Source organism: Ranitomeya variabilis, chromosome 4 (assembly GCF_051348905.1).
Source record: "Ranitomeya variabilis isolate aRanVar5 chromosome 4, aRanVar5.hap1, whole genome shotgun sequence".
Classification (NCBI taxonomy): domain Eukaryota; kingdom Metazoa; phylum Chordata; class Amphibia; order Anura; family Dendrobatidae; genus Ranitomeya; species Ranitomeya variabilis.
Window position 1 is genome coordinate 80,462,457 of NC_135235.1, and position 72,089 is coordinate 80,534,545.

The 72,089-nt window shown below is 43.8% G+C and overlaps 1 protein-coding gene across 3 annotated transcripts; it reads left to right on the forward strand.

Moving 5' to 3' along the window:
- Positions 1-24,788: 24,788 nt before the first annotated feature.
- SLC16A9 (solute carrier family 16 member 9) lies at positions 24,789-50,845 on the forward strand. 3 transcript variants are annotated; one of them, XM_077258854.1, is made up of 7 exons: positions 24,789-25,229; positions 30,626-30,680; positions 32,893-33,110; positions 42,563-42,706; positions 43,804-43,899; positions 45,001-45,881; positions 47,259-47,444. In XM_077258854.1, the coding sequence occupies exons 3-7, from the start codon at positions 32,915-32,917 to the stop codon at positions 47,292-47,294; spliced, it is 1,353 nt and encodes a 450-aa protein (XP_077114969.1). In that variant the 5' UTR covers positions 24,789-25,229; positions 30,626-30,680; positions 32,893-32,914; the 3' UTR covers positions 47,295-47,444. The 3 variants fall into 3 exon arrangements, with proteins under 3 accessions (XP_077114969.1, XP_077114966.1, XP_077114968.1); XM_077258851.1 differs by having other exon boundaries at positions 24,793-25,229; positions 45,001-45,885; positions 47,259-50,845; XM_077258853.1 differs by lacking the exons at positions 24,789-25,229; positions 30,626-30,680 and adding an exon at positions 32,133-32,416 and having other exon boundaries at positions 45,001-45,885; positions 47,259-50,845.
- Positions 50,846-72,089: the final 21,244 nt, after the last annotated feature.

The window sequence follows — 72,089 nt, forward strand, 5'->3', positions numbered from 1 at the left end:
GCATTAGAGATCCCAAAAGGCATCACCAAGTACTCAAAATGACCTTCGGGCGTATTAAATGCAGTTTTCCATTCATCTCCTTGCTTAATGCGCACAAGGTTGTACGCACCACGAAGATCTATCTTGGTGAACCACTTGGCACCTTTAATCCGGGCAAACAAGTCCGACAACAGAGGCAAAGGATACTGAAATTTAACAGTGATTTTATTCAGAAGCCGATAGTCAATACAAGGTCTCAAAGATCCGTCCTTCTTGGCCACAAAAAAGAATCCCGCACCAAGAGGGGAAGAGGATGGACGGATATGCCCCTTCTCCAGAGATTCCTTGATATACGAATGCATTGCGGTATGCTCAGGTACAGACAGATTAAATAATCTTCCCTTAGGAAATTTACTACCTGGAATCAAATCTATAGCGCAGTCACAGTCCCTATGAGGAGGAAGAGCACTGGACCTGGACTCGCTGAATACATCCTGATAATCAGACAAATACTCAGGAACTTCCGAAGGAGTAGAGGAAGCAATAGACACCGGTGGGGAATCACCATGAATTCCCTGACAGCCCCAACTTGACACAGACATTGCCTTCCAATCCAAGACTGGATTATGGGTCTGTAACCATGGCAGACCCAAAACGACCAAATCATGCATTTTATGCAGAACAAGAAAACGAATCACCTCCCGATGTTCAGGAGTCATGCACATGGTTACCTGTGTCCAAAACTGCGGTTTATTTTCCGCCAATGGCGTAGCATCAATACCTCTAAGAGGGATAGGATTTACCAATGGCTCAAGAACAAAACCACAGCGCTTGGCAAACGACAGATCCATAAGACTCAGGGCAGCACCTGAATCCACAAACGCCATAACAGGGTAGGAAGACAATGAGCAAATTAAAGTCACAGACAAAATAAATTTAGGTTGCAAATTACCAATGGCGACAGGGCTAACAACCCTTGTAAGGCGTTTAGAGCATGCTGATATAACATGTGTAGAATCACCACAGTAAAAACACAACCCATTCTGCCGTCTATGATTTTTCCGTTCATTTCTAGTCTGAATTCTATCACATTGCATTAAATCAGGTGTTTGTTCAGACAACATCACCAGAGGATTAGCAGTTTTCCGCTCCCGCAAACGCCGGTCAATTTGAATAGCCAGCGCCATGGAATCATTCAGACTTGTAGGAATGGAGAAACCCACCATCACATTCTTAATGGCTTCAGAAAGGCCATTTCTGAAATTTGCGGCCAGAGCACACTCATTCCACTGAGTAAGCACGGACCATTTCCGAAATTTTTGGCAATACACTTCAGCTTCATCCTGGCCCTGAGAAATAGCCAGCAAGGCTTTTTCTGCCTGAATTTCAAGATTGGGTTCCTCGTAAAGCAATCCGAGCGCCAGAAAAAACGCATCGATATTCGCCAATGCCGGATCTCCTGGCGCTAGCGAGAAAGCCCAATCCTGAGGGTCGCCCCGCAAGAAAGAGATAACAATTTTAACTTGCTGAGCTGAGTCTCCAGACGAACGGGGTCTCAGAGAAAGAAACAATTTACAATTATTCCTGAAATTCCTAAACTTAAATCGATCTCCAGAGAACAGTTCAGGAATAGGTATTTTAGGTTCAGACATAGGACTACTGGTAACAAAATCTTGTATGCCCTGCACACGAGCAGCAAGCTGATCCACACTTGTAATCAGAGTCTGGACATTCATGTCTGCAGCAAGCTTAAGCCACTCAGAGGTAAAGGGGAGGAAGAAAGAGAGGAAAAAAAAAAAAAAAAAACTCAGAATTTCCTTTCTTGTTATCCCACTTCTGCAATGCATTAAACATTCAACTTGGGCCTGGCATACTGTTATGACCCCAATGGCAGAGGGTCTCTGCAATGAATACCAAGTCTGCAAACACAAAAAAACAGCTCATAGGGCAGTGGTAACTGGGCTGACCGTATAGCTAATCCTAGCACCACAAATAGCAGCAGCCGGGGAACGTGCCTACGTTGGTTCTAGACGTCTCGCGCCAGCCGGAGAACTAACTAACCCTAGAAGGGAAAAGATAGACCTTTCTTGCCTCCAGAGAAAAGACCCCAAAAGTTGGATACAAGCCCCCAACAAATAATAACGGTGAGGTAAGAAGAAAAGACAAACGTAAGAATGAACTAGGTATTTAGCAAAGAGAGGCCCACTGACTAATAGCAGAATATAGTAAGATGACTTATACGGTCAGCAAAAACCCTATCAAAAATATCCACGCTGGATATTCAAGAACCCCCGAACCGTCTAACGACCCGGGGGGAGAATACCAGCCCCCTAGAGCTTCCAGCAAAATCAGGAATCACATTTAGTACAAGCTGGACAAAAAATAATGGCAATACAAATAACCAAAAAACAAGGAAGCAGGACTTAGCTTAATTTTGCATGAACCAGGACCAGCAGACAGGAGCAAACAGAAAGGACTGATTACAACGATGCCAGGCACCAGACTAAGAATTCAGGAAGTTCATATAGCAACACCCCTGGACTAACGACCCAGGTGGGTGCCAAACTAGGGAAAGACAATCTCAGAGTCATACCACTAGTGACCACAAGAGGGAGCCAAAAAAGTCTAATTCACAACAGTACCCCCCCTTTAAGGAGGGGTCACCGAACCCTCACCAAGACCACCAGGGCGATCAGGATGAGCAGCGTGAAAGGCACAAACTAAATCGGCCGCATGCACATCAGAGGCAACCACCCAGGAATTATCCTCCTGACCATAGCCCTTCCACTTGACCAGATACTGAAGCCTCCGTCTGGAGAGACGAGAATCCAAGATTTTCTCCACCACGTACTCCAACTCGCCCTCAACCAACACCGGAGCAGGAGGCTCAACAGAAGGAACCACAGGTACAACGTACCGCCGCAACAAAGACCTATGGAACACGTTGTGAATGGCAAACGACACCGGAAGATCCAAGCGAAAGGACACAGGATTAAGGATTTCCAATATCTTGTAAGGACCGATGAAGCGAGGCTTGAATTTAGGAGAGGAGACCTTCATAGGAACAAATCGAGAAGACAGCCATACCAAATCCCCAACACGAAGTCGGGGACCCACACCGCGGCGGCGGTTGGCAAAACGCTGAGCCTTCTCCTGTGACAACTTCAAGTTGTCCACCACATGATTCCAAATCTGCTGCAACCTATCCACCACAGAATCTACCCCAGGACAGTCAGAAGGCTCCACATGTCCCGAGGAAAAACGAGGATGGAAACCAGAGTTGCAGAAAAATGGCGAGACCAAAGTAGCGGAACTAGCCCGATTATTAAGGGCAAACTCAGCCAACGGCAAGAAGGTCACCCAATCATCCTGATCCGCAGAAACAAAACACCTCAAATAAGCCTCCAAAGTTTGATTAGTTCGCTCCGTTTGTCCATTAGTCTGAGGATGAAAGGCAGACGAAAACGACAAATCAATGCCCATCTTAGCACAAAAGGATCGCCAGAACCTGGAAACAAACTGGGATCCTCTGTCAGACACGATATTCTCAGGAATGCCGTGTAAACGAACCACATTCTGAAAGAACAAAGGAATCAGATCGGAAGAGGAAGGCAGCTTAGGCAAAGATACCAAATGGACCATCTTGGAAAAGCGATCGCATACCACCCAGATGACAGACATGCCCTGAGACACCGGAAGATCTGAAATGAAATCCATGGAAATGTGTGTCCAAGGCCTCTTCGGGACAGGCAAGGGCAAGAGCAACCCGCTGGCACGAGAACAGCAAGGCTTAGCTCGAGCACAAGTCCCACAGGACTGCACAAATGACCGCACATCCCGCGACAAGGAAGGCCACCAAAAGGACCTAGCCACCAAATCTCTGGTGCCAAAAATTCCCGGATGCCCTGCCAACACCGAGGAATGAACCTCAGAAATGACTCTGCTGGTCCATTTAACAGGAACAAACAGTCTGTCAGGTGGACAAGAGTCAGGTCTACCAGCCTGAAATCTCTGCAACACAGGTCGCAAATCCGGAGAAATGGCTAACAAGATTACTCCCTCTTTAAGAATACCAACTGGTTCTGCGACTCCAGGAGAGTCAGGCACAAAGCTCCTTGAAAGAGCATCAGCCTTCACATTCTTTGAACCTGGTAAATACGAGACCACAAAGTCAAAACGGGAGAAAAACAATGACCAACGGGCCTGTCTAGGATTCAGGCGTTTAGCAGACTCGAGATACATCAGATTTTTGTGATCAGTTAAGACCACCACACGATGCTTAGCACCCTCGAGCCAATGACGCCACTCCTCAAATGCCCACTTCATGGCCAGCAACTCCCGATTGCCAACATCATAATTCCGCTCAGCAGGCGAAAACTTCCTAGAGAAAAAAGCACATGGTCTCATTACAGAGCAACCAGGGCCTCTCTGAGACAAAACGGCCCCTGCCCCAATCTCAGAAGCATCCACTTCAACCTGAGACATCAGGCTGGCACAAAACAGGCGCTGAAGTAAACCGGCGCTTCAACTCTTGGAAAGCCTCCACGGCTGCAGGAGCCCAGTTAGCAACATCAGAACCTTTCTTGGTCATATCCGTCAAAGGTTTAACAACGCTAGAAAAATTAGCGATAAAACGACGGTAGAAGTTAGCAAAGCCCAAGAACTTCTGAAGACTCTTAACTGACGTGGGTTGAGTCCAATCATGAATAGCTCGTACCTTGACTGGGTCCATCTCCACCGCAGAAGGGGAGAAAATAAAACCCAAAAAGGGAACCTTCTGTACTCCAAAGAGACACTTTGAGCCCTTAACAAACAAAGCATTCTCATGCAAAACCTGAAACACCATCCTGACCTGCTCTACATGCGAGTCCCAATCATCAGAAAAAAACAGAATATCATCCAGATAAACAATCATAAATTTATCCAGATACTTCCGGAAAATATCATGCATAAAGGACTGAAACACTGAAGGAGCATTAGAGAGCCCAAAAGGCATCACCAAGTACTCAAAATGACCTTCGGGCGTATTAAATGCAGTTTTCCATTCATCTCCTTGCTTAATGCGCACAAGGTTGTACGCACCACGAAGATCTATCTTGGTGAACCACTTGGCACCTTTAATCCGGGCAAACAAGTCCGACAACAGAGGCAAAGGATACTGAAATTTAACAGTGATTTTATTCAGAAGCCGATAGTCAATACAAGGTCTCAAAGATCCGTCCTTCTTGGCCACAAAAAAGAATCCCGCACCAAGAGGGGAAGAGGATGGACGGATATGCCCCTTCTCCAGAGATTCCTTGATATACGAACGCATTGCGGTATGCTCAGGTACAGACAGATTAAATAATCTTCCCTTAGGAAATTTACTACCTGGAATCAAATCTATAGCGCAGTCACAGTCCCTATGAGGAGGAAGAGCACTGGACCTGGACTCGCTGAATACATCCTGATAATCAGACAAATACTCAGGAACTTCCGAAGGAGTAGAGGAAGCAATAGACACCGGTGGGGAATCACCATGAATTCCCTGACAGCCCCAACTTGACACAGACATTGCCTTCCAATCCAAGACTGGATTATGGGTCTGTAACCATGGCAGACCCAAAACGACCAAATCATGCATTTTATGCAGAACAAGAAAACGAATCACCTCCCGATGTTCAGGAGTCATGCACAAGGTTACCTGTGTCCAAAACTGCGGTTTATTTTCCGCCAATGGCGTAGCATCAATACCTCTAAGAGGGATAGGATTTACCAATGGCTCAAGAACAAAACCACAGCGCTTGGCAAACGACAGATCCATAAGACTCAGGGCAGCACCTGAATCCACAAACGCCATAACAGGGTAGGAAGACAATGAGCAAATTAAAGTCACAGACAAAATAAATTTAGGTTGCAAATTACCAATGGCGACAGGGCTAACAACCCTTGTAAGGCGTTTAGAGCATGCTGATATAACATGTGTAGAATCACCACAGGAAAAACACAATCCATTCTGCCGTCTATGATTTTTCCGTTCATTTCTAGTCTGAATTCTATCACATTGCATTAAATCAGGTGTTTGTTCAGACAACATCACCAGAGGATTAGCAGTTTTCCGCTCCCGCAAACGCCGGTCAATTTGAATAGCCAGCGCCATGGAATCATTCAGACTTGTAGGAATGGAGAAACCCACCATCACATTCTTAATGGCTTCAGAAAGGCCATTTCTGAAATTTGCGGCCAGAGCACACTCATTCCACTGAGTAAGCACGGACCATTTCCGAAATTTTTGGCAATACACTTCAGCTTCATCCTGGCCCTGAGAAATAGCCAGCAAGGCTTTTTCTGCCTGAATTTCAAGATTGGGTTCCTCGTAAAGCAATCCGAGCGCCAGAAAAAACGCATCGATATTCGCCAATGCCGGATCTCCTGGCGCTAGCGAGAAAGCCCAATCCTGAGGGTCGCCCCGCAAGAAAGAGATAACAATTTTAACTTGCTGAGCTGAGTCTCCAGACGAACGGGGTCTCAGAGAAAGAAACAATTTACAATTATTCCTGAAATTCCTAAACTTAAATCGATCTCCAGAGAACAGTTCAGGAATAGGTATTTTAGGTTCAGACATAGGACTACTGGTAACAAAATCTTGTATGCCCTGCACACGAGCAGCAAGCTGATCCACACTTGTAATCAGAGTCTGGACATTCATGTCTGCAGCAAGCTTAAGCCACTCAGAGGTAAAGGGGAGGAAGAAAGAGAGGAAAAAAAAAAACCCTCAGAATTTCCTTTCTTGTTATCCCACTTCTGCAATGCATTAAACATTCAACTTGGGCCTGGCATACTGTTATGACCCCAATGGCAGAGGGTCTCTGCAATGAATACCAAGTCTGCAAACACAAAAAAACAGCTCATAGGGCAGTGGTAACTGGGCTGACCGTATAGCTAATCCTAGCACCACAAATAGCAGCAGCCGGGGAACGTCCCTACGTTGGTTCTAGATGTCTCGCGCCAGCCGGAGAACTAACTAACCCTAGAAGGGAAAAGATAGACCTTTCTTGCCTCCAGAGAAAAGACCCCAAAAGTTGGATACAAGCCCCCAACAAATAATAACGGTGAGGTAAGAAGAAAAGACAAACGTAAGAATGAACTAGGTATTTAGCAAAGAGAGGCCCACTGACTAATAGCAGAATATAGTAAGATGACTTATACGGTCAGCAAAAACCCTATCAAAAATATCCACGCTGGATATTCAAGAACCCCCGAACCGTCTAACGACCCGGGGGGAGAATACCAGCCCCCTAGAGCTTCCAGCAAAATCAGGAATCACATTTAGTACAAGCTGGACAAAAAATAATGGCAATACAAATAACCAAAAAACAAGGAAGCAGGACTTAGCTTAATTTTGCATGAACCAGGACCAGCAGACAGGAGCAAACAGAAAGGACTGATTACAACGATGCCAGGCACCAGACTAAGAATTCAGGAAGTTCATATAGCAACACCCCTGGACTAACGACCCAGGTGGGTGCCAAACTAGGGAAAGACAATCTCAGAGTCATACCACTAGTGACCACAAGAGGGAGCCAAAAAAGTCTAATTCACAACACATATGCATTTATGCTTTAACATTACACACATGCATACACAAATCTATATATATAAGAGGCATCGTGATTACTCACTAATCCCGCCCCCTGCACAGTAGCTCTGCCCCCACCACATTACCACATATAATTCCGCCCCCCCACCCCATTACCACACATAATCCCGCCCCCCCACCCCATTACCACACATAATCCCGCCCTTCCACCCCATTACCACACATAATCCCGCCCCCCACCACATCACCACACATAATCCCCCCCCACCACATTACCACACATAATCCCGCCCCCCACCCCATTATCACACACAATCCCGCCCCCCACCACATCACCACACATAATCCCGACCCCCCCACCACATCACCACACATAATCCCGCCCCCCCACCACATCACCACACATAATCCCGCCCCCCCACCACATCACCACACATAATCCCGCCCCCCCACCACATCACCACACATAATCCTGCCCCCCCACCACATTACCACACATCCCGCCCCCCCCACCACATTACCACACATAATCCCGCCCCCCACCACATTACCACCTACGTAAGCGCTATTGAATGTTGTCATTATTTACTTTAGTTTAATCACCAGCAGCGTTAATTAGATAGCAATGAGCGTGCCGAGCGTTAGCTGGCTGGAAACAGCTAGTTATATATACTGGACATACACATTACACACATACATTCACATCATACACACATATCAATGAACACATTAGAAATAAATATACATATTAAACAGTCATATAGTTACATATATTACAGTATACATGCTCCTCTCTGCTGGGAAGTGAGATGTGGTGAGCAGCTCTTCAGTCCTCATCCCTTCCTCTTATGTCACCTGGATCAAGTTACAACAGCTGGTAAGTTATAGCTGCTATGTGTTAAGAAAACACAGAAAAGAAAACAAGAGTGAAGGCTAGCTCTACAGACATCTCTATCCTGCACCTCCCTCTGCATTTCTACCTAGATTCCCCATTTGCTCCTCTAGCTTTGCCCCTGCTTTGTGCAGTGTAACTCTGAAGAACCTTAATGCAATGAGAACATACAGAAACCCCAATTAATGTTCTTGGCCAGATTTAAACCAAAGACCTGAATGCACAATTGCACAAAGTTACTCACTGCTAATCATTAATCACTTTCCATGTATAAATTAGAATAAATAGAAAAATTAGAATCATTAGAAAATCATTGCACTAGTTACCAAAAAACTGAGATAGAGGTCAGATTAAAAAGATAATTATTATTAATTTGTTCAGCCATTGGGCATAAATGGGTTGCAATCTTTTGCAATGAGAAAGAGTGCCAAACTGAAATCTGTTGAAAATATAATCTTCTACATTGCATTTGTCACCCAGTAATCCTAGTAATCCAGGTTAGGTCAAGAGTTGTGCTTGCCCAAAATCTTTACTGTGGTATTGTAAACAGGTGTTTGGGTTGCAACAGCGCAGAAGATGAGGACACAGCGGAAACTTAACCAAGGATTATTTATTACTCTATCGCAACAATTTGAATGATTCGGATACGAATAAAAAGAGGTTAGAAGATTACTTGAGTGCAATAAAATATTTTACAATTCAGACATCAGTCACTTATTGAGATTAAAGCAGCAATAACGGATAAAACAATTAAACCCTATCATGCAAGGCACTAAACATTTATAATAGGTACGAGCATCTCTATTCTCTTATTCTGCCCTATGGTGCGTTACGGTCAATTGTGCTCCCATTACCGTTGTTTGCCTGTCACTTTGGCAGTAATGCCGCATACCATCCAGGCCAGAGGCGGACACTGACAACTTGGGGCCCCTGTGCAAGAAATGTGTCTGGGCCCCCCTCCTTTTATGGCGACAAAGCTACAGATGTAATGCAACTGCGCAGCAGTTGCGCTCAGCCACCACCAGAGGCCGATGTTAAAGGAAAAAGGGTTGCACTTACTGTGTAGCACTTCGGTGTAGAAGTGCAGGCCGCCACCAGGAGACAGCAGAGAAGTCAGACAGGCTGAAGTCAGCAACAAACAGGGAGATGAAGTACCAGAGGTCATAGCAAGGCACGACAAGAGAGACGAGCCAAAAGTCAGAGCCAGACGGGAGCGCGGTATCCAAAACGTGAGATGGAAAGAGGAGTCAAGGTACAAGCCAGAGGGTCAAAAGCCAGTCGGGGAACGCAGTACCAGAGACAGAAAAAACGGAGGCGGAGTTCAGAGTTCAAGCCGAGTCATACACTGTAGGGAAATCACCAAACGTACACAGTCAGGGATAGGGAACAAGTCAGATGCATACATGGGAAGTCAGAGGCAGAAGGGTCACTAGGGTATACGGATCAGCTGCTCTAGCCAGGAAGCATGAACTATCACTGACAAAGGCTACCTAAAATAGCACCGATAAATAGCCACCCAAGAACCAATGAGAGGCAGGAAAAGTTAACCCCTCCATGACCAGGCTGGGGAAAGAGAAGCAAGAAGCAAAGCCCCACCTGGATCATGACAACAGATATATATATATATATATATATATATATATATCTAATATATAAAGCTGAATGTGTGTGTGTGTGTATGTATGTATGTATGTATGTATGTCCGGGATTGGCATCTGAACCGTCGCAGCTACAGCCACAAAATTTTGCACAGTCACACGTCTGGACCCCGAGAGCGTCATAGGCTATGTTGTGAGGTGAAATTTTAACCCCGCGCTTTCCAATTCACCAAACAATTTTGCCCCTATCGACATAATGGGGAAAAAGTGAAAGGAAAAGTGTTGGAGGCGTCGCAGCTACAGGCACAAAATTTTGCACAGTCACACGTCTGGACCCTGAGAGCATCAAAGCTATGTTGTGAGGTGAAATTTTAACCCCGCGCTTTCCAATTCACCAAACAATTTTGCCCCTATCTACATAATGGGGAAAAAATGAAAGGAAAAGTGTTGGAGGCAAATTAACAGCTGCCAGATGTGAACAAGGGGGACTTAAAGAATGACAGCGATGGCGCCAAAGAGTATATACTGTACAGTTGCTAAGGTGGGGCCCCAACATGGGATAATCACCACACCACCACGGGGATATGAACACACACACAAAATGCGCCACATACTACCACGTGCTCGAACACATATACCACCCTCAGCGCACATTTCACCACACATACACCAACCTCGCCACATAAAAGTAGAAACACAAAAGTCGCCGCTCAAAACTCGCCACGCGCAAAACTCTCTACATGCAAAACTCGCCACACGTGCAAAACTCACCTCATGGAAAACTCGCCACACGCAAAACTTGCACACGCAGAAAAATTGCCACACGCAGAAAAATTGCCACATGCACAAAAGTTGCAACACATGCAAAAGTTGCCTCACACAAAACTTGCACATACTCAAAAGGCACCACACATAAAACTCGCCACGCGCAAAACTCGCCATGCGCAAAACTTGCTGCACACAACGCTAACCTGTCACATGCAACTCGACACACAAAAAGTTGCTACACGCATGTCGCCACACAAAACTCATCTCACAAAAGTCCCTACATGCATGTCGCCACACGCAACTCAACACACACAACTTGACACACGAAACTCGCCCTAAAACACACACAAGTCTGGTATTATCCTTCAAAAATAAAAATCTGATTAATAAGCAGACAAACTACAAGAGCAACAAATGTACCATATAGGAATCCGGCAGCTGTCAGTCACATGACCAGTCTATTATGTGTATGTGTGAGCTAATATATACTGCCAGGGGGTGGGCTTACTGTTGGCTGGGGATTTATCAGGCTGCCATTTTAGCTTACAAATACTGAGGTAAAAATACTGACCAAATAACGTGTGAACGAGGTCTAATACAGGAGGAGATGACATACAGATATATACTATATACAGGAGGAGATGACACACAGGTATATACTATTTACAGGGGAGATGACACACAGGTATATACTATATACAGGAGGAGATGACACACAGATATATACTATATACAGGAGAGATGACACACAGGTATATACTATATAGAGGAGGAGATGACATACAGGTACATACTACATACAGGACGAGATGACATACAGGTATATACTATATACAGGAGGAGATGACACACAGGTATATACTATATACAGGAGCAGATTACCTACAGGTATATAGTATATACAGGAGGAGATGACATACAGGTATATGCTATGTATAGGAGGAGATGACATACAGGTATATACTATATACAGGAGGAGATGACACACAGATATATACTATATATAGGCGAGATGACACACAGGTATATACTATATACAGGAGATTACATACAGGTATATCTAATATATAAAGCTGAATGTGTGTATGTATGTATGTGTGTATGTCCGGGATTGGCATCTGCACCGTCGCAGCTACAGCCACAAAATTTTGCACAGTCACACGTCTGGACCCCGAGAGCGTCATAGGCTATGTTGTGAGGTGAAATTTTAACCCCGCGCGTTCCAATTCACCAAACAATTTTGCCCCTATCTACATAATGGGGAAAAAGTGAAGGGAAAAGTGTTGGAGGAAAATTGACAGCTGCCAGATGTGAACAATGAGGACTTAAAGAATGAGAGCGATGGCGCCAAAGGGTATATACCGTACAGTTGCTAAGGTGGGGCCCCGACATGGGATACTCACCACACACGGGGATATGAACACAAACACAAAATGCGCCACACACTACCACGTGCTTGAACACATATACGACCCTCAGCACACATTTCACCACACACACACCAACCTCGCCACATAAAAGTCGAAACACAAAAGTCACCACTCAAAACTCGCAACGCGCAAAACTCGCTACATGCAAAACTCGCCATATGCAAAACTAGGCTCACGCAAAACTCGCCACACGTGCAAAACTCACCTCATGGAAAACTCACCTCATGCAAAACTTGCACACACAGAAAAATTGCCACATGTACAAAAGTTGCACCACATGCAAAAGTTGCCTCACACAAAACTTGCACATACTCAAAACGCACCACACATAAAACTCGCCACGCGCAAAACTCGCCATGCACAAATCTTGCTGCACACAACTTGCTACACTAACCTGTCACATGCAACTCGACACACAAAATGTTGCTACACGCATGTCGCCACACAAAACTCATCTCACAAAAGTCGCTACATGCATGTCGCCACACGCAACTCAACACACACAACTTGACACATGAAACTCGCCCTAAAACACACACAAGTCTGGTATTATCCTTCAAAAATAAAAATCTGATTAATAAGCAGACAAACTACAAGAGCAACAAATGTACCATATAGGAAATACGGCAGCTGTCAGTCACATGACCTGTCTATTATGTGTATGTGTAAGCTAATATATACTGCCAGGGGGTGGGCTTCCTGTTGGCTGGGGATTTATCAGGCTGCCAATAGCAACCAATCACAGCTCAGCTTCTATTTTGCTACAGTTAATTAACCTGAGCTCTGATTGGTTAATATAGGCAACAAAGACATTCTCAGTATAACAAAGCTAATATATGTTGTGAAATGCTTCTATTAGCTTAGTTTTTGCCTTTTAATAATTACATTTCTATCTATTTGTTTTGTGGTTTTTGTGTGCAGAATACATTTTTGTTAACACATTCTATTTTGCTAACAGCAGTCATTAACCCGGGCGAAGCCGGGTAGTACAGCTAGTATATATATATATATATATATATATATATAGCCACACACATACCATATTTTTCAGAATATAAGACGCAACGGACCATAAGATGCACTTAGGTTTCAGAGAACAAAAAACTGAACCAAAAATGCGGTCAATTCTGTACTTCATATCCCCTATCCTGGCATATATGGTCCCCTGATCCCTATCCTGTTATGCATGGCCCCTTCATCCCTATCCTGGTATGCATGCCCCCCTCATCCCCATCCTGGTGTGCATGCCCCCCTCATCCCCATCCTGGTGTGCATGGCCCCCTCATCCCTATTCTGGCATACATGGACCACTCATGCCTTCCGTGGTATGCATGGCCCCCTCATCCCCATCCTGGTATGCACAGCCCCCTCATCCCCATCCTGGAATGCACGGCCCCCTCATCCCCATCCCGGTATGCATAGCCTCATCCTTATCCTGGTATTTTTGGCTCCCATCCATATCCTGGTATGCATGGCCCACTCATCCCTATTCTGATATGCAGGGACCACCTCATCTCGATCCTGGTATGCATGGCCCCATCCTTATCCTAGTACAATTGGCCCCCATCCCTATCCTGGTATGCAGGGCCCCCATCTCCATCCTGGTATGCATGGCCCCGTCCTTATCCTGGTATGATTGGCCCCCATCCCCATCCTGGAATGCATGGCCCCCATCAGAAACATAAAAAACCATTATGCTTACCTTCCATGAGCGGCATCTTGTTCCAATGCCAGCAGCTGCTTTATGCTTGTAAGCAGTGCATGGCAGGGACGTCATGTGCTGCTTACAAGCCGAGGACAGTTGCTCTTTAATAGGGAGTACAGTATTAGCTGCAGTGGTGGGCTTCCTGAAGTTACCGGGCTTTCACGTGTGCCGCTACTAAAGGGAATGAATATTCACTGCATTCCACGCCGATGAGAATGGAGAGCAGTGAATATTCATTGCACTCGCAAACGCCCGGCAGCTGTAGGAAGCCGGCTGCTGAGGCTAACAGTATGTCCGCTATTAAATAGAAATGAATATTCACTGCCCTCCACTCCCATAGGCGTGGAATGCAAGTGCAGCGCCCCAGAGTCCTGGTCGTTGCAGTATTGTCGCTCTTCCACCAGGGGGAGTGATGGTATGTCTGATGGTAGCAGTGCTACCTGCTGCCACAACTAAGACTAACGACATTAACCCCCTAGTCTCTGAACTAGCGAATCCCAACACTACCACCACTGTGTGCATCATTTCTACTACTGAACCTGCCACTAAAACTGACATTCGAACCCAGAATCCTAGTGACTTGACCACATTTGAAAAGCGAACCAACGGCATTGACACCGCATCAGACGAGCACAGAACCAAAGCTTCTCCGGTCGAGAAGTGTTCACTATCGACTGAGGTCTTGCAACTTACAAGAATAAACCTCGGAGAACTGAAAACTGTAAATAGTTAACTGTTTGTCTCCTGGTTTGCTGCTTTAAACCCGTCAAGGGTTAATTCTTAAAGGGATCCCTTTGTTGACCCGGGATCCCTATTGTTTCAAGTTTGCACAAGTTTTCCTGCTTTTATACAAAAGAACATTGGAATCATGGATGGTGAATGATTCACAAACTGTTGCTATACATAGTTTGCACCTTCTTAAAGGTGCTCCCTACTGGTTTTACAAAAAGATGAGCTTTTTGAAGAGACTGTTCCTGATTACAGCGTGAAAGTTCTTACTTTGAACTGACTTGCAAATTGATGGTTTGCACTACCTCAAAAGAGACTTGGTTTCCTCTTAAAGGGAATGTTCATTTGTTGCACTTAGCCTAAAACATGATAATGTTGCCTTAAGAAAGTTAAATGATGATGATGTTTTACATAGTAGTAGTATGTAGTTAGCCAGCTAGTAATAATAAATGTTTAATGACGTACTTTAGAAATTGAGGACAAGAGAAAGTTGAAAGCTGAATTTCAATAAAGTGAACCCGTAGGGGTTAGTGAGTCCTCCAGAGAGCCATAGATAGATGGTTGATAGACTTTGCACTTAGAGAAATGAAGAAAATGTTGATTTATACTTTAGTTTTGTAGCATACCTTTAGTGGGTACACGCCCTTAAAGGAAAAGTACTATTTTGTATTTGCACTTAGTAGATAGTATACCCGTATGGGTAATAACGGTTATTTATAGTTAGTTAATTAATAAGTGTTATTTAAAATCTTAAGCACAATGTAAATATGTTTTTGTTTGCAACGTTCAAGTGTTCTCACCTCCCATAAAGGGAAGCATTGTTATACTTACTTGTTTACAGCATTCCAAAAATTTTGTATGTCTTCTGCTAACATGTATTGTTGTTCTTCTTTTCCCAGTCCGGGAGTACTGGATTTAACGGGGGGGAGTGCAGCGCCCCAGAGTCCTGGTGGTTGCAGTATTGTCGCTCTTCCACCAGGGGGAGTGATGGTACGTCTGATGGTACTAAAGGAGTTCACCTGACCAGGTATCACAGTCACACACTACACTTCACACTCCGGCCACCAGGGGGAGCAAAAGGTTCTATCTATTAGGCCACTCCTCACACTCGGGTAAAACTGGGGGTTGGATAGGAAGTTAGTCAGAAAGCTACCTGGGTTCGACCCAGAGAAGACCTGTCAGGCAGACAGGGGGAGGAGGAGCATCTGAGCTGCAGACAGGGGTCCCTGTCAGGGGTGGGATCCTGACAGAGACATAGCAAGAGATAGAACGTTACGGAGCTGCGCCTGCACCTAATTGCGGCAGCATCCTAAGGAAGGACAAGAAGCCGAGTATATTGTGGAGAAGTGAGAAACGAGATCACAGCACAAGGAGATAATACCAGGAGGAGTCCTGCCTTAAGATCGGCAACATCCTTCTGAGGCGCGTAGCCGGTGGCTGGAACACCGAGGGAGTAATAGGCTCTACGCATTACTTCAAACAACGGCAGGACAGTTAATTCCAAGTTGGCTGCCCAACCTTTAACCTAATGAAGACAACGGAGGCAAATTGTGGGAGAGGCGCGTCTCTAGGGTCCCTATAAAATAGCTCCAGGCCTACCCCGTCATACGGGTCGTCCTAGCCATACCATCTGGGGGACGGAGAGAGAGAATATCAGAAATATACACGACAGCTGTGAGGACTATCCCGTGGTGCTCAGCAGGGAGGTACTACAACACACAGGCGCTAGTAGGAAGGCTACTGATTTCCACCTGCAAAGGGATATGCCTTCGGACCCGCCGGACTCTGCCTGCCCTGTGAACAGTGCTCTGGTCTGTGGACGCTGAAGTCTTCAGTAAAAGGTAAAGAGACTGCAACCTTTGTGTCCTCGTTATTCATCGCACCTTACAACATCCACCATTACCACCTACTCATCAAGGGAAGCCCTGGGGACATACTTCACCTGTGGGAAGGTATACCATCTAGCTGCCATTCCATCACCCCAGCGGACCCCTAGCAGTGTCGGTCACCCTGACCAAATACCACAGGTGGCGTCACGAACACTTGACAAACTACACCTTTAATTGGGCACCCCTTAGCAGGGCCACGGACCGGGTCGGGCCACTGTGACATCCCCAGAACCGAGACAGAGGGACCCAGTACCGAGTACCCCACTGCCCTGCGCCTGGGGGCGATCCACAGTGAATTTTAATTTCTCTTTATCAGCAGGCACACTATTTAGCCGTAGTTCCTGTGACGTGCTGCTCCGCCGCTGCCGCTCCCCCACCATGTGGTAATTCCTGATGAAGAAGTAACTATATACGTCGAAATGGTTGAATAAACCACAATCCTTCATTTCATCACGTCTGGATTTATGTCTTATTCAGCAGCGCAGATAATATCCACAGATTTCTTTAACTCTGGTTCCAATTTACTGAGATAATGATGTAGCGCCCCCACTGCCGCAGGGCCGAGGGGTACCCGATACCGGGCCTCTGGGTCTCTGCTCTGGGGTTGTCACGGTGGCTAGGCCCGGTCCGTGACCCTGCTGAGGGGCGTACAGTGATAGATGTGGGTAGATGATGATGGTGCGGTGCAGTAAATAACGAGGACACCGGGTTGCAGTCTCTTTACCTCTTTACTGAAGATCTCTGGGTCCTCAGTCCGGAGTCCAGATAGCCAGGCTGCGCAAGTCCGGCCGGTCCAATGGCACCTCCAGAGTTCTCTTAGCAGGTGGAAATCTGTGCCTTCCTTCTAGCGCTATGTGTTGCGGTCCTTCCCTGCTGTGCTTACGGAAAGTCCCCACAACTGTTGTGTCCGTTTCTTAAGTTCCCTCACAACTCAATTAGATGATGTTCTGCTAATTCTCCGTTCCTCCCTGATGTTGCAGTTAGAACGGCACCCGTTTGACGGGTAGGCTTGGAGCTCTTCCGGGACCCTAGAGTCGCCCCTCTCCACAAGTTGCCCCCCAAGACTGCATAGGTGATTTAAGTGAGACAGCCCGCCTTAGACTGACTGTCCTGCCGCTGTTTAGAGTATTGCTTGAAGCTGAATATTGTAATACTCCCTCGGCGTTCCGGCCGCCGGTTGTGCGCCTCAGTAGAATGTTGCCTCGATCTTACAGCACGACCCCTACTGGTATTCTCCTTGTCGCCTTGATCTCGTTTCTCACTCAGCACAATCTATCTCGCTTCCAATCCCTTCTTGGGCACCGCCGCTATACTGAGCAGGCACGGTCCCGTTGCTTTCTCTCTAGTTGCCAAGTCTCTGTCAGGATCCCACTCCTGACAGCGACCCTACCGAATCTTCTCCCGCAACACCCTCTGCCACAAGGTGTTGCCTGGTTCCAACCCAGTCAGCTTTCTGTCTAACTTCCTGCCTGACCCCCAGTTTTACCAGTGTGTGAGGAGTGGCCTAATGAATAGAACCCTTAGCTCCTCCTGGAGGCCCGGCGGTGAAATGTATTGGTGTCTGTGATACCTGATCAGATGAACTCCTTCAGTGCCATCAGACGTACCATAGCTCCCCTTAGTGGCGGAGCCACAGTACTGCAACGACCAGGACTCTGGGGCGCTGCACTCCCCCCTGGTTAAATCCAGTACTCCGGGACTGGGAAGAAAACAACAATACAAGTTAGCAAAAAGACATACAATTTTGTTGAGTGCAATAACAATAAGTATATTTGAACAGAGCTTCCCTTTATGGGAGGTGAGGACACTTGAACGTTACAAACATGGTTAAATATCATAGCAACATGCTATAAATAACTTTTCTTACCCAACCGGGTATTCTACTTAGTACAAATTCTTGAACAATAATTTAACATTGCCTTTAAGGACGTACACTCTGAATCCGCTAAAGACCTTCTTATAATCACATTATAAGGCAATTTAACTTTTACATTCTCCTTCTTTAAATCTGCAGGACCGCCTGTCCTAACGGCACCAGACCTACTGCCTCTCCTTTCTTACAGGACCGCTCCTTTCAGCCTGAGCCTTCTGTCTTTTCAACTACTATACACAGTATAGAACATAACATTACTTTCAGTTTAGGATCAATGAGCCATTTCTTCAAGGCCCCTAAGAGGACTCACTAACTAACCCCGTACGGGTTCACTCTCTGTCCTCATCTTTCTATCAACATTATCAAACATTTTCCACAATTAACTCGTTAAATACACATAACTTTCTCATGCAAACATTATCATCACTTTCTTTCTGTCAAGACATTATTGCTATCTCTCAGTTTTAAAGCAATACCATTCTTTAAGTGCAACAAATGAACATCCCCTTTAAGAGAGGACCAAGTCTCTATGAGGTAGCATATCTTCTCAAGCTACCAGTCCATACTCAACAAAGGTTCCAGTGTGGTATCTTCACAAAGAGTCCTTTTTGAAGTAAAACCAGTAGGAAGCACCTTTAATAAGGTGCGAACTATTTACAAGCAGTTTGTATCATGCACTGTTCATGATTGCGGCAGTTCTGGAAACTTGTGCAAAACTTAGAAAAAGTAAACAAAACAATAGGGATCCCGGGTCAACAAAGGGATCCCTCTAAGAGTTAACCCTGAATGGGTTTAGCAGCAAAACAGTAAAACAGTAACTATATACATACTCATGGTATCGAGGTTTATCTTCATAGTAAATCACAAGACATCAGCCGAAAGTGGGTACCTTCCGACTGTGCAGACTTTGATCCTAGGTCAGCATCTGATGCCGCACCAGTATCACTGGCGGATTTCCCTGGTGCAGTCAGACCACCCGATGTCTGGACCCGAAGGCGGACTCTAGCCGCCAGCTCAGTTGCTGCAATGAGACGTACGGCGGCAATATTGGTAAGATCCGTCACGTCTGGTTCCATCATGGTTGAAGTAGCAGATGACGTTCCCCCAAGCTCACAGCGACGCACGCCCTGGCATACCACCCGTATGCATTCCGATGACGGGTGTAGGTCACCGGATCCCCCCTCTGCAATGGATCACCACTTCGGCCGCAGCAGGGAGTCTTCACGTTGCAGCTGGCAACGAAGACGTCAGTTAGTAGCCCCGGTTCCTGTATGGAGCCCCATCCCCTCTTCGGGTGGAAGGCCAACACAGTGCCTCGCCTCACCATGTCCCTGTCATCACATGCAAGAGGTGGTTGTTGCACCCTCGGTGGGTCAGTCAGCTCTGCCTCTTTTTGCCGTTTCCAATGTAGGATCAAGCATTGTTTGTATTGTTCCCAGGTAAGTACAGCAAGGGTGAATCCTTCTTCCCGAACTCCATCCGGCCCAACCCGGGGGGTAGCCCACTGGAGGGTCACCTCGTCTGGGCCCACGTCTACGGGTTCCCCCATCCTAGTCGGCAGCGGTGGTACCAGCTTCCCCATTGCATCGGGGGGTAACACCACCAGCTCTGCCGAGAGGAGACGGCTTTTACTGTGGTGAGGGCCGGTCGCGGGAGCGGGATCGAGCAGGGGAGCAGGGGCGTCTTCCATACCTACGCCCGATGTGATTCCACCGATGTCGATCCGGTCCATTGACGAGGACACTGGAATCGGCTGCAGCCCGGACCGTGGCTCTTCCACTGTGGTCCCCGGATGCGGCTCCGCCCACCATGGTTCCTCCTCCGCTGGCTTCGATGACGGGATGGATAGGCTCAGTTCTGCGGCCGGTTCCAAGGAATTCAGGTCCTTCTGCTGCAGTGGACGTAGGTCTGCCTCTGGTGGAGGAGGGCAAGCCGGGATTGTTCCTTCCACGTTCAGGCACTTGCTGTTCGTCATCGCTGTCTGATAGTCGGTGGCAGTGCATGCACCTGGCTCCGCCATTTCTCCAGGGTCGAGCTTCTCCGTCACCCGCTTCCCGCCGTTGCAAATCAGGGGGCGGTTCTCCTCTGCTGCTGGGTAGGTCGTCCTCTCGCAGCAGGAGTCGGAGGGGGCGGTCGCTACTTCTGGCGCCGCTTTGGTAGTCTCCTCCCATGGCACGCCCTTCTTCTCCCTCTGCGCTCCCCGTGGCGCTGCAATGGCGGCGACTTTTGGTAGGAGTTTTGGTGGTAAATGGCGCAGCACAGTCTTTACAATAAAGTACAGTCCAAGCACAACAAATCACAGTTCCAAGGCACACATGACCTGATTCTTCAGGCTTAAGTAGATCCTGTTCGTGACGCCAAGTTGTAGCGCCCCCACTGCCGCAGGGCCGAGGGGTACCCGATACCGGGCCTCTGGGTCTCTGCTCTGGGGTTGTCACGGTGGCTAGGCCCGGTCCGTGACCCTGCTGAGGGGCGTACAGTGATAGATGTGGGTAGATGATGATGATGATGGTGCGGTGCAGTAAATAACGAGGACACCGGGTTGCAGTCTCTTTACCTCTTTACTGAAGATCTCTGGGTCCTCAGTCCGGAGTCCAGATAGCCAGGCTGCGCAAGTCCGGCCGGTCCAATGGCACCTCCAGAGTTCTCTTAGCAGGTGGAAATCTGTGCCTTCCTTCTAGCGCTATGTGTTGCGGTCCTTCCCTGCTGTGCTTACGGAAAGTCCCCACAACTGTTGTGTCCGTTTCTTAAGTTCCCTCACAACTCAATTAGATGATGTTCTGCTAATTCTCCGTTCCTCCCTGATGTTGCGGTTAGAACGGCACCCGTTTGACGGGTAGGCTCGGAGCTCTTCCGGGACCCTAGAGTCGCCCCTCTCCACAAGTTGCCCCCCAAGACTGCATAGGTGATTTAAGTGAGACAGCCCGCCTTAGACTGACTGTCCTGCCGCTGTTTAGAGTATTGCTTGAAGCTGAATATTGTAATACTCCCTCGGCGTTCCGGCCGCCGGTTGTGCGCCTCAGTAGAATGTTGCCTCGATCTTACAGCACGACTCCTACTGGTATTCTCCTTGTCGCCTTGATCTCGTTTCTCACTCAGCACAATCTATCTCGCTTCCAATCCCTTCTTGGGCACCGCCGCTATACTGAGCAGGCACGGTCCTGTTGCTTTCTCTCTAGTTGCCAAGTCTCTGTCAGGATCCCACTCCTGACAGCGACCCTACCGAATCTTCTCCCGCAACACCCTCTGCCACAAGGTGTTGCCTGGTTCCAACCCAGTCAGCTTTCTGTCTAACTTCCTGCCTGACCCCCAGTTTTACCAGTGTGTGAGGAGTGGCCTAATGAATAGAACCCTTAGCTCCCCCTGGAGGCCCGACTGTGAAATGTATTGGTGTCTGTGATACCTGATCAGATGAACTCCTTCAGTGCCATCAGACGTACCATAGCTCCCCTTAGTGTCGGAGCCACAGTACTGCAACGACCAGGACTCTGGGGCGCTGCACTGACATTTGGGTTTTCATTGGCTGTGAGCCATAGTCATCAACATTAACAAAAATAAACACTAGAAATAGATCACTCTGTTTGTAACGACTCTATATAATACATGAGTTTCACTTTTTGTTTGAAAAACTGAAATAAATTAACTTTTTTTTGATGATATTCTAATTTAGTGGGAAGCACTTGTAGCTATCCGGCATTTGACAACCACACAGCCAAGGAAAAGGGATTACACTCCCTAGCAATAATGTGTGGTAATAACATTGATATAAACAGTGGAAAACACCAACATAGCAGCAGTATCACAAAATATTAGCAGTAATATTATGCAAAGCAGTTAATATAGACTGTACAATGTGGCTGCCAAACATAGCAATATTGACAAATATGCAGTTTAGTCAGTAACCCAGCTAAGGCAGAAGTCTGAATGGCAATGCATTAGTAACAAAAGGAGTAGAAACGATACTTCTTGGATATCGGTCAGATGCCTCTCACACAGCAAAACCTCAACTTTGCACTGACGAGGGGCAGTACCCCGAAACACAGTGTCTGCAAATTGAGATTCTGGTTTGGCTATTATCCTAAGTCATATGACAAGGCTCGTTAAAGGGTCGACATCGACTGTTAGGATTGCTACCTTCCAATAGGTGGCACTAGAGTTCTAGTTCTCTTCCTCTCTGAAGAGACAATTTGCATAATTAGCATATTTCCCAGAGGAGCATTGCGGCTTTAAGTTTCCTCATCTCGGCATGCTTAGCATGTCAATCTCCGCATGGAGAAACAATACTTCTTGGATAACGGTTGGACACCTCTCACACAGCTAAACCAGATCCACTTTGCACTGACGAGGGGCAGTACCCTGAAACACAGTGTCAGCAAATTGAGATTCTGGTTTGGCTATTATCCTAAGTCATGTGACACGACTCGTTAAAGGGTCAACATTGACTTGTAGTATTGATACCTTCCAATAGGTGGCACTAGAGTTCTAGTTCTCTTCCTCTCTGAAGAGACAATTTGCATAATTAACAAAAAGAGTGAAACAGGCTGGTTAAACTCATAAGCTATAGCCCTATGTACCGGGCCAAGTCACCCAAGAAAGGCCCTGGTACAGGTTATCCCGGACACCTGACACATATCGCTGTAAAAACAGCTTCATCATTGTTACTAATGCATTGCCATTCAGACTTACCACCACTCACCTCTCCACACGCTAACCTGCAGTATCAACGTCACCGGCAGCTTTCTCTCTAACACAGGCCCGCTGAAGGTTGACATTATCCAGCCATGAAACTGTCAGACATGAAGCGCGGGGCAGGAAGCAGAGCTCCGCTCCCATTTTCTCCTGTAGGCAGCGGAGCTGCAGGGATTGCTCCCTGCCCAGTTCACATGAAGGCTATTTGGCCAGGATCCACTTGGGGCCAGAGAAACAGGCCAGATTGCCCTCATAACTAGCCGCCATTCCTGCACTGGCTGCATCGGCAGTGTGTCCGATCCTGATCCAGGCCCTAACGAGAATCAATACTACTACAACTAGGCCACAAGTCCCTTGTTGCTGAGTTGCACTTGCCGTCTCAGTTCCCTTAAGCGTAGCTTTCGGTCCCCCTGTGCACCGTACTTCTGAACTTCATGTCGCGGGTCTAACAAATGCCCCTCTAACACGACCCCGATCACTTCTCGTTGCTCTGGTCCTTCTTGTTCAGCTCTGGCTCGGTTCATCTAGCTCCGGTCTCAGCCTCTCAGTTATTCTCTCGGCCCTGATCGATCAGTTCTTCTCTTGGTTTGGGTTCTGGTGTAGTCACTCGGCTTCCCACTCAGATCTATTCACTCGATTCTTCAGTCGGGTCTGGTCACTCAGTTTTTCACTTGGGTCTGGTCACTCAGCTCTTCACTCAGGTCTGGTCATTTGTAATGGAAGCTATAAGCCAACCTCGCTCCATCTGTCTTGCTACAGGTTCAGGCGCCTCCCTTCACTGCCCTCCTGGGCCTGTTATAATTACTAAATGCTCTGCAGCTATCACCTGACCTGGTGTCTGCTCCAATACCTTCCCTGAGAGAACATGCACTTCACTCTTTAGTCCCTGCTAAAGCAATTCTCTCTGCTTTCCCTTTTCCCATCATCTTTGACCAGCAGATGGCAGATGCAGACACAATGTCAGACATTATCTGTGTGAGTCTTCTGACTCGTTCATCTCCTTACAGTACCCAGTAGCCATGCCACATTTTTACCTATAAATGACCATCTGAAGGCTCAGGAATGGATGATGCAAGTTGTTCATCAGTGTCTGTAACGGCAGGAACAGACCACCATATTTTCCCTCAATCTGTCTGAATATGCTAATTACACTCTGATCAGAGTTTGATCAGAGTGCGCTGCAATTTTCTCAGATGAGGAGAAAATGTACAAAAAAGTCTCCATCTTCTCCATTCTGTCAATCCATGTAAATCGGATTGCGTTTGGATGTCATCTGTGTGCGGTCTGATTTTTTTTTTTTTGACTGAAAATACAGTCATCTGCCCTAACTGTGTGGCCTGCAATTGCACTCAGTCTTCCCCATATTCCTTGACCTCATTACATTTTATGAATTACAATTTTTTTTTTCATTTTTATTTTAAAAATAATAATTTTATTATCTATGTATTATCTATTCGCAAATAGACATATGAAAAAAAAAAAGGATATGAAATTTCCATCCTCTATCTTTTGGCATCACATGATTTTTTTTCCGCATGTTTTGCATTTAGCTGAAGGAGAGGACATATATAATGTGTGCATGACTTGTGCGTGCAAATCTAGATGTGTTATTGATGACACTGGTGATTATGCAGCCTGGGAAATGACGAGCACAAACAGACAGGCAGCAGAGAGGTGAAGCCGTGGGCGGCTGCACAGCTTCCAGCTCTTTGTCACTAGCCCGGCTCTTCACAAGGTACCATTTAGGGATCTTTGTGCCAACAGCTATGTGAGCGCCTGGGTTGCCTGTACATTTTGCAGCACCTACCCCCCCTCCCTTCCTATTTCATTATCTTCCACCCTCTGCAGTTATGGGAACTGGTTCAGACTGGACTGATGTCAGGCAGGGAAAGGAGGTGAAGCGGGGTGGAGAAGACGAAAGAGGAGGAGGAGGAGGGCACCATATAATGGAGACACGAACAAAAATATTCCTTCTCACTTTCCGCACCGTGGCTCCTTTGTCGTGACTCCTTTGTCGTAAGGTGCTGCATGCACTTGCAAGCTCAATCCTGGTACTGAAGCTGCAATGGGGTCCCGGGTGTCAGCAGCCGGTCTACAGGTAAAGCCGCATGCTTTCTTCCCTTTGGCTTGCTGTCATTTTGTAAAGTACTTGCCTCTAGATATTATCTGTCTTCTCTGAGTTGCTATATTATTATTTCGCTTTCCTTCTCTAAATTCTGCTTCCTGATGATAAAGCTCATCCCGCTATAGTTATTACACTTCTCTCATCCGGACCATCTACAGATACTGGTTTACCTCACCACGATGTTTTTCTTCGTTCTCAAAAAAATCTAAAATTATTGCAAGCTGCCAGGCTTTTTTGGCATTAACCAAATATTCGGTAGAGTTTTCATGACTTATTTTGTAATGTTAACACGCTGAGTGGCTCAGTGGTCACCACTGTTGACTCGCTGGGGTCCTGAGTTTATTTCCAACCACCAACCACATCTTTATAGAATTTGCATCTTCTCCCTGCACTTGTGTGGGCTTCCTCTGCTTCCCTTCCGCAATCCACTGTAAGATGTTGAACGCCATTTCACGTGAGATTTGCATCGAAAATTAGGCATGAAAAACTTTTTTTCCCAACCAGATTTGATGTCATAAAACACATTTATGTGCAACAGGCAATCAAACTGCCGAAAAATCACAGCTGAGAAATCTAGCATCGCAGTTATGTGGATGATGCACCTGGGGGCAAATTACACATTTCTTGAGCTGTTTGAGAGGTTTCCTCAACATTGCAAGTTATCCCCTAATCATAGGATAGGTAAAGAATAACTTGATAAGTGGGGGTCTCCTAGTAGGGACCTTCGGGGATCCTGATAACAGATTTCCGGAATCTCAAAAACGGGGCAGTAAGGAGCCTAGTCTTCGATGGAGTAGAGATGCAAATGCTGGACCGCTGCTCCAGTCATTGTCACTGGGACTGCCAGAAATAGCAGAGCGCTGCGCTCCAGCAGTCCCATAGACAATGAACGGAGCGTGTGCACCTCTACTCCATTCAGGAGGAGGCCCCGTTATTAGGATCACTAGGGTTCACAGCTACCGGACCTACAGTGACCAGTAAGTTATCTCCTATCATATAGATAGGGAATAGCTTGTGACTTTGTTTCAAAATTCTTTTTGTTAGGGGATTTTTACAGTATAGGGGATAAGGGGTCAGGAAAGGAATGAAGGGAAAGGGAAGGCAACCAAACAAAGGAAAAGAGGAAAGAGTTAGGGAGGAAGAGGAGAGAAGGGAAATGAAAGGAAATGAAGATCATGTCAACAAAGCTGCACCATAACAATTAACATACCAAGTACAAAAACAACATAAAATAAAGCATACATTAAAAGAATTCCATTCTCAAGGTCTCTCCTAGAAGTATTGGTAATAAAAGAACTGTTCACAAAATGTGCGCCATCAATAAACTGCCTCTATAGCCTGCTAAGTGGCTGCGCATAATGCAATTCCCCTATATTTTCAACAAAGTACCTTCATAGTAAAGGAACGCTTGATTTGACATCTTCTATAATTAACGAGGTCTGGTTGGGACAGAGGTGCACAATAGGGCAATACGGCGAGAGAAATGAGAGAAGGCGAGAGCGATGGCAGTGCTCACCTGGGGTGGTGTGTGCGGGCACAACACCTAGAATAGCCATTCACTTTAGTAGAGAGACCAGGTACCTGGGCTGCATTTGTGGAAATGAAGAATCCACTATGGTATAAAATGAAATTTTTATTACACCAATGCGTTTCGGCGATGGATTGGCGCCTTTTTCAAGTAAAAAAAAGGGGTTTAGGTTGTTTTTAACTTTGAAAAAGGCACCAAAACGCATTGGTGTAATAGAAACCTTCATTTTATACCATCGAGGATTCTTCATTTCTGTAAGTGCAGCCCAGGTACCGTGATCTCTCCACTAAAGTGAATTTCTATAATTAACAACTCTTCAGTTTTCATTCCTTTGATTCCTCCTGTCTGTTCTTATTTTTATTCTAATCTTTTAAATATATTCATTTTTAGACATCTCAGTGCCAATTATAGAGAATCACATGTAGAGAACAGACAATCGTCCCTTACCTCACTCAGTTAGCTATTAATTCAGAAAAGTGTAACTACAGGGAGGATTGCATCAGTGCGACATATGCAGATCCGATCTGCCGATCCCTAAGATAAAGGTGCCACCCGAAGCACCGAGTCCTAATACCCTCCATTACAATGTGTCATTTATTAGTCTGGGGTTTGGGGTCGCTCAGACATCAAAGCCTTGGTGAGTCATGTATCTCTGCTCCCTGGACCTGGGAGGTTTATATTACACTTTCTAAGACATCTTCATTGTCTTTTCAGAGGAGTTATAATTAGAAAAAAATTCCAGGTTCTCTTTTTAATCTAAATCGGACCAACATTTTAGGCTGATAAATTTTATGATACATCTATAGAAAGGTCAGCTCTCTGAATTTCTATTAGAAAACTACAAATCTCCTACTATTCAACAGGCAGCGACAAAGTTAGTTCCATAATATAGCTCCAATTTATTATTGAAGATCTGCACCAGGTCAAAAGTGGGCAGTTTATTTCTTTTGTTTTATTCCCACTTTTCCCCTGAGTATTGCAATTTTTGTTGTTTTAAAATCGGCCATGTGGTTCCAGAAATGTGGACTTTTTAGTTAGTGCTATTTTGTTATTGTCTTTACTAAGGGGGCGTGGCTTGCAGGGCAATAAGGCACAACTGTCTAAAGACACGCCCCCAGAGTATCGTGTGAGCCAAACCCACTTGGTAAAGACTATAAAAATGATCACTAGTAGAAAGGCCCATGTCTCTGGAACCATATAGTGGACTAAAAAAACCAAACATATATTCAGGAGAGCAGTATAAAATAATAGCAAAAAATGTGCACCTTTGACTTGGTAAGAGATCCTCTTTAAGCTTAAAGGCAATCTATCATGTGTAAAAAATACAATTAACCTGTAGATATGGGGTTAATCTGCAGTTTAACAGCTGTCTGAAGCCGTGTGGTGCTTGCATTGAAATCCCAGCTACCAGGAGAAAATTTACTTTATTCCTCCCAGCAGCCTCAGGCTTTCAGTCAAAGGATGGACGTCTGTTACAACGCAATGACTGACAGCCGACTGCACAGTGTATAAGTACAGGGTCGGCTGTCAGGCAGTGCAGGGGTGTGGCTACAGCCGCCGCTCACTATGGATTGAGTTGTTACTGATGCAGCACCACCAGCCACATTTCTATGACTGAAAGTCATTGCATTGAGTAAAGTTCATTTCCTTCCGGTAGCCTAAGGCTTTTAGTCAAGCTGGCGCGGCAGGCTGTTACCATTTCCCGGCACTGACCAACATGGCTTCAGAACTCTATTAACCTGCAGATTGACTCTATATGTTAAGGTTGATATTGTTTTTTCACATCACAGGTTCCCTTTAATGAAAAAAAAAAAATCTGGGCACCTTCAACCACCACTAGGGGGAGCTTGAGATCTCACTGAATACAGCTTTATGATTGCGCTCAATATACACATAATATATAGTGAGCTCCTGAGCGTCCCCTACTGGTGGCTGAAGACAGTCAGAAATGTATTATTTAGCTCTGTAACTATTGAGGAGATTCAGAGTTTTGTAGCTAAAAATGTTCCGATGGCTATAAAGGTAACACTCACACACCAGCCAAAAAACATGTATATAGCTGTTTTTTTTTCTTCTGTTTTCTAAAGTTCTTCTTCCATGTGAATATTCCCTTTCCGCCATATTGGATTATTGCTCTTATACATTGAGGCAGACATGTTAGAAATCCAAGCCCGGGTTGGAGCAGTGCGGGAGACTCCCGTATGGAACCATAGAAGCTCTGAGGCTATGGTCCACTGACTGGACATGACTCCGGCCAATGTGTCATTCACAGTAGTTTACCAATGGACACCTCGCAGCTGCAGAATGTGAACAGGCAGTGACTAAGAGGAAGTGATTCAAAGCTTCTGTTCCCAAAACTGGGATCTATCGCCTAAAGGGAAACCGCTGTGTTACACGAGAACGGCCTATTTATGTATAATGTACTGTACAATGACCGCCACTACTACATGTTCTTCTAGTAACCCTTGCCCAGGGGTCGTCTTCATCATATATAAGGAATTCCCAAGGCCACTGTCCCATTTTAGTAGATCCTAGCACCAACAGCTGGGCTGCAACGTCACAACAAGACCCCACAAACAGAATTTACGACTTCTGGATGAGTTTAGACGGGGGCTGCCAAGTCTTGAAAGAGAAGAAGTTCATCTCTGGAAACCTGAACGCATCAACAGCTGATTTCTGGAGGCTTTAGTCATCATCTCTCTTGCTGCAGGAATAATCTATTGTGACCTTAAGCGACACACAACCATGTATTGACGTATTTCTTATCAAACGATATAGAAATATGTCTGGTTAATGGCAATTAGTAAAGAGCAATTTAAAGGGGCTGACCACTTGCAGTTTTTATTGGATGTGTTGGGGACATTATTTTATGACATACTAATGTACAAGCAGTAGGATTCGTGCAAACGACCGTTTTAATCAGACTAGTGCTATCCATGCTTTTGATGGATAGCACTTGTACCTATGTTATTCTATGGACCAAATGTTCGAAGGAAAAAAAAAAATTGCTGCATGCATGATTTTCCTCCGTGAATCAGATGGCATTCATGTCTATGGGACCGTAGAAAAAAATTGGACTGCACTCTGATGACAGTCAATTGCAGTCTGATTTTCAAAAACTGGCATAACAGAGAAGGTAGAGAAACATTTTTTTGGCCTCTCTATCTCTGAGCAAACTCTGATCAAAGTACTACAAATATCAAAAACTGATCAGCATCTCCAAATAAAATAAGGAAAGTGTGAACAAGTGCAAGCCGTCACAACTATTCAATAAAACCAAGAAAATACAGCTGCATTCTGAAATGCTATAATATGCAAACATCGAATATATAAAATTGGAACTACAGCTATAGAAAACAAGTTCAAAATGAAGGTACTTAGTGCATAAATTGACCAATTCATAAGAGCCCACCAGCATCGACAAGGAGCACCCCTTTGATAGGACCCTAACCTAAATGCCTCTCCCAAACTGAAAGCCTACAATTCCATGACAGGCAGGACCCAGCTCTAATTAATAACTTCTTAGGTTGATGGGAGGAGTGCTCATCACAGTGGTACGACTTGTCGAGGCTGGTGGGTTCTCATTAATTGGCCAATTTGTGCGTTCCATTCTGAGAGCCAGATATCTGTGCAATCTGTGAAGAAGGCTGAAATTTAAGAGAGACTATGAACACATTAGGAACGACATTAATGTGAATGGTGACAATCTTTACAACACTGTAGAATATGTTGGCGATATATAAGTAGACAAGTAAATCCTAGCACTTACCAGAAAATGAAAAATGCCATTTTATATGGAGGTGATGGTGGTTTATGTAAAATCATGTCTTTTTCTTGACAGATATAGATGATCTCTCATATGATGTGCACTTCTGCAGATTTCCAGGTCCCTATCTGTAAGTAACAGTCCTTCATTGCTTTAGTTTGCTACAGACCTTCATATGTCCAAGGATGAAAGGAACAGTCTAATAAAATATATAGTAAAGGGTAAAGTTACGATTCCCATATGCATAGTGCAGTTTGGAGCTGAATACTAATTTGAGACTGACTTCCAAATTTCCAGATTCGAGGGTTATAGTGGACTGATTTTGGTGACAGGTTACATTTAATCAGTTATAGGGAGCAACATAAAGATGTTCCATACAGGACCTCACGCTTTCAGTTGATAATTAAAACCTTAATAAGACACATGCTATAATTTTCTTATTTCAAGTGGATCTGTTAGCAAATTTGATAAAACAAACTGTATACATCATTACATAGATCTCTTAGATTTGATGAGGCTGGTGTACTTACTTTGAAAATCCATGTCAGAATGGCTATATAATGATGACATTAAAATTAGCTTTTTTAAGTCCAGATAAAGTGAAGTGAGTGAAGTTCAAGTCTACTCAGTTTCCATCTATCCAGCCTGACTGATATTTTGCACTGAGCTATGTGAGATTCAGCAGCAGTAAGAAAAGGCCACAATAATCCTGAAAAACCCCAGCACTTTATGTCGTTGGTGCTAGGAGACTGCCATCTAGTGTTCAAAGGCACCATCCGGAACTAACCGAAAGAGGAAGAGTTGCAGGGAGGATGAGTTTGGATGCAGCACCTAGTCAGGTGCCATTGATGATGGAGCGCCTCAGTATAAAAGGTCTGCACCACAAACCAGAGCGGGTTTTGGCACTAGAGGAGAGAACTATCCAGATATGAATGGAAGAGAATGCTGCAACCAGAGTGACATGTCTCAGCAAGAAGCATGTTCAAGTGGGCTGCTGTCCACTTGCAAAAGACCCAACCAGCACCAGGTCACGCCCAGAGCCCAGACTACGACAGTCAAGGTTCAAGGACCTGATCTGAGCCAGTCAAGACCCAAAGCCTAGACCTCGCCAGTCAAGTCCCGAATCCCAGACCTGTGACAGTCAAGACCCAGAGTCTCGATGACTCCAGTCAAGAGCAGGAACCCAGCCCTCATGTCCCCAGACTTGGGAGACACTCGGCATCGGTCAAGCACCGAAGATCCGCAGGAAGACTCCACCCAGAAGAGGACGACTGCAGTTGTGAACAGGAGATACGAATGAGTGTTGCCATCGCTTCCAGCACTAATGTACGGTACAGGGGATGGCCTGGGCTAGGACAACAGACAGGGTGTGGGGCTACTGAAATGTAGGAGGCTCAACGTGCTTTAGTAGACTTTGTCAGGAGGACTTTTTGATCTAGCGGGAGAACCGGTAACCCCCGCTAGGGCCATAACCAGAGGAGGAGCCGGCATGTTAGCTTCCACGTGAACGAGTGTACAGCCCTTGTTAGATGTTTATGGGAATAATCCCTAAGAAAGTTTCGTAACATTTAAAGTCAATTTTAGGACTCATTGTACACTCTACATTGTATAATTCAATTTTGATTGCTCTGTTTTACATTGTCTGACTGTTGCAATAACTACCGTAAATTCCCGCTATATCAGGGGAACCAAATAGTTCCTTGACTGCACCTGAGTCGTGTTTTTCTGCGTGTTGCACTGGGTCACCTGCTTTACACAGGAGAATGGAGGATGGACACTGAGGAATTGTCAAAAAGGCTAAAAGGCCAAGATTAAGCTTCAACTTTCAAATGGGACAATACAGCTATACTGAAATGGATTTTCAAAGTGAGTACACCAGCCTCATCAGATCTAAGAGATCTATTTTTATGATATATGCATTTGTTTTGTGAAATTTTATCAGATAAGACCTACATATAAACAGGTAATGCTTAATTATTTAAAGCTCTGCTGGCAGTAGGTTTTGGTCTCCGGCATGCATAGTGTGAATTAATGTTGATGGTCAGAGTGGACAATTTGTAATTCCAACATGCAGTACTTTGTAGGAATTGAGGACCATACGAAAGCAAAAGTATTTTGTTCCATTAGATTAGTGATAATTCCATTATCATTCACTGCCTAAAGTCAAAGTGAGAAGACCTTCACATTGCTACAAGACAATAGCAGTAGGGTCCCATTAAAAAATATAATTGTGATGCTGAAAATCATCAAATCCATAGTAGAACATTAGTGCAAACACGGCATGTTCTTGGGTAGTTCTTCATCACATTTACTGATCTCTATGGTTTCTTATATTCCCACAGAACCTTACGCAGCTGCTAAGACATGACGTGCCAGAAGCCACCGGATGGGGGATGGGGCTGGGTTATTGTCTTGATCTCATTCTTTATTCAGTTTTTGTGCTACGGTTCTCCTCTTGCCGTTGGAGTCCTATATGTTGAATGGTTAGAAGTCTTTGATGAAGGAAAAGGAAAAACTGCATGGGTCGGGTCTCTGGCAGCTGGAGTCGGGTTACTGGCAAGTAAGTAGACATTTTTAGTCATCACACCATTTTTTCATGCACGCCAAGCTCCGATCCCCAGGAAATAGCGTATAGCCTTGACGTCTAGTGATAAATATTTATAATTTCACAGCTATTGATACTTCTAAGTCGTCATCACCACAGATCCAACACATGTAAAGCATTAGTGAAAGAAAAATGCAAGATTCGGACCATTTGGTTTCCATCTGCTTTCACTTTTTCAAACACGTCATAGTAAATCGGATGATTTCCCATATTGATACTTCACAAGAGTGAGCACAAAATCAGGGGAGATTCTTTAGGCTGGGTTCACATTGCGTTCAGTGACTCCATTAAATGGACTACATTACACCGCGGCATAACACGGTGTAACGTAGTCCGTTAACGCCGCCATTGAATGCAATGTCGGACGCCCACAATGGGTGTGCGCTAGCGAAGTGCCGTCATTGAGTGACGGACCCGAGACGCGGGCTGCAGCGTTTCTGGGTCCGTCACTGCTAGTGCGATGGAACGTCGGCACTTGCGTTAACAGCAGCCCGTTAGCGTATGTGCTGAATGTGCTGCTATTAACGCAATGTGAACCTAGCCTATCTGTGCGACGCCAACTTTGAAGTCAAGAGTTGGATGGCAGAGTTCATCCTCGGGCTCTGATCTGGATGATTTTGGCTTCTTTCTCTATTATTTAGTCCGTTCTCTGGGCCATAGAATATAATTGGAGAATTGAGTCACCAACTTTTCTCATAATTTCTCCAAAAGAAAATCACAAACATGGTGAATTAATGCAGAACAACCGAAGGGCATCTGGTTCTTAAGGATAAATTTCTAGTATAAACCTATGAAACAATAGATCATGTACATTTTCTAGTGTAGATGTATGGAAACAGACCACACACAGACATCACAAGGATGTAAGAATCGGACACGCGGGTGCCACACAGATGAAGATTGGATGAAAATTAGTTGAAAATCGTCCAAGTTTTCTGGATGAAACTCAGACAATTTCCATATGCTTATCTACAGCCGACCTTATTCATTCGAGTCTGTCACTATTAGCCGGCCACAGATACAAGCCACAAAGACCATGTTCACACATAGCAAAAAAAACTCTGCTTTTTTTCTGCTGTTTTATCCTGCACAATATCTGCTGTATTTTAACAGATCAAGCAAAGTGGATGTGATTTCATGAGAACTTTATTTAACCCCTTTCCGACATCGGGCGTATTAGAACGCCGGCGACAAACTCCCTCCCTTTGATGTGGGCTCCGGCGCTGAGCCCACATCTTTTCTGGCACATGTCATTTTTCATCAATATAGTGACAGTTTTTTTTTTTAGTTTTCCCTTAACATAAATATGATATATGTATATATTTGAGAAAAGTTTTATAGTTTTGCAGGAGGGCGTAGATTAACGTTAAGGTCATCACAAAAAAAATGAAAGAGATTAAATAATCTGTAGAAAAACATGGCTTCTACTCTGCATAGAAGGAAAACTGACTCTAAAGAGATATGTACAGGCCAAATCCCTAAGCTATATTTATTTATTTTACTTATACAGCGCCATTATTTCCACAGCACTTTACAGATATTACTATCAGTATACCCATTGGGGCTCACAATCTAAATTCCCTATCAGTATGTCTTTGGAATGTGGGAAGAAACCGGAGAACCCGGCGGAAACCCACACAAACACGGGGAGAACATACAAACTTCTTGCAGATCTTGTCCTTGGTGGGATGTGAATCCAGGACCCTGCTAACCACTGAGCCACCATGCTGCTGTATATAAACATGCTGAACATGGAACGTACCCTTATCAGCCAAAAATTGTTAATGACATATAGATTATCAACTTAACCCTTAAAGAAGTTTTCCAGTTTTGATAAACCCCTATCCCTAAGCTTCAGATTGCTTAAGAAAGGCAAAATGAGCTTTGTTCACCCTCCATGGGTCCAGTGCTGTGTCTCCACCACTAGTCCTGGTGACTGTTATTGTCTCCAACAGCTGAGACTCGTGCCAGTAAGGCTGGTTTCACATTTGCGTTTTTTGCCACTGCGTTTTAGCACAAAAAAAATCGCATGCGTTTTTTTTCCCTATATTTAACATTAAAAACGCATGCGTTTTTTTGTATGTGTTTTGCCGCATTTTACGACGCATGCGTCATTTCTATGCTTGCGTTTTGTTGCAGAAATGCAACATGTAGTAATTTCTAGAGGCTTTTTTTGCCGCAAAAAAACGCATGCGTTTTTTTGCGGCAAAAAAAGTGTTGCTGTCTATGTAAACGCATGCGTTTTTAAGCACATGCGTTTGGTTGCGTTTTTAAACGCATGCGTTTCCATAGAAAAAAACAAGAATACACACTGATAAGCCACCCCCCACCATCAAGGTGATAAAGGGATCCAAACCCTAACCCTACCCCTAACCCTAGGGATCCTAACCCTAACCCTACCCCTAACCCTACCCCTTACCCTACCCCTAACCCTAGGGATACTAACCCTAACCCTACCCCTAACCCTAGGGATCCTAACCCTACCCCTAACCCTAGGGATCCTAACCCTACCCCTACCTCTAACCCTAACGCTACCCCTAACCCTAGGGATCCTAACCCTACCCCTAACCCTAGGGATCCTAACCCTACCCCTAACCCTACCCCTAACCCTACCCCTAACCTTAACCCTACCCCTAACCCTAGGAATCCTAACCCTACCCCTAACCCTACCCCAACCCTAACCCTAGGGATCCTAACCCTACCCCTAACCCTACCCCTACCCCTAACCCTAGCTATTTCTATTTATAGTGGGTTTTCTAGATGATTTTGATGATTGGCAGCTGTCACACACTTCTCAGCATGCGTTTCAAAAATGCAAACGCAGGAAAAAACGCATGTAAACTCGGCAAAACGCCGCGTTTTTTTTACCGCATGCGAAAACGCATGCGTCTAAAAAACGCAGCGTTTGCACGCGATTACATGCGTTTTTTTCACCACCTGTGTTTGCGTTTTTAAACGCAAATGTGAAACTAGCCTAAGGCGGGGTTTTTGAGCTTAGTTTTTGCCTGCGGCTCTGTTGACGTGACGATAGCGCTGCAGACAATATTAAATATCAGGAGTGGATGACTTGGTGTTTGACCAGGGGACTGTAAAGAAATCACTTTAAAAAAAAAAAAAACAAAAAAAAAAACAAGCTGTAGCTGGGGTACAGGAGTGTCCAAAACTGGAAAATTCCTTTAATGTATTACGGTCCATGATGCAGCAAATCTTAGATTGACTCTTTCAATAGCTTTTGTGTTATCAATTCAATGTTTACTGCATCACGGATTCAACATACCGCCATGGCTTCATAACAAGAAATCCAGACAGCCCAACGCTAACAGTAATAGCCCAGAGCACCAGCTAAGCTTCTCTACTGATGTTTACTCCATAGAAATTCTTGCCAAGATTAATGAGTTATCTGAGGAATTAAAATGGGTTTAAAGTTTGTTTTTAGTTAAGCAAATGGCTAAAGAAAGACCTACTTTGTAAGCAATTGAGGTGCATTATGGTGGTCATACATATGGGACGGTCAGCCCTGGTCTGATGCTGCATGACTAATAAGTAGTTGAATGGAAACTTAAAAATATCATTAGGAGGATTTTTTTTACCCCCCATGCTGGTATTAAAACTTATTGCATATTTGATTATTTAACATTGAATGTTTTTTTTTTTTTACTACCGAGTTTATAAGACTAATACATATTCAGAGCATATAAAGATTATAACACTTAGGGATTTTGCGGATTTTGCTGCGGATCCGCAGCGTTTCCGCAGCAGTTTCCCATGAGTTTACAGTTCAATGTAAACCTATGGGAAACCAAAAACGCTGTGCACATGCTGCGAAAAAAAAACGCGCGGAAACGCAGCGCTTTACATTCCGCAGCATGTCACTTCTTTCTGCGGATTCCGCAGCGGTTTTACAGCTGCCCCTATGGAAAACCGCAGTTGTAAAACCGCAGTGAAAACCGCAGTAAATCCGCAGTAAATCCGCGATACATCTGCAGCAAAAACGCAGCGTTTTTGTTGCAGATTTATCAAATCTGCTGCGGAAAAATCAGCAGTGGCCAAGAATACGTGTGCACATACCCTTAACCTTAATAAAATTATTATTCTTCAAAATCTGCTCTCAAACCAGTGATTCTTATGACTTTCTTACATGATACATCTAAATAGATAATTAATAGATTTATTATTTTCGGATAGCCTCCGATGGTTTCCAAATCCTAGAAGTCTAAATCTATAAAAATTCCCAAAAAGTCAAATATTGCACAATTTTCTTAAAAAATGGGGAAGTTGATGTATTTCTGAAGTGCATCTGTAAGAATCTGGTCAAAGAAAAGATGCAGCCGTAATTTCCAACACTAGGTCACAATACTAATGCAGTGCAGGATGCAGCAGACCCCCATGATAAAGGCAGGGGGCAGCCTGGGTGCAAGATACTGATGAAACAACCATTCCCAAACTTACCAATTCATGGAGAGGGTATTAGAATTGTACACGGATAAGGCTTGTATAGGGTGCCAGTCACACAGATGTATGAATGCACTCTACATGGACAGACGCATAAGTTCTGTTCATTTTTATATCATGCAGTGATGTAAAATGGCAAAACAATGGACACATCACCAGGACCTTCTTGAGCCTCTTATGAGTCAACATAGTAGAGTACCATTGGTACTAAGCCATATGGCAGACCTGGCACCACAACGCAATTGTGAACGAAGCCTAGATGATATACAAATCCTTGTGATGATCTGGTATTCAACTATGGTCTTCCAGGATGATCCCAACCCCAAAAGACTGGGGAATTTTATGACTTTACAATCTGTAAAGAAGACTATGCACTTGGGATAGCTGTTAGTCCAAATGGCGGATACTTTTGTGCTCCAGGAACATAGGAAATCCATCCTACCCGGTCCTTCATTTGACCTGAAATGTGTCATCAGGGTTGGAAGACTCGCATATATATTAGATAGTTGCCGATCCAAACAATCGCCCTATTGATGTCTATTGTTTTTCTTAGCACTGATAAATAAAACTGCACAATTAAATACTGTAATTTGTCTGTAGAAAGTATTCACATCGTTGTACAAGCACGCCATTGTACTCACCATTGGGAAATAAGAGTTATACTCTGCCCTGGGTATCTTAATAAAGCGGAATTACAGAAAGTATTGTTTTAAGCTTATGGAAATCTTTATATTAAATCCCCACATGCTCTCTGATTACTTATTAGCAAGCATGTACATAACATATTTTTACGAGTTCACAAGAGGACAGATTGTATAGGGTGCGTGAGAAAGATTACCCCTCATAAGAGGGTTGTTGGTTGTTTTGTCTCATGTAAGGAAGACCAGAAATTGAACAATAAGGAAAGGAGAAGTATAGGGTATGTGCACACGTTGCAGATTTTGCTGCGGATCCGCAGCGTTTCTGCAGCTGCGGGTCCGCAGCAGTTTCCCATGAGTTTACAGTATAATGTAAACCTATGGGAAACCGAAAATGCTGTGCACATGCTGCGGAAAAAACAGCGCGGGAACGCAGCGGTTTACAATCCGCAGCATGTCACTTCTTTGTGCGGAATCGCGGCGATTCTGCACACATAGGAATGCATTGATCCGCTTACTTCCCGCATGGGGCTATGCCCACCATGCAGGAAGTAAGCGGATCATGTGCGGATGGTACCCGGGGTGGAGGAGAGGAGACTCTCCTCCAGGCCCTGGGAACCATATTTGTTTTAAAAAAAAAAGATTTAAAATAAAAAATAATGATATACTCACCTCTCAGCGCTGCACGCGGCCGTCCGGTCGCAGGGTTGCTATGCGAGCAGGACCTGCGATGACGTCACGGTCACATGACCGTTATGTCACAAAGGTCCTTTTCGCGTAGCATCTTTGGAACCGGATCGCCGCGAGCAGCGCCGAGGAGATCGGGACGTCGGAGGGTGAGTATAACCATTTTTTTTATTATTTTTAACATTACTATTGATGCTGCATATGCAGCATCAATAGTAAAACAAGTGCAGGAGTAAACCTGCAGCGGAAACCGCTAGACAAACCGCGATAAATCTGCAGGGATAACCGCAGCGGTTTTGCCCTGCAGATTTATCAAATCCGCTGCGGGAGAACCCGCAGAGGACCCTTCCTACGTGTGCACATAGCCTAAAGCATTAGCTCTTTCGTAGACTAGTCCAGCAATCCCTTTTCATGGACTATTCCTCCTTTACTGATAAATCAGCATTTGAATTGATATGCAAATGAGTCTGAAGATCTATTGTAGATATAAAGCCTATGTCACTACAGTTCTATTTCCCGCCAAGCACAGCTGCCTCCTCCTGCTTGATTGGTAGCCTTTTTGCTGTGTAACTTCAGTCAGAGGAGCCATCAGCCAAGCAAGAAGAGGCAGCATTGGGCAGGGTATAGAGCTGGAGTGACAGAGGGTACAGATCTACCATAGTCATTTGCATATAAATTCAAGTGATGATTTCTTAGTAATGGGGTAAAAGACTGATCATGTAAAGGTGTTAGTGGACTTGTCTTTCAAAGAGCTATATGTACATTTAAATAGTTTGGGGTATGAAATTCTGCTGACAAATTACCTCTAAGATACCTATAGAAATTAGATAAAAGTTGGCTGACCACACCGATTTAGGCTCGACTGAAAGAGTCTGTGATGTGTATAGAGGCTTACAGACTCTCCCCTGACAGATGATGTCAGGGTAGATAAAAAACAGGTTCTTGGACCTTCTTTTGTTTTTAGAGGATATAAGCTGCTGCTTTCTCCTCTCGGCTACGTTCACATTAGCGTTGCGTCAGGCGCAGCCGCGGCGACTCATGCGTCATGCGCCCCTATATTTAACATGGGGGGTGCATGGACATGCGTTGCACTTGCGTTTTGTGACGCATGCGTCACTGTGGTGCATGCGTCAGGGCACAGAGGACGCTGCATGATGCAGTTTTTTCTGCGCCAAAAACCATGCAAAAGTGGACGCATGCGGCACAAAACGCTGTGTTGTGCATGCGTTTACATTTGTGTTGTGCGTTGCGTCGCTGACGCTGCACTGCACAACGCAAATGTGAACGTAGCCTTTGTCAAACACACAGGAATCATGGCCTCTAATATATATGGGAGAGCAGGGAGAGATCGCTATCTCCCAAAGGAAAGTCCGGCAAACAGATATCTCATATACATGTGAGTGAAATCCTGCATCATTAGACTTTAAAGAGAAATCCACTGATCTTCTGACATATCATAGACCATCTGTAGGGTCTGGGAATTTTGGCCATTCCAAAAGTACAGTTTCCCAAACTCTTTAGCGCTGATGAGAGATTTTTGAATATCTGTAACACAACATTTAAGTGACTCAATGGAAACGCAATGGAACTTTACTTACAATCTAGTGTTGGGTTTTTGAATTACTGAAATCATGTGGATAATTTGTATAGAGCTACAAACCCTTTGGCTTGACCAAACAAATTCCTACAATGTCATCTTCTTACACATATCGGTGATAATTCAGCAGATCATTTTGTGGTTGACTTTTGAAGTATATTAATGAAATGTAATTTCCCATGACCAAGTAAGAACATAAAGTACATAACTGGTTATGTTATCACACACAGTTAATCTGACCTTTTCTCCTCAAACACCTTTTTATACTTTTCCCAGTCTCCATGAGTGAAGATTCAACAAGCGGAATACCATTTAACCTCACGCCATCTGGTCCCCTTATGCTAAAGGTTGCGCAAATTGCTTTTACTATCATTACATATGGTTAGACTAACACATTTATTACAGAGAAGTGCCAGGTGATATGTTATCTGAGTATTTTTGACTTCTTGGAACTATGAGTTCTGCTGACAAAACGGTAATAACAGGAAACAGCCCTCAGGAAATCCATCAAGGGTTTATCGACCTCCAGTAACTTAGAGACCAGTTGCTATCTTAGAGATTCACTATGGAAAGACAAAAACATTGATAACAAGTGTAAATTAAAAAAAATATAGCCCAATATTTTTTTTAAATTTACTGAAAATTGAACAAACTTTAAATAGGAACATGATGGATTTACATTTAAGATAATCAATAGCTTCACGAGCAACAATAAATGGTAAAATACTCATCGGAAGGTAAGAGTCAAAAATCCTAAGAAGGAACGGAGGCCGTTTTCCTAATAGTTTAAAGTCTACGTAGATAAAAATATGTAAGTAATAGGAGGCTAAATTTGCATGAAAGGGAGGATACATTGCCCTGTTTGAAAATGAATAATGGATTTCCAAAGGTTTTCATAAACTGGATTTGGAATATGGAGAATATGGAAAAAAAAAGTCCATGCACTGTAGAACTGAAATGGACCAAACATGAGAACATCTATCATGTGTGAAGCATATCAATCTGTTGATTACAATTTTGAAAGCACAGTGAGAATGCTGTGGGAAAGCTTGAACTAGAGTATGTGCAGAGCCACATACCAACCAGCCCATTAGAACCTTGTAGGCCGATTTCATGTTTAGTGTCAATATTAGCAATTTGAATAGGTTTGATTATTGGAGTCTGAATTACAGCCTTAACACCTAGACATCATGTTGTTCCACTAGACTGGACATCAATCAATCTTGGGTACTATTTTGTCAAATCGTGTTTGATTTGGTCTGGTCTTCAAATACTAATTAAACAGACAATATTATGTCCGGCTCTCATCGGACAGTAAAATGATGTCTGAGCCCTACCACTTGTAATAGAAAGGGAAGTACAGGCCAAATTAATAATCTCTATCAGTTTTCCAGTTTTGACTGCTGAATTTAATATAAAACTATAATAAGTACAAATTGAGTCAGTTACGTTGCTTACCTATAGATAGCTGCAGCCATAGAAAGGATTGTACAACGTATGATCGCTTCTATGGAAAATTCCTTGTCCACTGTGCCTCACAAATGTTGGCTAGCCTTAAAGTTTCAGAAGCTCTGGTCTAGCTGGTCCAGACATAAGGATGCTACTATAATAACTATGTAGGGACATCGATCTTGTTTAACCAAGCCTTATTTTACAATCTCCTATAAAAAAGGCATAGATCAAGCTAAACTCTAAAGGAAGGCTTCAGGAGTTAAGATGGAAAGCTCGAAAGAGGTTTGAAGCTTGGAAATACAAAAGAGGTCAAAATATGAGCTGAAATGGGGGATAGGACTAAATGGAGTAGAGGGTGCATTCTAGGTAAAAAAAAAAAAAGTGTAAAAATGGAAGGGAGAACTTCTGAAAAGCTAAGTATCTAAGTATCCAGTAAGTATCTAAGTATCCAGGGGGCCAAATAGTCAGTAATGTCCCATCCTCTAACAGAAGTATATGTTTCTTTTTATATTTTGATATATATGAATTTCTATTCTATTTTTCAAGAACAGAAGCACTGATATATTTGTCCCCCCCTCCAGGTCCTTTGTGTAGTGCAAGTGTCTCTTCTTTTGGCGCTCGTCCTGTCACCATTTTCAGCAGCTTCTTGGTGGCTGGAGGCCTGATTCTAAGCAGCTTTGCACCTAATGTCTACTTCTTGTATTTCTCATATGGAATTATGGTTGGTAAGTGAATTATTTGCATCAGTTTATTCTTATGTCTCATGCTCAAGAGGTAATTCAGTTCCATGAATGAATCATATGTTAATTACCGTAGTAGGTTCTAGGTTATACTCCTTGAATGTAAAGTCTGCGAACAATGAAGTTCCAGGTGTAATTGTTCCATGTCTACTGTCAGGAGAATCTTCTTTTTATTAAAAATACCATTGATAAAAGAAGTCTTTAATGAAAATAGTGACACAACTTGTATTTGTATGTACAATTTAATCAAATAAGTTTAACAAAATTTTGGGAAATTTGGTCATTTTTTTTATAAGAAAACTGTTTTTAAAAAGAGAAGAGTACACACTATTATAGGTCAAAGGGAAATTTTCTACTGTTTAAATCAAGTTTTTATGTTAAGAATCCTTTTTTTAAATGTGTGGTTTTTTTTTATTAAGATCTAAAATGTTGTAGTTTTCACTCTGACCTCTAAGCCTAATGTTTGGCTGCAACTTCTTGTTCTGTAGTGAATACTTTCCAGCAACTATTTAATTATCATCACAGGAGCTATTACAATGAAAGATAATACCACTATATACAGTATATATTACTGCTGTGTCACATACCATAATTCATAGCAGGTAGCGGTGTCACAGTTCATCTCCTCCCCTTCCCTGCACAATGACCTCTGCACAGATCACAGAGCATGCCTATTAAACTGTCCCATAAAAGTTAAAGTGAATGTCTTCATAATCACGTAGAGAAAAGAGAAAAAAAAATGTATGACAATAAAATAAAAACAGGTTAGCAAAAAGTAAAGATGTATCACTATTTGGTAGCAACATTGCAGATTTGGGGATGTTATTATGAGTCAGCTGGCCCTGCATATTTCTCCATTAACTCCCTTATTTCCCTAGCTCCCTCTGCTTTTGTGAACTGTTTCTCCAGGGCAAGCGGTAATAGCTGTTGGTTTAAGTCTTTCCGATGTCCATGGGTTGCTAAAATTTCTTGCACAGAATATTTGTTTTAGAATGTACCAGGGAAATTCTTGCAACAATGAGATTTTTCTATATTATGGACATAAATAGCCTCTAAATAACAAATTACTTTTTTAACTTTAGGTTTTGGATGTGGGTTACTGTACACGGCCACCGTGACTGTCACCTGTCAGTACTTCGAAAAACGGAGAGGACTTGCACTTGGGATCGTCTCAACAGGTAGCTCATTTGTGTCCAATGTGTTTTTACTCTATGTATATTTTTCTACATAGAGCTAAGAAAGATTCAGCTAGGCTATTGAAGCATGGCAAAAGTAAAAAAAATGAAAAAAAATATGTAAATGTTTAAATCACCCCCTTTTCGCCCCATTCAAAATAAAACAATAAAAAAATCAAACCTACACATATTTGGTATCGCTGCTTTCAGAATCACCCAATCCATAAAAAAAAGAATTAACTTGATCGCTAAACGGCATTGCGATAAAAAAAATCAAAACGCCAGAATTACTTTTTTAGATCGCCGCGACAGTGCATTAAAATGCAATAACGGGCAATCAAAGGAAAGTATCTTCACAAAAATGGTATCATTAAAAAGCCCTCACCCGACCCCAGATCACCAAAAATGGAGTCGCTACGGGTAACGGAAAATTGCACAGTTTTTTTTTTTTTTTAGCAAAGTTTGGAATTTTTTTTTACCACTTAGATAAAAAATAACCTAGACACGTTTGGTGTCTATGAACTTGCAATGACCTGAAAAATCATAATGGCAGGTTAGTTTTAACATTTAGTGAACCTAGGAAAAAAGCCGAACAAAAAACAAGTGTAGGATTGCACTTTTTTTGCAATTTCACCGCACTTGGATTTTTTTTCTAGTTTTCTAGTACATGACATGCTAAAACCAATGATGTTGTTCAAAAGTACAACTTGTCCCGCAAAAAATAAGCCCTCACATGGCCATATTGACGGAAAAATAAAAAAGTTATGGCTCTGGGAAGGAGGGGAGCGAAAAACGAAAACGCAAAATCGAAAAAAGCTGGAGTCATTAAGGGGTTAATAAACAACCATGCATTAGACCTGGGGGTCCACACTGCTCTTTAGGTCTTATTCAGACATCTGCGGGTTTTCATGTGTGCAAAAAATTATTTTGAGTGTCATAATGGTTACATGTTTTATCTGTAAAAACCACAGACAGAACACTCCGGTGAAAAATGGATGTCTGATTGAGACCTTACATGCAGAACACAAATCATTTGCATAATAAAGTAGAGAATTTAGTCGTAGTAATTTTGACTGATGATATTACTGAATGTGTCCTTTTCAGGTTCCAGCGTTGGGACCTTTATATATGCAAGTTTACAGAAGGAGCTGATTTTAGTCTATGGATTGGACGGCTGTTTGCTAATTGTTGGAGCATTAGCATTAAATATATTAGCATGTGGCATCTTAATGAGACCCTTACCAAAACTACCTGAAGCTGCAGTAGAAAAGCCTGGTCTGGAAAATGTTCCTGACGCCTACCTCATATACCATGAAAAAGACCAGCAGAAAGAAGAAAATATCGGGATGCTTGAAAAGGAAAAATCCCATGAAGCCAATGAGAACTGCTGCTCTCAAGAAAATTACCCCCAGATGACTCAGTGCGACGTAATAAAGGACAATTGTAACAGCAAAGTTATGGAGAAATACAACTGCAAACAGCTGGTAAAGAACAAGTGCCATACGTACCTGGACTACTGGGAAGACACCATTAACCTGTTCAAAAACAAAGTATTTGCTGCACTTTTCATCAACATTTTGTTATTTGACATTGGAGGATTTCCTCCGAGTTTTCTTTTGGAAGACGTAGCCAAAAGTGCCAATGTTGATAGCGAGGACATGGTAGTTCCCCTAGTGTTCATCCTCGGCCTCATGATGGCAATTGGGAAGCTTGTTTTAGGAATACTTGCCGATTTTAAGTGGATGAATACATTGTATCTGTATGTATTCACTTTAATAGTGACAGGTTTGGCAGTGTTTGGAGTTCCATTTGCCAAGACGTATGGTGCCTTGGCCGTTATCGCCGGTACTATAGGATTTTTTACTGGAAACTGGTCAATATTCCCATATGTAACAACAAACACCGTGGGGTTGGATAAGCTCACTCATGCCTATGGGATCCTGATGTTCTTTGCTGGAATTGGAAACTGCCTAGGACCACCTATGGTTGGTAAGACAAAAGCTCGAGAGATTTTTTTTTCCTTTGGCTTTGGCTATGCATGTGCGTGCATCCGCAATGGCAAAAAGGCTTTGAGACTAATAGTTGTAATCTGATATACTTCTACAGCAGCGTATTGACTTAGTCAGGACTCAGTGTTCTTCCTGGCATACAGCAGTTCCTGAATCCTGCTGGCTGTCAGCCTTACGTCAGGTAAACACACCTGTCATCACGTGGAGGTGACTGCGGGACCCGAGATCCAACAGCTGATACAGCCACAACTTAATTTTTGTGATTGAAACAAATATACATTGTTTACTTTAGGAGAACATTCACATGTAGTGGATTTGCTGCAGAAAATTTCCAGGCGTAATGCAAAGGAAATTCTCACCACATTGTGTAAACTTAGGTGCAGATTTGGTTTTGCTGATTTGCTACCATAAATTACCTAAAATAATATAAAATATTCCACTATATTCACTTCCCTTGATGCTTCTATGGTCCTATGGTTCATTATGGCCCATTTAGACGAGCCAATAATTAGCTTTCATAAAAATAAGCAGTATTCTGAGGAACAAACAGCATGTTCATTCATTGGGTGTGATGATGATTTTTATTCCCATGCAGACGACCGTATTTTTGGTCCCGAGTGCGATCCAATAAAACACCGGATGACATTCGAGACCAATGTTAAGCTATGGGGCCGTGCACATGTCCGATTTTTTCTCAAAGAGCGTCTGACAAAAGAAAAAGCAGCATTCACGATATGCATCCAATATTCAGACCACAAGTCAATGAGTCTGTGGAAAAAAATTGGACTCCACACGAATGACATCCAAGTGTCGTCTGATTTGTATGAACTGATAAGAATGGAGAAGATGGAGAAATTTTTTCTTCCATCATCTCCTCATCTGAGAAAATCAGAACGCATTGTGATCACTGATCCGAGTGTGATTAGCATAATCGGACCGATTTTCTCGGAGGGGAGAATATACGGTTGTATGACCTAATTGCCATTATTATAGACAGTCGCAAACAGGAGACAAACTGCCAATACCAAGTATTTTGCCGATTGGTGGTCATTTAATGGTTTGATTGGTCTTTCTAAATGGGCCATTGGTTTGGTCTCCTGCAAGTTCCTGCACAATCAGCCTTCAGTGATGATTTAACCAACTGTGATTGGCTGCAGCGGTCATATGTCTACATAGCACGTCAGAAAACAAATGCTGGGGGGATCAGGCTCACATTATTATTAAAGTAGCAGGAGCTGTGCATACTTAATATGCCGCACTATCAAAAACTGGATTTTGCTTCGCTTCCCTAACAAATGCTTATGCTTAAACAAGTAATTGATGATTTTATTAACTTTTTTTTCTTTTTTTCAGGTTGGTTTTTTGACTGGGCACAGTCCTATGATATAGCCTTCTATTTCTGTGGAATATGCGTTATTATAGGAGCTTTAGGCTTGTTACTTGTAGCACTGCCATTTTGGAAGAACTGTCAAACTAAAAAGTTGGAACCTTCTCCAAAGAGTCACTCTTATGTTGTGGCTCCAGCCGTGTGAATGTCTTTTGCAAATTTACATTTGTGAAGTTTTGTAGTATTTAGTTATTAATATTATACTATGCAGCTTTTTATAGAGCTTTTTTTAACATTATTATTATTAATATACAGTATTCACCTAGTCCTAAATCTCACAGTATCTGTCTCTGTATTTCAGAAGGTGTCTCCTCAGGCAAGTGTTTTATCTCAATCCATATTTTCCATGGATAATAATATAACAATTTTCACCACGATTCTGGTGTAAAACTGTTAGAAGTGTCACAAAATGTTTGCGAAATTTCCAAATTGGCAAATTTGGGTGTCTTTACGCTAGTTGCACTCAGCTCCACCAATTTTAAAAAAATGGATAGAACTTTGTTTGGAGGTGGCATAGATGGCAAATCTATCATACTATATGCATCAAAGGTGGCATAAATCACTTAAGTACATTTCTTGTAATGGCACGTGGCAGAAGAAAAATGTACTCCCTAAATTTGGCGCATCTTACTTCAGAGCACTCTTCATGAAGATGACCGGGGCCAATGTCTTTACAATCTTTATACATGTCCAAACATAATTTCAGACTTAGATTGCTTTTTGCTGTGTCTAAAATTAACTGAACTACCGTCAGCATAAAACAGTAAAGTTATCTTGTCATCTTCCAAAATGCGACCATCTGTGACTTTATCGATGTGAGGAACTTTCCTCTAGAATCTGACTTAGGTGGATGGTGACACTGGAAAATGGTATTCTAACATAACTGTCTAATTACTGTATTATACTGTATGTATTTTAGCTTCCTTAGGGTTTATTCAAGCAGTATTACAGTAGCAGAGTTGTGGATACATAAAGTCTCATCTACACTCACAGAAATTCACTGGATTGAATTGAATCTAAACCTGCATTTTGTCAATTTATGCTGCAAATTTTCTAAAAAGGGTTGTCCAGACTTGTGATATTGATGATCTATCCTGCAGATAGTTCCTCAGTATCATATCTTTGGGGTCCAATACCCTGCACCCCCACTAATAAGTTCTAGGAAGAAAGCTGCAGTTAAAGGTAAGGACCAATGCAGAGTGACCAGAGCTGGGCTGTTTCTGCTCCATTTACTGTTTTCTTCCTTCTGATCATGGGGATGCGATGGGACAGACCCTCACTGATCTCATACTGGTGATCTAGTTTAAGGATCGGTCAACAATGTCATAAGTTTGGAGAACCCTTTTAATTTCTAGCAATAAATGTGCAATAAACAACTGTTTCCAATGTGCAATGTCCATTTATTTTGGCCATGTGCTCATCTGTATCCAATCTTTCTCCAATGTGTTCCAACTGAAATGAAACAACTTTGTAAATAGTTTTAAGTTCAAAATCTGTTTTCATTTAATCTATGGAGTTTTTATGTAGTGTTACACTGACAAGCAAAAGGGTAACAGTGTTTTGAAATTTTCACTTTCAGGCTCCATTTCTCACCATCCACTACTGCTTCTAATGTCAGCCTACCATTATTTTATAGACAATCATCTTGGCTATCTCATACATAAATTTGACCTGCAACTATTCAACATATAATAAATTAATCTTTTTCTTCCTGTATACTACAAATTACATCCGGTTTTCACATCCCCTAATAGCTCAGTGTGTTATTTGGCTGATTTCAAAGCGAAAGGTCACTAGTTTGAATCGAGGAGCAGCCATGAAGAACATTTACCAAAAAAACAGGAACAGCATCATCTAGCTTATCGATAGCGGTCTCTCAACCAAGATAAATGCCAAACTTCATAATGTAAGTGCCATGACAGTTGGAAGAATACAAAATGAAGTCTATCCTTCCATCCATTCAAAGCCAAGAGGTGGACGTCCAGGCAAAATATTGAAGTCAACAAGTCAGCTCATCATAATGTCTATCAGTTCTTGCGCAACAAATGCGGCAGTGGAAGTGGCTGGTGGTCAGAGAAAAAGTGAGGAAGCCTTGACTTCAACATAGTCATAAGAAGTGTTGACTGGAGTTTGCAAAAAAGTACGAAGAGTGAGAAGTGAGAGGAAAGCCAACAGACTAGGCTCTGATGGGTCAGGAAGAACCAAGGGGAAAAGGGGCTAGAGGATAGAGAAATTGAAGGAATTGTCAAGTTTGGCAGTGGAAGCCTGATGATATGGGGTTATTCCACAGTCAAAGGAGTTGGATACTTGACAGCGATCAATGGTGGTCTCAATGCTGAGTTATGTGAGCATACTACAAGACGAGTAACCTTCTACACTTGAGTATTATGAGTATGAAAAGGAGGACAGTGTTCCAACACGACAATGACCCGAAGCATATGTTGAGTTGCCAAAGAAATGGTTCAATAACAATGAAGTTGAGGTGCTGGATTAGCCTCCACAGTCCCCAGAACTTAACGCAATCGAACACTTGTGATTAGAGTTGAAGAAAATCTGTATACATAGTGAGTCGGCCAGTATGCACCAACTTTCGGAGCGCGTAGAAGAGACCTGGGATCAGATTTCGATCGAGACATGCTTGAATATGATAAAGAGCATAGCCAGAAGGATTCAGGAAGTGTTGAAAGCCAAAGGTGGATTTACAAAATACTAGCAAAATAATAAATAAAAATATATTGATCTTTAGGAACAAAACAATAACACTGCAGTGACATGACAAGAATCTGCATAACTAATCATATGCTAAATAGTTGCAAGTTAAATTTATGCATGATATGGCAAAGATGATTGTCTATAAAATGATGGTAGTCTCACGTTCGTAGCAGTAGTGGGTGAAGCCTGAAAGTCAAAAGCTAAAAAACATTGTTACCCTTTTGCTCCTCAGTGTATATATCTCTATGGTTACAGTCACACTATACTGAAATTAGCAGAGTTGTGTCCAGCTATCCCAGGGAATGAAAACAGCATCTTTATTCTAAAAAATAGTAAAAACATGGTGAAAAATTAAGCAGGAACAATGGGAAGGAAAAGAGGGTAATAAATAATGTTAGAGGGTGACATGTTATATTAGAGGATGAGGCTACGATTAAGAACCCTTCTGTTTCAAAACGCGTCACCCTTTAATGTGATTGTATCACCCTCTTTTCTTTCCCATTTTTCCTGCTTAATTTCACCATGTTTTTAATGTTTTTGGAATAAGGATGTAATTTTAGTTCTTTTCGATTCCTAGACACAACTCTGTTGTTTCAGTTTTGCTGCCACCCAGAAACCAGCTTGGATCTATTATGGGTGCATCCCTTTTTACCTGGAACTCTGGATCCGAGAATCAGGCAATCCTTTAGTGATCCAATAATTTTCCTTCTTATTTTGTATTTTTCTACAGTCATAAAATGTTTGTAGTCTGAACCAGCAATTATGTGTTTGGTATTTGTTCCCTTCTCTACCTTCTACAGGCTAATAATAAAAATGGGCTGAGGAACTTGACTACACATGATTTCAAGGTTTCTAACTTTCTTTTTATGCAGAGAAACATAGAGTATACACAAAATGGTTAAATAATCAATATACACCATCCATTATTGCAAAGGTTTACGTAGCCTTTGAATAAACTGTTTTCCAAGAAGCAGGTAAAACTATGAAGTCTTAGGGCTCATACTCGGATGAGTCTCGCAGGGCAATACCCGGCGCTGCTGACAGCACTCAGATCGGAGCGTGCGGCCGCATAGGAATACATGCAGCCGCACGCTCCGCTCCTGAGTGCCGGGTGCAGTGCCGGGTATTAACATCCGAGACTCATCCGAGATTCTCGCAATTGAGTATGAGCCCTAAGGCTGAGATGCACACAGGCAATAGATATTTGACAGGTGATTTAATGCAGAAATTAGTTGCAAGCTCTATCTGGATAGGAAGCAGAATCAATGGTATTTCCAAACATAATTGTGGCGTGGGGGACCACAGGGGAAATGACAAATTACATTGTGGCACAAAATTTCGAAGCCCTGCTCCTACACTTCCTGTGGTTCCTTAAACATTCCATCTCATGGCTGGAGCTGCCATTGTCCAGCTGGATAATCTTCTCCACACTTATTGAATAACAAGCATCACATTTTCTTTGAGCGTCAGCCAGTGTATGGGACTGCTGCCGAAAGGATTAACCTTATTGTAAAGATGGTCTTAGTGTGTTATGCATGTGCTGCTTAGCGCCTCTATCATCTTGATCGCTGCCTGCCTCTGCAGAGAGCAGAAGCTAACACTAAATTAATCTCAGCTGCTGTGCTCTGTATAGGCAGTGACAGAGATGACAGCGAAGATGAGCAGCATATGCATAACAATGCCCAACTAATAACATACTGAGACCAAAATAAAGTTGATTGTTTCAGGTAGCAGTACTACCTTCCAATGGAGAAAAAAAGTTTATGTTTGGGGTTGGAGGGGGTATAAGCTAAATTCTCCTAGTATAAGTATCTGATTGCTAGAACCACCAGTGAAGCCAAGATCAGAGCACTGAAACTCTTGAGTCAGACTTTGCAGAGCTATGAATTAAATGGAACTGATGTGCCCATGCTCGATTTCTGCTCTATTTGAATGTCTTAGAGACTGCAAAAAATTAGATGAGCATTTTACTCGACTCTCACCAGCTGTCTCATAGACAATGAATAGAGCAGAGAGTTGATCATACGCACCTCCATTCCATTCAAGACAGGGTTCCTCAGTGTCTCAGTTCCCAAGTTCTCAGGATCACTTGTGGTCCCAGCAGTTAAACTGCCTGTTATCAATAAGGTATTACTATTACTATGCCAGGATGAAGATTACAATCTGAGGAGGAGTTGGATGGGGCCCACTTAAGGCTTGATTACATGAGGATGAAGGTTACAATCTTGGGGCAGAATGGGTTGAATATATGAGCATTAACTGCATATTAGTTTAATTGCATCAGTATTTTCTTAAACTTCAAGATGTGCTTGGGGGTGGGAGAGGTTCCAATACTGGACTGGTTAAAGGGACTTGGGAGTGTTAATCCCTTAGTGACCGGTCCACATTTTTTAAATCTGACCGGTGTCACTTTATGTGGTAATAACTCTGGACCACTTCAACAAATCCCAATGATTTTGAGATTGTTTTTTGTGATATATTATAATTTATTTTAATGGTAAATTTAAGTCGATATGTTTTGTGTTTATTTATAAAAAATATCAGAAATTTGACAAAAGTGTAAAAAAATTAGCAATTTTTAAAAAGTTTCAAGGAATTTTACAAAATTTATTTTCTTGAAGGACCTATTCAGGTTTGAAGTGATTTTGCGGGTCCTATATAATGGAAAACCTCCAAAAGTAATCTCATTTTAAAAACAGCACCCCCCCCCCCCCCCCCCCGACATTGAAAACTGCTGTTAGGTAGTTTATTTACCCTTCAGGTGATTTTCAGGAATTAATGCAAAGTGGCATAACAAGAATGAAAAAGTTTATTTTTACCACCTAAATGGGGATAACTTCCAAATAGGCCACTATAGCTGGCAGACTGTAAGGCCTTTATTTGGCCATGAATTGCAATGACAAACATCAGGACCACACAGCCCTGATCTTAGGATGCCGATGGGGTTAAAGAGGGAGCTCTAACTCTGTTAACCATCTACATGCCGTAGTCACTATTGCCAGCAGTATCTAAGGGGTTAAACGACCATAGTTTGTTCCAACACTGATCGTGGCTGATACAGCAAGTTGTCAGCTATAGGGTACAGCTGCTGTATTGTCACCTGTCGGGGGGATGTTATTCTCTCATATATCAGGTCAGTAAAAGGACATATTGGCAGTCATTATGGTGTTAATGGTCCACAGGTCATGTGTGCAAGCTTTGTGCCTTACCCTTGTCACTGGCAACCTAATGTAAACCACTGTTTCCAAAATAGCTAACAGTCCTTCCGAGTAATAAATTCTTGTTTTTCTTATCACTTAAATCCCCAAGATTATCTCCATCTGTGTGGATTTGTATTTTTTTCTATTGGGTTGACTTGTACGGTGTATGTAGTGTTTACATTATCATTGTTTTTTTCATAACCTGACCGACCAAGATTGTCCACTGTCTATTTGTATCTATGAATGAAAAAGTGTTTTGAAGGAATTCCTGAGTGTAATGTTTTCATGTATTTATCACATTCCTGAATTGTTCAAATTTCAAACTTTGAGAATTCCCAATTTGTATGTTGGAAACATGATGTTACTTTATTGGTTTTCATATTCTAGTTGCAAATAAAATATTTTTTTATACATTAGAGTTTGTTCGTTATCAATGCACAGTGGTCCCAGTGCAAGAAATATGTTTGGGCCCCTGTCCCTTCAATGCCATCAAACACACACTAAAAAGAATATGGGATTCGTGTACAAAATGATAAAAACAAATCTATACACCATAATTACAATAGATTATTTTAAGAATACTCAACAGGAATTCTCAGAGGACAGGATACATTATGTACATGTGGCTTTATTCGGTCTCCCATGACAGCACAAGGAGAGAGGGGATCCACCCTTCAAGGGCAAGAAACCTACAGACATAAAAGGGCGACACCTCTCTCATGCATCAGTTGGTTTCCTGTCCTTGATGGGTGAACCTCTTCAGACATACCTGTGTATGTAGAAGATTAATCAGATTCCCAGGCCTGGCCAGTCGGTTCAGGCAGCGGGGGGCCCCCTGCTTCGGCCAGTGCGGGGTCCCTGGAAGCGCCACAGTGGGTCCAGGGTGGATCACACTGTAGTGAACAGAGCAGGTGGAGCAGTGTCAGGATTACCAGCTCTGGATGGTCGGCACCTGAAGACAGATGAGTATGCCTGGATCTTGCCGGCTGCATGGCACACTCTTGAGCATCCGGCAATGATGTCGTGGGACAGGTCCTGGTGTGCGTCTGAGGGCTCCCAGTGATGTGTTTGGTGCTGTGCCATGTGAGGTGACCAGGGCGAGCCTTGATGATGCGGCTGGGGCGGGCCCTGATGATGCAGCCAGGGGGCTCCCTGGTGATTCGTTTGGGGCAGGCCCTGGTGACGCAGCTGGGGCGGGCCCTGATGATGTGACCAGGGGGCTACCAGGAGACACGGCCGGACGGGTCCTGATGACATGGCCGGGGGACGCCGTGATGCCATGGCCAGGGGGTGCCGTGGTGACATGTCTGGGCCCTGTGACACATCTGTCGGCGGTGTCACGTCTGGGGTGGCATGGCTGGTGAGCTCTTGGGAAGAGACCAGGTCACCTGCTGACCCGGATATCTGGGGTACTAGATGGAGGCGTGCCCAGAGTTTAAAAAGGGCACCTACGCAGACATCCTTGCTTCTGGGCCTAATCGTTGTTCTAAAAGGATGGAGTCATGCAGCAGGAACATGATCCTGTACAACAGCAGCAGCAGTGGCAATTTAGAGCTCTCCCCTTTGGTCTGGCCATTGATCCTCGGGACTTCACGAAAGTGGTAGCAGAGGTTATGGCTCATCTGCGTGAAACTAATGCCTTGATTCTTCCCTACCTGGATGATTTTCTTATTGTAGGCTGGCCGGCTGATCATTGTTAGACTTAAGTATAAGAAATAATGGCCACCTTGGAACACTTGGGGTGGCTATATAACATTTCAAAATCGCGCCTAGATCACCTAAAGGTGCAGGAGTTCCTAGGGCTAATTCTAAACTCAGAGATTCAGGAGCGTCGACTTCCAACTAGTAAATTAGATAACATTCAACATCAGGTGGTGAGAGTGTTAAACAGTCCCTCTATGTCCTTTAGAAAGGCGATGTCCCTGTCAGGGTCATTAACCTCCTGCATACCAGCAGTCCCATGGGCTCAATTTCATACAAGAGCCTTACAGTTGGACATCTTGCTTAATGACAGATCCCTCACGGGGTACCTGGATGGGTTAATGATTTAACCCCAGCTTCTTTGCAGTCTCTGACGTGGTGGTTATACCGGACTTATCTATCCAGAGGGGCTTCCTGGGTAAATCAGATATCTCAGGTAGTTACTAATGATGCTAGCCCTACAGGTTGGGGGGCTCATCTGGGTGAGGTCATGGTCCAGGGAATTTGGAAGGGAGAACAGCTAGATAACTCATCTAACCTGAAGGAACCGATGGCAGTGGAGCTAGCATTAAGAAGGTTCCTTATATCCCTACAGGGTCATCATGTCAGGATCCTCTCTGACAATCAGGTGACAGTGGCCTACATTAACCACCAAGGATTGTTTGTTTCAAGTAGCAGAGAACCATTTTCTATCACTGACTGCTCTTCACTAGGGTTGAGCGAAACGGATCGGTCAATTTCATAAGTCGCCGACTTTCGGCAAAGTCGGGTTTCGTGAAACCCGAGCCGATCCCAGCGTGGGATCGGCCATGCGGTCGGCAATCTTCGCGCCAAAGTCGCGTTTCGTATGACGCTTTAACCACCATTTTTTCAGCCAATGAAAGAGAGTGGGCAGCGTGATGACATAGGTCTTGTCTTGCTTTCTGCGGTGTCACAGGGGGTGGGGGTATAAACGCCATCTTACCGTTTTGGATGTAGCGATTTACACAGTCCGAGGAATGTACTGATTTACACTCTGTCCGAGGAGCGAGAGAGAAAAAAAAATCCCCATTGACTTGCACTGGGTTTCGTGTTTCGGTCTGCCCCACAACTTTTCACAATAATCGGCCGATTTCACACGATCCGACTTTCGAGAAAGTCGGGTTTCACGAAACCTGACTCGATCCTAAAAAAGCAAAAGTCGCTCAACCCTACTCTTCACATAAGAGGAAAAGAAAACATCAGAGCAGACTTTTTGAGCTGCAACCTACTCAGGCAGGTAGAGTGGGTACTGAATAGTTTCATCTTCGAGCAGATTGTGCGGATGTGGGATTGTCCGGACATAGACCTCTTCACCACCAAAAAGAACAGTAAGGTGAAGCAGTTCTGTTCGGTCAACCCCAGAGAAAAGCCACTGGCGGTGGATGCCTTCCTGATCAGATGGAATTTCAAGCTAGCTTATGCTTCCCCCCCTTAGCTCTGTTGCCGCTGGTCGTGAGAAAGGTCAGAGAAAACGGGGAAAGGATCATTGTGGTTGCCCCCTAAGGGCATGGTTTTCATGGCTGAGGACCATGTCGGTCACCGAGCAATGGGTGCTACCGGAGTTCCCGGATCTCCTCTCCCAGATGCCAGTCTGCCATCCATGAGTTGCCGGGCTTCACCTGACAGCGTGGAATTTGAAAGGTTATTGTTGAGGAAAAGAGGGGTTTCTCCTAATTTGATAGCAACTCTTCTAAAGAGTAGGAAAGTGGCCACGACCAAAATTTACGACAGGACCTGGAAAAGGTTTTTGTCTACCTCAGATTTTAAGATTGGGGGGAGGTCAAATAGGATACTGGAGTTCCTTCAGAAAAGGCTTGAGATGGGTCTATCTACAAGTACTCTCAAGGTCCAGATTTCAGCCCTGGGGGCCCTGTTTAGCTGTGATCGCTCAGATAATTACTGGATAGCTATATTTATTAAGGCGTCAACTAGATCTATGCCCATCCCTGACAGCTGTGACAGGTTCCCCGTTTGAGCCCATTGAGTCAGCCCCATGAAAGGTGCTATCCCTTAAAGTAGCCCTCCTGGTAGCATTAACATCTGCTCGCAGGGTGAGTGATATTCAGGCTCTTTCTTGGGTACCACCATATACCCAGTTCATGGAGGATAGGGTTATCCTAAAACCAGATCCATCTTACTTACCAAAGGTAGCCTCCAAATTCCATAGGCAGCAGGAAAAAGTGATCCCTTCCTTTCTTCCCAATCCTAAGAACCAGAAGGAATTGAAGCTTCATAAACTTGAAGTCAGAAGGTGCCTCTTAGAGTACTTGTCAATCAATGATCCTTGGAAAAAGGATAATTCCTTATTTATGTCCTTCCAGGGGGCTAGAAAGGGTCTTAAGATGTCAAGAAGCACTTTAGCTAGATGGATTAGGGAGGCTATATCATTAGCTTATACGTCAAGTGGCAAGACAGCACCAGAAGGTCTGAAGGCTCACTCCACACGGGCCGTGGTAGAATCCTGGGCGGAAAGATTGGAGGTCTCGATCGAGCAGATATGTAAGACAGCTACATGGTCTTCCCCTTCCACCTTTTATAAACATTATAGGCTGAATATGGGTGCCTCTTCCAATCTCACATTTGGGTTAAGGATGCTTCAGGCTGTAGTAAATTTCTTACCTCTCTGTAATCCTCTCATGGTGCTGTCATGGGAGACCGAATAAAGTCTTAGCTACTCACCGGTAGTGGTATTTTTCCCACAACCATGGAGCCCATGACAGTACAATTATATTCCCTCCCTTCACATGTGGGTGAGCACTTCTTCCACTTGTAAGTATTCATGGTCGTGAAATCATCTGGTTTTAGGTGTATTGTATGTTTTTCTGCCATTAACCCTGGGAGGTCCTCTTATGCTCTGTAATCAAACTGATGCATGAGAGAGGTGCTGCCCTTTTATGTCTGCAGGTTTCTTGTCCTTGAAGGGCGGATTCCCTCTCTCGTGGTGCTGTCATGGGCTCTGAAAAATACCGTTATCGGTTAGTCACTAAGACTTTCGTATGCACCATTCATGATTGACACATGCAGCCCTTGGACCATTTACACAGTGGAAATGCACCACAAGGGCAGGGCCAGCACCAGGTTTTCGTGGGCGAAAGAGATTCAGTGTGCCCCTTTAACACATACCACAATTCATGATGCACAGATATGGCAGAGAAATACTGTATAGGTATAGTACAATGCCAAAAATTTCACTTACTTTTTACATTACATGAGTGATATCTATTGTAAATTATACAATAGCTCAGAAACTGGACAGTATAGTCCTCCATACAGTATTATGGGCACCACATAGTGCTCCATACAGAATAATGAGCCCCATATATTGCTTCATATAGAAAAATAGACCATATATCATGCTCCATATAGTATAATGAGCCCCATATATTGCTCCATTCAGTATAATTGACCTCATATATTGCTCTATACAGAATAATGGATCCCATATCATGCTCCACACAGTTTAATGAATCCCATATATTGCTCCATGCAGAATAATGAGCCTCTTATATTGCTCCATACAGAACAATGAGCCCCGTACATTACTCCCCATATGGTATAATGAGCCCCATATATTGCTCCATGCAGTATAATGGGCCCCATATTTTGCTCCATTCAGTATAATGGGCCCCATATATTGCTCCATACATAATGTTCCCCATATAATGCTCCATACATAATGGGTCCCATATAATGCTCCAAACATAATAAACCCCATATACAGTACCCCCTTAATGAGTCAGGGGCATCAGATGAGTAGTATGCACCTCTGTGAGCCATGCCAGAAATCTTACTCTAGTCTGTGACAGTTCATCATAACCAGAGATGAGCGAATGTTTCAAGTAAAATTCCACAGCATAGATGTGTGAGCAGGTTGCGGGATGCAGGATAGGAGGCAGAGCAAGGGTATAGTCCATGCAGGGAGGAAGGAGGACAGAGGGAGGTAGTCTTAACACTTTCAATGTACTGAGGGTTGTAATGAGGATGGAATGTATAACAAATGTTCAATAATAGTAAACTTATCAGTCTGGCGGCTTCAGAGTAAAGAGCCTCAGATGCATGTGGATGTGCTGACACGGTAAGCACATAGTGGATGAGTAGCAGGCCTACAAGCATCGATGTAATGGTTCCTGCGGTGACAATGAGTCCTCGATGTCTGTCTCAGGGTCCTGAGTAGCAGAGAGAAGTGAAGTCCTTGGCACTTCACTTGGCTCTGAGTCCTTGGCTCTGAGAGCCCTGCCAAAATCAAGCAACACACATGAAGGAGACCCAACTTGGAGTCCAAACATTTCCAAAAATGATTGCCACACATCATTAAAGTGGCATCAATTTCCCCAGAGTAGAAATAGTATAATTGTGCAGCATTTTGACAACTTCTGGACCGGCTACTCGACTCCGTTTCATTGACAACCGCACAGCAGTATTATTATTATTTATTGTAATAGCGCCATCTCTTCCATGGCGCTTTACATGCAAAAAGGAGTATACATAATAAAAACAAGTACAATAATAATAATAATAATCTTTATTTTTATATAGCGCTAACATATTCCGCAGCGCTTTACAGTTTTGCACACATCATCGCTGTCCCCGTTGGGGCTCACAATCTAAATTCCCTATCAGTATGTCTTTGGAATAATCTTAAACAATACAAGTCATAATGGTACAGAAGGAGAGAGGACCCTGCCTGTGAGGGCTCACAGTCTACAAGCGATGGGTGAGGATACAGTAGGTGAGGGTAGAACTCTTTGTGCAGCAGTATGGTGGAATGATGGTTAGTGTAGGTTGCAGGCTGAGAGTTCCAGAGTAGAGGGGATGAATGGGAGAAATCTAGTATGCGATTGTGGGAAAAGGAGATAAGAGGGGAGTAGAGAAGGAGATTTTGTGAGGATTGAAGGCAGTGGCGGATTAAAATGAGGTCAATCTGGGCGGTAGCCCAGGGCCCAGTGGTGTGGGGGGGCCTTGGGCAACCGCTCAGATTGACCTCGGCCGCCATCAGGGCATTACTGCCCTGACTGGTGTATGGGCCCAGTGGGCAGAGGGGGACCGCATCAGGCCCCGTCTCATCTGCTCACCGGGCCCCCCCTACAGGCGCTTCGGCAGTAAGGCTATTGACGTGCGGGTGCGGCAGAATCCTGGAGACACTGGAGGCAGAAATGCTGGACAAGCTGGGGGTAATATGCTGGACACACTGTGGCAGAAAGCTGGACACACTGGGGGCAATATGCTGGACACACTGGGGGCAATATGCTGGAGACACTGGGGGCAATATGCTGGACACACTGGGGGCAATATGCTGGAGACACTGGGGGCAATATGCTGGACATACTGGGGGCAATATGCTGGAGACAGTGGGGGCAGGATGCTGGACACACTGGGGGCAGGATGCTGGACACACTGGGGGCAATATGCTGGAGACACTGGGGACAGGATGCTGGACACACTGGGGGCAATATGCTGGACACACTGGGGGCAATATGCTGGACACACTGGGGGAAATATGCTGGAGACACTGGGGGCAGGATGCTGGACACACTGGGGCAGATTGCTGGACACACTGGGGCAGATTGCTGGAGACACTGGGGGCAGATTGCTGGACACACTTGGGCAGAATGCTGGACACACTGGGGCAATATGCTGGACACACTGGGGGCAATATGCTGGACACACTGGGGGCAATATGCTGGAGACACTGGGGGCAGGATGCTGTTGACACAGGGGCAGATTGCTGGACACACTGGGGCAGATTGCTGGACACACTGGGGCAGTATTCTGGAAACACTGGGGCAGATTGCTGGACACACTGGGGCAATATGCTGGACACACTGGGGGCAATATGTTGGAGACACTGGGGGCAGGATGCTGGACACACTGGGGGCAGGATGCTGGACACACTGGGGCAGAATGCTGGATACACTGGGGGCAGGATGCTGGAGACACTGGGGGAAGGATGCTGGAGACACTGGAGCAGATTGCTGGACACACTGGGGGCAATATGCTGGAGACACTGGGACAGATTGCTGGACACACTGGGGGCAATATGCTGGAGACACTGGGGCAGATTGCTGGACACACTGGGGACAATATGCTGGAGACACTGGGGCAGATTGCTGGACACACTGGGGCAATATGCTGGACACACTGGGGGCAGGATGCTGGACACATTGGGGGAATAGAAGCTGGACACATTGGGGGCAGGATGCTGGACACATTGGGGCAGAGATGCTGGACACATTGGGGGCAGAGATGCTGGACACATTGGGAGCAGAGATGCTGGACACTGAGGGCAGAGATGCTGGACACTGGGAGCAGAGATGCTAGACACTGGGGGCAGAGATGCTGGACACTGGGGGCAGAGATGCTAGACACTGGGGGCAGAGATGCTGGACACTGGGGGCAGAGATGCTGAAGACATGGGCAGAATGTAGATACGGGGCATGATTGGAGACACGGGGCAGAATGAAAGACATGGGGCAGGATCATGGGGCAGGATGGATACGATGGAGACTGATGGGGCAGGATGGGGAGATCATATGGGGCAGGATGGATACTCATGAGGGCAGGATGGGAGAACATATGGCTGGAGCCAGGAATGAGATACACTGGGGCAGGATGGGGGATATTATTATTACCATAGGGGCTAATTAAGGGATATTATTACTGCAGTGATGTATTTATTTTATTTTTTGAGGACACTGTTTTAAATGGGGGGGAGGCGGTCCTGTTACTGTGTAGAGTGACACTATGTCGCCTCTTTTTCTTCATGTGGTGTAATGTAGAAGTTGGGAAAAATTAAGTAATGTGTTCTGCAAGTGGAGCTCGAGATAACTGTTATTTCCTGCAGAGACGAGTCCGGCTGAATGAAGTGATGGCGGTCTGTGCTGGATGAAAGATGAAGGACTTCACCTGGAGACATCACTGGTGAGTCAGTGTTACCTATACACTGACACTATACACTGTATACTATATACTGAACTGAAGGGTAAATTGACTAGATCAATGGATGTTTGGCAGGTTATAGTTTCACACAGCAACTATTTTTCTGGAATAATCTGGTTCAGGTACAGTGGGGCAAAAAAGTATTTAGTCAGTCAGCAATAGTGCAAGTTCCACCACTTAAAAAGATGAGAGGCGTCTGTAATTTACATCATAGGTAGACCTCAACTATGGGAGACAAACTGAGAAAAAAAATCCAGAAAATCACATTGTCTGTTTTTTTATCATTTTATTTGCATTTTATGGTGGAAAATAAGTATTTGGTCAGAAACAAAATTTCATCTCAATACTTTGTAATATTTCCTTTGTTGGTAATGACAGAGGTCAAACGTTTTCTGTAAGTCTTCACAAGGTTGCCACACACTGTTGTTGGTATGTTGGCCCATTCCTCCATGCAGATCTCCTCTAGAGCAGTGATGTTTTTGGCTTTTCGCTTGGCAACACGGACTTTCAACTCCCTCCAAAGGTTTTCTCTAGGGTTGAGATCTGGAGACTGGCTAGGCCACTCCAGGACCTTGAAATGCTTCTTACGAAGCCACTCCTTCATTGCCCTGGCGGTGTGCTTTGGATCATTGTCATGTTGAAAGACCCAGCCACGTTTCATCTTCAATGCCCTTGTCTCCCATAGTTGAGGTCTACCTATGATGTAAATTACAGACGCCTCTCATCTTTTTAAGTGGTGGAACTTGCACTATTGCTGAATGACTAAATACTTTTTTGCCCCACTGTATATGATGACCCCGTCGCATGACCCCGTCACATGACCCCATCACATGACCCCGTCACATGACCCCATCACATGACCGGGGGGCCCACAGTGTCTGAACAGCCTGGGGCCCTGGCTACCCTTAATCCACCCTGAGGAGGTTGCGTGCAGGTAAATACAGGGAGATTAGGTCACAGATATAGGGAGTAGACAGGTTGTGGTTGGTTTTGTATGCCACGCAGAGGCGTAGCTATGGTTTTGGTTCGGGGGGGGTGAAACTTCTGAGTGGTCCCCTAACCAGGTAACCTTAATCACAACTCGGTGACTCACCCTAATAGTGGAGGAGAACCTCAGCAGATGACCGTGCTGTTGCTGAAAATAATCTCTATACAAAAACCAACATTGATATTACCGCTATATGGTCAGTAGTAAATACCAGCCCTACAGAACATATAAGTGATTACAGCAGATGACATTCTTTCTGATGGAATCATTCATTTTTCCCGTCTTTTCCATCTGGTCCAGACCAACACAACTTCTCCAGCCAGGACTCGGCTGCAGAGATTACAACAAAGACGCATTTCACTTCTCATATTCCAGCCATCACCATCTATTCCCAACCTGCACAAACTCCTCATCCTGCTGATACCCCAATGCTGAGCCGCTGCTGTATGATGGGATGATGGGAGAGGGAGTGTAACGCTCCTTCTCTCATCAATGCGGTCAGCTGTATCGGCATCTAGTTGATACAGTTGAACCTGCGATGATGGGCCCCATAGTGACCAGGTGGCAGAGCAGGGAGATCGTGTCTCCCTGCTCTGCCGCAGAATGTGACTGTATCGGCGCACTGTGCACTCCGTTACAGTACAGTAGCATAGCTCTGGGTGGGCCCCCTCAGAGTGCGGGGCCGGGGGCAACTGCCCCCTCTGCCCCCCTGGTATCTACTCTACTGGATTTAAAGCTAGCACAGGCAATCTGTAGACTACCGATGTCCTCTCCTTTTCAGCATATATAATCATGTTTTATTTTTGTGGCTTTTGGCACCATTTTCTGCCATTTTTAGAAGAAGCATATTTCTGAAATAGGCATAAACAGAAATTTCCTCTGTTCACGGCAGAGGTCACTATTAATAACACATCAAAAACACTATAAGTGTAAATCTCATACACTGGAACTCCCTCTTATATGATTCATATTGATATACTGGTGAACATCAATCATTTACTGGGTTGGGTCAATTTTTCCTCCCCGATACCAATTCAAACTACAACGATAACACTGCCACCTTCTGTTCTTTCATGGAACTGTAATCCCATTATAATATTGATCCATAGAAACAGCAGATCGTATCCATCAAAACTAACATTATAAGCAATAAGACATTATTGCTCTTTCGGCAAGCAACTACGAAACTATGTATATTAAAGACTCTCATCTCTTACAACCCAACTACGGAGACAGTAAATCTCAGACCTAAAGCTTGGGATCCATCTTGATCAAGGACAAAGGCAAACTGACCCCCTTACTTAAGATGCCAATTTAAGACTAAAATATGAACAGGTGGTAATATTATTTATCACACACTCAAGATCTAAGATTAAAGGGAGTCCCAGAATCATATGCTCCAAATACTCTAAAGAAAATCACTACAGAAATATTCGCCTCCATAGTGGGTCCTGAAAGGGCTGAAAATATTATCATCGAAAGGGTACATAGAGCCCTAAGGCCCAAATCTACAACCTCAGACCCTCCAAGACCCATAGTATGTGATCTTTTGAGCTATGTGGATACCTCAGCCATCCTAACTAAATTGAGAGAAATTTCCCCAATATCTTGTGACAGCAATCTGATACAGATTTTCCAAGACTCTGGTGAAAAGGAGGAAAATCAAGCCGCTCCTGGACGCCTTGCATGCAAACAAGTTGATGTATAGATGGCTCTATCCGTTTGGCCTTGCAGTTATGAAAGAAGGCAAGCAAATCTTCACAAGCACCCTAGAGGACCTCCAAGCGTCATGGGATTTACTAGGAATTCAACAAGTTAATGTTCCTTCCTGGATGTCTTTAGATGTCAACCTCACTTTTCCTCAACTACAGAGGCCTGAAAAATGGTTGTTGCAGGGAAAGAAACCTTCACCCAAGGCCAGAGGACAACTGCCAAGAAACCTCCCTCCATGAGAACCAGAGATTCCAAACCATTTTTTCCCTTGGGTCCTTAGCTAAGGACTAGTCCTGTTTTCCACTTAAGAACTCTGTTTTTCCGCTTGATAATTGTTCTCCCAAAGTTTCCCATGACAGTAATCTCTTATATACGAGAAAACTTTGTTAAGTAGGCTATATTAACCTTTATATATTTGTTTTGCTGTCTCTCACTTTTTCATTTATTGAAGGTATCACCACCTGGACAGACTTGTCTGCTACTATTTGGGAGGACTCAACCCCACTCTGCTGAAGATAAATTGTATATTGTTAATATTGATATGGTTGATATGTTTTACATGTTGTTTTTGTACCTAGACTGTTGGACATATATTTTTAGGACTTTTTCTTTCAATTCTTTAAAAAAATTATATAGTTGGAAAAACCACTTCTGACACTGTTGTGGCACTGTAGCATGATTCTACGTGAAGGGCACCAATTCCCCTGCAAAATGTAGTCAGGTTTTCCATCTATTAAATAAACATCACACTTCTGTAGCCTTTATTCAAGAGATGCACTTTAAGTCAGACCGCACTCCGGATCTTACTAGATCAAAATTTCCACTTTGGTTTAGTAGATGTAGCTCGTCTGCATCTAGAGGGGTCACAATTGCCCTACATAAAAATTTGCCCTTCACGTTGAGGGACTGCCTGACTGATGCAGAAGGCAGATATGTATTTGTCAAGGGGTTTATTACCTCTGTTACACTCTGTAACCTAAATGTCCAAAACCAGGGACAATCAACTTGGCTTACTAAAACATTGGAGACCTCGGAGTCATTCAAAGAAGGCCTTCTTATAATAGGTGGAGGCAGAACTGGATTGGCCATCTGGCAATTCGGCGCATGGGACGCTCTTAGACGTTCCAACATGACAACAATCGAAAACACAAGGCCAAGTCGACCTGTCATTGGCTACAGCAGAACAAAGTGAAGGTTCTGGAGTGGCCATCTCCATCTCCTGACCTCAATATCATTGAGCTACTCTGAGGAGATCTCAAGCGTGAAACCCAGGAATTTACAGGAACTTGAGGCTTTCTGCCAAGATGAGTGGGCAGCTTTACAATCTGAGAAAATAAAGAACCTCATCCACAACTACCACAAAAGTCTTCAAGCTGTCATTGATATTAGAGGGGGCAAATAGCGGTATTAAGAAATGGGGTATGTGAACTTTTGATCAGGGTCATTTGGATGTTTTGGGTTGTCATTATGATTTAAAAAGAGAAAACACAGTAGTTTGACAATAAATGGCTTCACCCAACCACTAACCATGAGTGGAGAAAAAGTTTTGGTGCTGTAATTCATATTGTCTGAAAAAAGGCTAAGAAAGCAAAAATTCTGTCGAGGTATGTAAACTTTTGAGCACAACTGTATATATATAGCATGATGGCCCCAGATCCCCCCCCCCCCAATATAGTAAGATGGCCCCAGGTCCCTCCATACGCAAATGCTCCCCGGGTCGCTCCCCCAGCAGCTGTGCAGGGCCGGTCGCCTGATGGCCGCGCACAGCAAACTGCGCATGGCCATGTCTACTGTACTGTGATGCGGCCGGCAGCAGATACGGCTGCATGCATCAGTCTGTTTCATAAGCCGCAGATCGCGGGTAATATGAGACATCAGTGAGCTCACGCAGGAAGCGCAATGACATCATTGTCTCGCACCGCTCTGTATTCCAAAATAGAAGATGGAGGCTGTGGTGCCAGGAATCAGGATGAGGTGTTAACTTCATTATTTGTTATGTGAACGGGCTGTGGGGCCATCATACTATATATATATGGGGGGACCTGGGGTCATCCTACTATATACAGTGGGGAAAAAAGTATTTAGTCAGCCACCAATTGTGAAAGTTCTCCCACTTAAAAAGATGAGAGAGGCCTGTAATTGACATCATAGGTGGACCACAACTATGAGAGTCAAAATTGAGAAAACAAATCCAGAAAATCACCTTGTCTGATTTGGCAAGATTTTTTTAATCTAATATCAGATAAAAAGATATCAGATGCATATCTAAGCAGAGCACCACATAATGATCTCCCACAGACCACCCCGAAGCATGAGAATCTCATTAACTCAAAACTGAAAATAAAGATTAAACAACAACCACTAGACGGATTTCATCACCACAGCTATCATTGTAATCAGCATAACGGCGCAAACCTCACAGTGTCTATAGTTTACTTAGCAAAATCCTGATGACATGTTCTGTTTTAGGTGCAAGTTGCCTTTGAAATTTGTGGTCCGCTCATCTTTTCTGACCCCTGATTTAGGTATAGAACAGGAAATAGCATTCTTTCCTCAAGTGAAGGAAAGTCTAGCTATGTCTATATGGACATGTCATACAAGTGCCTACAGGGTTGATTAAACAGCTATGGGATAGAGGCAATAATGTGATTGTCTGTCAGATTATAGTATGGGCAGTGGACCACATCTGCTGAATATTCCACTGAACAAGTCTGTGCATGGAAAATCCTCTCTTTGTACAGGTCAATGAATCCAATTGACAAACTCTGTTCAGCTGCAGTTACCATGAAATGACCGAGCTGACACAGAAGGGTTATCGGTGCATGACAGCTCTGTGCAAGATCCTAGCAGAAACAATAATGCCCAATGTCATGTGACGCCATACCTTTCACAGCACTTTCCGATGAAAACATAGACTGTTTGTCTCTAATATTACCACTCATCCATTTGTTGGCCTGCTTTCCTTCTTGTCAATGCGCAGCTTACAGGCTTCCATACAACCTAGATATTTGCCCACAGAACCATCTCTGGAGGAATATGGTAAGAATTCACCAATCTAAGGCTGGGTGCACAATGCGTTAGTGTGACCCGTTTAACGGACTATGTTACATCGCGGCATAACGCGGTGTAACGTAGTCCGTTAACGCCGCCATTGAATGCAATGGCGGACACATCGCTAGCGCACGCCCACAATGGGCGTGCGCTAGCGATGTGCCGTCATTGAGTGATGGACCCGAGACGCGGGCTGCAGCGTTTCCAGGTCCGTCACTGCTAGCGCTAGCGGGATGCAAACGCCGGCACTTGCGCTAGCAGCAGCCCGTTAGCATATGTGCTGAACGGGCTGTTGCTAACGCAGTGTGAACCCAGCCTTAGGTGAGGTGTACACTGTAGATAGCCAGCAGAGCACACATTCATTATTAAATCTGGTTGTACCAATAAATATAAATGTACGGCCATGGTTGAGGTAGGGAGTGACCTATAATGTATCCTCATAACCCAATACTCAGACAGCAACATCACAAAGCTGTTACCGGAGGAATGCAGGAGGAGAAGGGCAAAGACTTGAAATGCGTTGATGTTTATTATCAGTAATAAACAATTTGAGATTAATTTATTTAGTCTCCAAGAACATCCATTAAGGCAGATCCTCACCAACCAGCTTCTTTCCCACATTGCATTGTGTGATTTACCAGAGCAAACCTTTGATCCTTCCTCTTCTAAAAGAGACATACAGAAATGTTTTAGTTTCACATACGGTAACTTAAAAATGTTGCAATGACGTGCACCAGTGTTTCAGTACCATTTGCTGTCAGAGCCCCTCTTCTACAGCTCTGGCAAAAATCAAGAGACCACCACATCAAACTCCTGTCATGGGCAGCCCAATCTCCAGACCTGAACCCCATTGAAATCCTCTGGAATGTAATCAAGAGGATGATGGATAGCTACAAGCTATCAAACAAAGAAGAACTGCTTAAATTTTTGTGCCAGAAGCAGTGTGAAAGACTGGTGGAAAGCATGCCAAGTCGTATGAAAGCTGTGATTAAAAATCATGGTTATTCCACAAAATATTGATTTCTGAACTCTTCCTGAGTTAAAAAAATAGTATTTTTGTTTCTAAATGATTATGAACTTGTTTTCTTCGCATTATCTGATCTCTGAATGCACTGGGTTTTTTTTTTCATTTTTACCAGTTTTCTTTGTGAGAAAAAAAATGCAAAAATTATTGCATGGAAATTCGGAGACATGTTGTCAGACGTTTATAGAATAAAAGAACAATTTACATTTTACTCAAAAATATACCTATAAAGAGAAAAATCAGACAAGCTGAACATTTTGCAGTGGCCTCTTAATTTTTGCCAGAGCTGTATATGCATTTGCCAGGGTCTTCATCCAACAGTGGACCTCTATCATTGCGTCCCTAGAAGTCCTCCACAGCATTTCCTCCTCCTCCTGTAAACCTTCTGATGTCTCCAGGTTGCAACTTCAGCCCTCCATCAGCCATGCTGAGCATTGTCTCCTGTTCCTCCTCACAGGTGGTCTCTTCCTGTGTATAGTTCCTCCTCTGCCCTATCCATGTTGCAGCATCACACAGGAATGAGGGGCCATATTAGTGCTCCAGTCCGGCCTAAGTGGAATTCTGGCCTCCTGTTCATCCTACCTCTGTGACCAACCTTTATATCAGTCCCCGAATTAGGCAGCCCTGCTTCACGTGTGCATTTATTCATAAGCGATGCTCGCTAGGACATGTAGTAGATGCTGCATATTATCTTGTATTCAGGTGAATGGAAGATAAGGTGCAGTACCCTGGAGTGGCTACTAAACAATAAGTAGCTGTGTTGTCTGGTTGCAGCTGTACATTTTTTACATCTAGAAACTAGAGCAGATATTGGCTGATCAGTGGGGATGTTTGGTCTCAGACCCCCACCATAGGATACTTATACAGGTCGGACTGGGGTGTCTGGGGCCCAATGGGGGATTGGACCCTAGGGGCCTACCCTACAGCTATAAGCAAATATCTGTCAGTCATTATCCCCACTATAGTGGTGCATCAACTGTAAAACACAGGCGGTGCCTGCACATCTACTGTGCGCCCCCATAACTGGGATGTACAATTACGGTAGTTTACATTAAAGGAGATTTTTGATTGAAACAAGTTATCACCAATCCATGTGCTCCGCAGGATAGGTGATCACTTAGGTCCGACCATTAGAAACTGCACCGATCAGAAGAATGAGGAAGTTTTATCACTGACAGAACACTTATTCCCATTTTAAAATGTAGCAGGTGGCATGTCTGACCGCAACTCCATTCATCCTCTTTGGGGCTTCCAGAAAAAAACAGCAAATGAATGGATCAGTGGTCAAAGATGGACATGCCACTCCAGTCTAAAAGGGATAAAAGTTCCACATTCTGCTGATTGGATCCAAGTAGTCAGAGTGCCACCAGTCAATACGTTATCACTTATCCTGTGGAAAGGTGATTACTTTTTTCACAGGAGTACCCCTGTATGTGTATCTCTGCCGCTATGTTCCAAGTATTTAATCTCTAATGGAAATAAAGAATCTTCTCCTAATTAATATCAGAGAGAAAAAGTGACCACCATACACAACACAATCCACTATACCAAGACCAATAATACCACATACAGGGGACAATTACCACCACACCATGACCAGACCACATAGTGACTGAATAACACCAGATATTCCCAGCATATAGGGACACAATAATACCACATACAAGGAGAAATAGCACTACAACATAGCTAGACTACATATTCCCCCACATGGTGACTGAATAAAACCACATGCAGAAAGAAAATACCACCTCACCATGACCAGACCAAATAGTGACCGAATAATGCCATATACAAGGAATAAATACCCCACACCGTGACCAGACCATATAGTGACCAAATAATAAGAAATACAGGGGATAAATACCGCCACATCATGACTAGACCACAAATTACCCCCACATAGTGACCTAATACTACAATACTGACCATAAATACAAACCACAATACTAACAACACTGTTATTACCACCAGTGACATTACACACAGGATCTCTGTATATAATGTATAGTGTACAGATAATACAGTGATCACCAGTGACATTATACATTATACACAGGATCTCTGTATATAGTGTCAGTGCACAGGTAATACAGTGATTATCAGTGACACTATACACAGGAGCTCTGTCTGTGTACAGGAAATACAAGGATCAGCAGTGACATATACAGGAGCTCTGTATATAGTGTCAGTGTACAGGCATACCTCCCAACTTTAGAAGATGGGAAAGAGGGACAAAGCTAGTGGCGCGCGAAGCAAATTTTAGGCCACGTCTCTGACCACACCCATTCATAACTAGCCACACCCATATCCACGTCCCAACCACACCCATTTAGCACTGCTGATCACACTGTTTCATAAAGAATAATTATAAACAAAAAAATATGGCCACACAGTGCTCCATACTGTATAATGGCCACACATGATGCTCCATACTGTATAATGGCCACACATGATGCTCCATACTGTACAATGGCCCCACATGATGCTCCATACTGTATAATGGCCCCACATGATGCTCCATACTGTATAATGGCCATACAGTGCTCCATACTGTATAATGGCCACACATGATGCCCCATACTGTATAATGGCCCCATATGATGCTCCATACTGTATAATGGCCACACATGATGCTCCATACTGTATAATGGCCGCACATGATGCTCCATACTGTATAATGGCCCCACATGATGCTCCATACTGTACAATGGCCCCACTTGATGCTCCATACTGTATAATGGCCCCACATGATGCTCCATACTGTATAATGGCCATACAGTGCTCCATACTGTATAATGGCCACACATGATGCTCCATACTGTATAATGGCCCCACATGATGCTCCATACTGTATAATGGCCACACATGATGCTCCATACTGTATAATGGCCGCACATGATGCTCCATACTGTATAATGGCCACACATGATGCTCCATACTGTATAATGACCGCACATGATTCTCCATACTGTATAATGACCGCACATGATGCTCCATACTGTATAATGGCCACACATGATGCTCCATACTGTTTAAAGGCCACACATGATGCTCCACATTGTATAATGGCCCCACATGATGCTCCATACTGTATAATGGCCCCACATGATGCTCCATACTGTATAATGGCCCCACATGATGCTCCATACTGTACAATGGCCCCACATGATGCTCCATACTGTATAATGGCCCCACATGATGCTCCATACTGTATAATGGCCATACAGTGCTCCATACTGTATAATGGCCACATGATGCTCAATACTGTATAATGGCCGCACATGATGCTCCATATTGTATAATGGCCACATATGATGCTCCATACTGTATAATGGCCCCACTTGATGCTCCATACTGTATAATGGCCACACATGATGCTCCATACTGTATAATGACCACACATGATGCTCCGTACTGTATAATGACCACACATGATACTTCATACCGT

What these genes read in the sequence shown, in the direction of transcription:
- SLC16A9 (XM_077258851.1), top strand. Translation starts at nt 32,915, where the DNA reads ATGACGTGCCAGAAGCCACCGGATGGGGGATGGGGCTGGGTTATTGTC. An exon ending in ACTTGGGATCGTCTCAACAG is followed by an intron (nt 43,900 to 45,000) that starts GTAGCTCATTTG and finishes TGTCCTTTTCAG; the next exon opens with GTTCCAGCGTTGGGACCTTT. An exon ending in CCTAGGACCACCTATGGTTG is followed by an intron (nt 45,886 to 47,258) that starts GTAAGACAAAAG and finishes TCTTTTTTTCAG; the next exon opens with GTTGGTTTTTTGACTGGGCA.